The sequence below is a fragment of the Aegilops tauschii genome, chromosome 7, assembly GCF_002575655.3.
Source record: "Aegilops tauschii subsp. strangulata cultivar AL8/78 chromosome 7, Aet v6.0, whole genome shotgun sequence".
NCBI lineage: Eukaryota > Viridiplantae > Streptophyta > Magnoliopsida > Poales > Poaceae > Aegilops > Aegilops tauschii.
Window position 1 is genome coordinate 588722841 of NC_053041.3, and position 72089 is coordinate 588794929.

The 72089-nt window shown below is 44.1% G+C and overlaps 2 protein-coding genes and 1 long non-coding RNA gene across 5 annotated transcripts; 1 reads left to right on the top strand and 2 right to left on the bottom strand.

The window, feature by feature from the left end:
- Positions 1-25091: 25091 nt before the first annotated feature.
- On the bottom strand, positions 25092-29244 carry LOC109753667 (uncharacterized). Of its 3 annotated transcripts, XR_012189785.1 has the most exons (4): positions 28456-29241; positions 27764-27830; positions 27593-27643; positions 25092-27282 (listed from the first exon to the last, which is right to left on the bottom strand). It is a non-coding gene; the product is annotated as an uncharacterized lncRNA (long non-coding RNA). The 3 variants fall into 3 exon arrangements; XR_005762570.2 differs by having other exon boundaries at positions 27764-29244; XR_005762571.3 differs by having other exon boundaries at positions 25092-27021; positions 27764-29243.
- Positions 29245-34216: 4972 nt separating this feature from the next.
- Positions 34217-35843, top strand: LOC141027453 (uncharacterized). Its single transcript, XM_073504484.1, has 2 exons — positions 34217-35764; positions 35820-35843. The coding sequence occupies exons 1-2, from the start codon at positions 34217-34219 to the stop codon at positions 35841-35843; spliced, it is 1572 nt and encodes a 523-aa protein (XP_073360585.1).
- Positions 35844-69746: 33903 nt separating this feature from the next.
- Positions 69747-71192, bottom strand: LOC141027454 (F-box protein CPR1-like). The gene has a single exon (XM_073504485.1). The coding sequence runs from the start codon at positions 71190-71192 to the stop codon at positions 69747-69749; it is 1446 nt and encodes a 481-aa protein (XP_073360586.1).
- Between the last annotated feature and the right edge of the window lie 897 nt (positions 71193-72089).

The following is a 72089-nucleotide window of genomic DNA, read 5'->3' on the forward strand; positions in this document are numbered from 1 at the left end:
CCACCAATGCTAGGCATCCCTATAGTAGTGTACCAACCTCCTCCCCCGGGGCATGCGAGAAGTACTTTGCTTCGAGGGCTAATAAACTTCTGCAATAAGTATATGAGTTCTTTATGACTAATGTGAGTCAATGGATAATTACGCACTCCTACCTTTCCACAATTTGCTAGCATCTTCGATATCTTGCATTGCCCTTTCTCACCTCGAAAGTTGGTGCAAATTTCGCTGGTGCATCCAAACCACGTGATATGATACACTCTATCACACATAAGCCTCCTTATATCTTCCTCAAAACATCCACCATACCTATTTATCATGGGATTTCCATAGCCATTCCGAGATATAGTGCCATGCAAATTCTACCGTTCTGTCACATGACTTGTGTGTTCATCATCTTATTGCTTTGCATGATCTTATAGAGCTGACATGATATTTGTGGAAAAGCCACCATTCTTCATTATTATACATGTTATGCTAGATCATTGCAAATCCTGGTGCACTGCTAGAAGCATTCATATAGAGTCATATTGTTTCAGGTTATCGAGTTGTAAGTAAATAAAAGTGTGATGATCATCATTATTAGAGCATTATCCCAGTGAGGAAAGGATGATGGAGACAATGATTCCCCCACAAGTCAGGATGAGACTCGGACAAAAAAAGAGGCCAAAAGAGCCCAACAAAAAAATGATAGAAAAGAGAGAAAGGGCAATGTTACTATCCTTTTACCACACTTGTGCTTCAGTGTAGCACTATGTTCTTCATATAGAGAATCTCCTAAGTTATCACTTTCATATACTAGTGAGAATTTTACATTATAGAACTTGGCTTGTATATTCTGATGATGGGCTTCCTCAAATGCCTGAGGTCTTCATGAGCAAGCGAATTGGATGGACACCCACTTAGTTTCAGTTTGAGCTTTCATACAATTATAGCTATTAGTGCATCTGTTTTATGGCAGTCCCAACTCCTCGCATTGATATCGATTGTAAGGCCTCTCCATTGCCAAATGATCCGTCGAGTTAATGTGGCCCTTTCTTCCTTTTGACTTCTCCTATATATCTCTGCCATCACACTCTATTCCACCCTAGTGCTAATATCCATGGCGCACGCTCATGTTGAGTGGATTTGAAAATGCTGAAGCGCGTTAAAAAGTAGGATACACTTGCTTCGTTTGACACCGGGGTGCTCATGATTTATATTTACTAGTCGTTAACCCGTGCGTTGCACGGGCTAGATAGGAGTTATTATTGTACATATTATAGCACATAGCATGATATCATATCTCTTTATTGTTTCTATTTTCACTATATCCACAAAGATGACTAAAAATCACTCTTTCATGAATGAATTGTCACCTTAAGCGTACGATTGTTTGTCTCATTTGAAAAGCATGTGTCATACATGTATTTGAAGATGCACATTAACTATCTCATAATTGTCACATAATTTTCCTTGTTACTACTTTATGAAGGGCGTAAGAAAGACTTCACTTTTTTATGATATGGGAGGAGTATTGGATAACTATGGTTTGCAAAAAATATTGTGTTATTGATCATCACACATAAATAATCTAGTTCTACATAAAAGTAGTAATAGTTGTCATGTTTGACACTTGATATAACAATTAATTGATAGGAAAAGAAGTTGCTACAGAATGCTTGTTACTAATGTATGTGAATGAATGTCAATAATTGACGGTACACCAAATAAATTTCAATTCAAAGAAATCACAACTTAGGAAATTTCAATTAACGGAACACCATAACTTGCAAAGAGCTTATGTCGTCGATGATCATTGGATGAAATCTGTAATGACTACTAAGGAAGCAGATTTCATTATATGCACTTGCAAAACATCTTATATATGAATATTTATGCAATTCCTTTGTTATTCTAGAGGTGAATATTTAAGAGGGGTTGTCATTTCTATCCTAAATTTTCAGCAGTCAATATTGGAATATGTTGCTGCATATGGATTCTAACCTACTTTTGTAGTAGGTCGAAGAGAGAAGGGAGCAAAGGAGGCATGCAAATGAATGGATCAATACCAATGTATGACTTGAACAGCTATAGCCTCACCTATGAAATCTTGTGCATCCATTGTTTAACATCAATCTATTGCGTACAATTCAACCGATAGATTTCGCTATTTTGTTTTCAGTTTATGTTGATCCATGTTAATATCTTTTGTACTATACTCTCTTTAAATATATAAATACAGTGGGACACTCATCTACTGTTGTCGCGTAAAAAATGATCCTTTGCTTGAACTATTTCAATCCCACATCAATCAAGATTAATAGTGACATACAGTAAATATATTGGAAGGTATATACCTTAATTAAATAACAACGATTGCCGCATTGTGAGAGGGATTAATGTTGTATATATAGCGATGGTTAGGCACATGGGTCTGGAATCTGGACCCGGGATATGATACGACGGTGTCAAACCCTAATTCATTGATGGAAACTATGTCAGCAACTATGATGATGGACCAAAGGTACCTCAACGATCAACTTGTGTGGTGTCTCAATCCATGTATAGTGAAGAAACTGGAGAGAATTTCAGAAAATAAGGAAACAATGTATATCAATTAAATAGAGAAACAGTGATGATCAAATTGTTTTTGTTTACATGGCATTGCATGATAAAATTATTGACCAAAAGGTTGGGGATCAAATTATATGATATATGTCATAACTTTTCTAAATTCTTTCTTCTTGGCATATAGGTCCAAAAGCAGTAGATTTATGTATTAATTCAGCATTGTCAGTCTTCGCGGAAGTGGAATTTGGTTTGGAAGAATTCTTGGGACAACAGTCTCCATGTATAGGTGTGTGAGACATCAAGGCCGGAGTAGCGGAATAGATATGGCGGTAAAAGTGACTAAACAATAAGAAGAAGAATTGTTATTAGAAAGAAGGGAATTGACAACACCATCTTCATTGATTGATGCACACAACCAATTAAAAACATTAGATTTTTTAATTATTGCTCATTTATTACCCAATTCTTCTTTCGAACTTCTACTTTTGAAAAGATTCTTGCATATTGTAATAATGTTAAATTTACCTATATTATAGGAGGTCCCCTTCTGCCCGCGAGCTTAAATGTGCTCGTGATGAGCAGTTACACTGGAAAACATTGAAAAGAAAGTTCAGAAAAATCCGAATCTTTTTATGGCAACCTTTGACAAATGTTCTGTGTGCTTGCAAAGTTCCGTGATGAAATCACATCTGTGGAAGTCGGGGCAAAACAAAAAAAAAACAAAATTAGTGCTCCAAAATGCTTTCTAAAGTATAATTTTTGGAGGATTTTTTTTGGCATGGCTTCCACGAATGTGATTCCACGATGAAACTTCGCAAGCACTTAGAACATTTGTAGACATTCGCCACACTTTCTTTTTATAATTGTTTAACTTTTTCATTGTTTTACAGGTGTTATTACTGTCCATGCGGGTGCAAATGTGCTCGGGGCAGTAACTTCGCGTCCCTATATTATGCATGTCAAAGTCAATGAAGTTGTGCCACACACATTCTAAGAAGATATGGTTCTAGTAACGAAACTGTTCGCTAGGAAAAATATATCCACATGCATGGCCCATATATGTAGATCATATTTCACTTGAACACTTCATTCATGTCGCATGAGTAATGAATTAGAAGCACGTAGACTAACAGGATACTTATGCAGTCAAAGAAGTCCACCGCTAGTAACATGAATCAGTCAAGGTAGCAAACCCTTATGAGCTTAATTTATAGAATTAATCTAGCTTGTGATAGAAAATTTAAAATAAGAGGGAAAAATATCAGTGCGCCACAGATTGCTACAGAAAGATTTACAGCAGCAGATTCCATCCACTTCTGTGCGACTGGGTGCAAAGAAATCAGGAACACCCGTGCACTTTTTAATTTACACATCATATTTATTTATCATATCATGAAAATAATTATAGGAATATATAATTATGGTGACTTATTATTATATCGGTAAACATGAAAACAGTTGAAGAGTGTGACATTGAAATATCGTTGATCTGACATCTGTTTGAAAGGAGATTCAGCTAGTGAAGAGATAGAACAATGATATACTGATGCTGTCCATAATCATCAATGTAGTAGTGTGCAAATGATTAGTAGCTACAGTGTTAAGTTACTAAAGGATTAGCTGGCAGTTTAATATTATAGTCATCCTCACTACTCCCTCCGTCACGGTTTAGAAGGCGCGCTTGGAAATTCTCTGGGACCTAGGTGGTTATCTATTGGTTGTGAGATGGGCTAAAAAATAGCATTCACACTACACATTCATGTAAAAATAGTATATCGGAGTACTAATTAGCTACTAGAAATAAATGCATTGCACCCTAAACCTTGTCTACTGTGAAAACACACGCAAATTTAACTGTGCCTTCTAAACTGTGACGGAGGGAGTACTATAATTTATAAACGCTAGGTGGTGGCAAAATGCGCAGTATGGACGTACTAACAGGAGAGTACATTCAGAGGAGGTAATTATTCTCGGTTCTTGATGATTAGATGAAGAAAGAAAATTGCTTTGAGAGCCTGCCCAGAGTACATGTTCATAGAGCACAACACATCATTGATCCAGTTGTCCAAATTCGTATCCATGGAACATGAGTTACGATCTAAATCAGTGGAGATAAAATTAGAAGTAGATCAAATCTGGATCGATCTTTCCCTATTTCAGGTTGGCGGTTGCCCAGCGTACATGGGCACATGTGCATGTACCTATCTGCATCATAGAGCGCAAGACATGATTGATCCAATTGTCCAAATTCTCATCCATGCATCATCAATTAAGCTCTAAATGGGAACAGATTGGAGATATAATTAGAAGTAGATCAAACCTGGATCGATATTTTCCTGTTCCAAGTTGGCCTCCTAGGACAGGGTGAGGGGAGGAGTGCGAGAGGCCGAGGATCATAGCAGCATGTCCACTACTACAGCTGATTTCAGCCATGGCGCAAACCCTGACCACACCATGACCTGCAAAACGAAAAGAGGTCACGCGCATATATTGCAAATCAATCAGAGGTACTTCAAGAGGTGGGCATGGCTGCCAGATCGAACATCTAGTTTGTTTTTGTCTGACGGGGAAGATTCATACCAGGAGCTAGGAGGCGTCAGTCTTCACTGCAAGATTAGATCGAGGAACTCGGGGGTTAATGGGATCGAGCATCATGAGCCTGGGAGTAGGATGAAAGGGTACGATCAAATCTGCCCTTGAAGCTATGGAAATATCGAGGAGGAGGAACCAGCGACAGGGGGGCAGGGGCTGCTTTGGTGCAACATGAATTAACCTGCAAAAATCTTGAGGGAGGTTTTTGTGGATTGAGAGGAAAAAGTGAATTAATCTGCAGCAATCTTGAGGGAGGTCTTTGCCGATTGAGAGGAAGGAGAACATAGATCGTACCGATGTTTTTTCTTCAGACCCCTAAAAAACAGAGAACAGAGATCTAAGGAAAGGAGAGAAGTCGTTAGAGGTTGGGTCTCTTATTCCATAACGTGGATGTTTTTTTTTTTTTGAGTCCTCCATAACGTGGATGCTATAAGTTAAGGTCAACTTTGGTGTTTGATACGTGTAGGTTAGATTTTTTTTTTCAGTGCAAGAGTAACGTAAATTGTGAGGTTAAGATAGATCAATTAATTCGGACCCACAAGATTAACGGCTCTAATTTTCTAATTAACACGGGAATTTGTAGGAAGTCTGTAATTAATATAGGTATATATAGATGTATAGATAGATAGATAGATAGATAGATATAGATAGATAGATAGATGCGGTGAAGGCAGAGTCATGCCATGCTTACACAATTCAATGAGTAGGGATAACATTCGTTGAGCATCATATATTTTCAAAAAGTAACGATTATGTTCTTATATTCATGGATATTATTATGTTGATATCAATTACTTCATCGCTTCTCAATATTTATAATGTATAAAGAGATTACATGATAAACATGCTAGGTAGCATTCAACATCGAAAATTCTATTTTTATCATTTACCTACTCCAGGACGAGCAGGAAATAAGCTTTGGGATGCTGATATGTCTCCAATGTCTCTATAATTTTTTTATTGTTTTATGCTATTATATTACCAATCTTAGATACTTCTATGCCATTTTATATCAGTTTTGGGGCCAACCTATTAACTCAGTGCCCAGTACTAGCTACTGTTTTTTTGCGTGTTTTTGGCTTTTCAGAAAATCAATACCAAACGAAGTCCAAACACGATGAAACTTTACGATGATTTTTCTGGACAAGAAGGGACACTAGAACGATCTGGAGGAGGCCAGAAGATCTACGGGAGAGCGATGAGCTCACCCGCCGTGCTCCAGGGGGCGCCCCTTGAGCTCGTGGGTCTCACGCAGCTCCGTTTGACGTAATTCCAACTCTATAAATTCCCAAATGTTCCCAAAACAACGGAGAGCTCACTTGAAACACTTTTTTCTCCGTTGCAAGCTTCTGTTCTTGGATGATCACATCTCGAGGACTTTTCCAATACTCTGCCGGAGGTGGAATCAATCACGGAGGGCTTTTACATCATCCTTGGTACACCTCCAATGATGTGTGAGTAGTTTAGCACAGACCTACGGGTCCATAGCTAGTAGCTAGATGGCTTCTTCTTTCTCTCCGATCTTCAATACAAAGTTCTCCATGATCCACATGGAGTTCTATCCGACGTAATCTTCTTTTGCGGTGTGTTTGTCGGGAACCGATGAATTGTGGGTTTATGATTAGATTATTCATTGAAAGTAATTGAGTCTTTTCTGACCTTTATTATGCATGATTGTTATAGCACTACTAGGGAAAACCTTATACACATAATCTTACTAGTAGCGAGGGACAAAAACAAGCGCTGCTACTAATTACTAGTAGCGCGTGGCATCCAAACGCGTTGCAGCTAAGTTCATAGCAGTAGCGCGTCTCAGGGAAGAAGCGCTACAACTACAATTCCCCTACTGTTCTGGCTAGGCTACCAATAGTAGTACCGGGCTTAGGGAAAGAACGCTACTGATAAGGTTGTTGTAGTAGTGTGTTTCACAGGGAAAGCGCTACTGCTAATGAAAGGAAAATAAAATGAGAAACATATGGAAAAGTAAAGGAAAATGAAAGAAATAGAAAAAGGGAAGGAAAAAAAGAAAAATTGAAGGAAAACAAATGAAAAAGAAAAATAAAGAAGAAAGGCGTAGCAGCAACGTGCTTTCCGGACAGGCGCTATAGCTAACTTAGTAGTAGCGTGTTTTTCCAGCCAGCGCTATAGCAAAGTTAGCTAAAGCTAATGTAGCAGTAGCACATTTCCTGGAACCCGCTACTGCTACTTCTGACTTAACCGCGCAGTTCTTTCTTCCCCACGGCCACTTCCCCCAAATCAAACTCCTACGTTGTCGCCGCCGTTGTCGTCCAGCATCACCGTCGGCCGCCGCGTGCTCTCCCGTCGCCCTCCGCACTCCCTCGACGCCGCCCCCGACCCCGACCTCGACGCCTCCCCCGACCCCGACCTCGACGCCGCCCTCTGTCGCGCGCCCGATCCCGACCCCGACCTCGACGCCGCCTGCCCCTCCCTCGCCGCCGGCACCCGAGGTGAGCACGCCTCCTCCTCCCCCTCCCCTACCTCTGCCTAGCTAAAGTTCATCAAAGTAGTTAGGGTTCATCAAATTAGATGCTAATTAGGCCAGTAGTTCCTAGGTAGGTTCATCTAATTAGTTAGTAAGAACTAGGGCAGTAGTGTTTAATAGAATTAGTAAGAAAATTAATAGAACTAGTTGAACTAGTTTATTTTTAGTAGGAACTAGTTGAATTAATAGAACTAGTGTATTTTTAGTAAGAAAATTAATATAACTAGTTGAACTAATTTATTTTTATTTATAGTAAGTTTATTTTTAGTAAGAACTAGTTGAATTAATAGAGCTAGTTGAACATGTCACATTTGTTGTTATTTTTTTAGTTAAAGCAATTATTCCCGCATCGACGTCGACGATGCCTATCCTGCATCCTCGTCGTCGACTCGGCGGAGGAAACCTGCTTGATCAGATGGGCCATGTCCGGGACTAGGCTCCGTCGGGCTGCTACTGGGAGGTGCTACCTACCGGGGGCGCGGCTTGGTGAGGAGCCAGCCCGTCGTTGACCCGAACCTTCTTTGGTGGCGGTCGCGTGGGCCAGTGACGGTGCAGAGGCTTGAGGACCCCGCGGAGGTGGTACGTCACCATGTCAGCGAGGAGGACGCGCACGTCCATTGCTACATGCACTATAAAAAAAAGACACATCCGTAACATTTTGGGCCGAACGAAAAAAATTCGGCCATACTTATGACACTTCTATGGCGATAATTGTGACAAAACCTGGTATCATCATAGATGTGGTGGGCTCCTACTTCTATGACAACAAATCATGACAGAAAATGGCCTTTTCGTTCTGGGCGGGCGGAGATGCAGCTGCATGACATTCTTTGGGCCGTCCATGACGAAAAAAACCGTGGTAGAAGTGAGGGCGAGGAAAATATCGGGGTGTTCCCGGTTACGGTGGGTGGTCTGGGCCGAGCGATGCACGGAGGTTTGCGCGTTTCTCTCGTACACGCACGCGCGTGGGTGCGGGGCGTTGGGCTCTAACTGAACCGAGCGAGGCGTTCGCCTACTGAACCCGAGCGATTGCACTGCAGGCTACGCATTACTGAACCCAATCGAGCGATTCCTTCGCTACTGCTGCTAACTGAAGCCGATCGATGTTGCCTCTGGATGAACAGTGAGCGTTGCTGGGGGGGTTTGGATGAACAGTTCCCGGTGGGGGTGGATGAACAGGACCCCGTGGTGTTGCCTTTGGATGAACAGGACCCCGATCGATCGAATCGGTTGGGGCTGGATGAACAGGACCCCGTGGAGGGCTGGATGAACAGGACGACCCCGTGGAGGGCGGGATGAATAGTAGATGATGGAGGGCTGGATGAACAGTTGCCCGTGGAGGGGTGGTTGAACAGGAGCCTGTGGAGAGGGTCGGTTAGTAGCCGGTGGAGTAGCGCGCGGTGAAGGCTGGATTAACATGAGCCCGTGGATGAACAGTCACAGGTGGAGGCTGGAGGAGGTCGACGGTGGATGAACAGTAGCCCGTGGAGGCTGAAGGGGGTCGACGGTGGAGATGAACAGTAGCCCGTGGAATCCCGTTTTGCGGTACGCCACAGCCCTCCCGATGAACAGGACCCTGTTTCGACCGTAGCGCTCCAACACAAGTCCGTTTCCTCCGTTTTGCGGTATGCCACACCCCTCCCGATCAACAGGACCCCGTTTCGACCGCAGGAGGTCCGTTTCCTCCGTTTTGCGGTACGCCAGACCCCTCCTGATGAACAGGATCCCGTTTCGACCGTGGCCGGTCGAACACAAGGCCGTTTCCTCTGTTCTGCGGTACGCCAGGCCTCGTTTCCATCGGTTGTTCCGTCCAAGCCCTCCCGATGAACACGACGACGCATTCCTTTCCGACCCAGCCGGTTGGCTCCCCATGAACACGACGACGACGCAGTTTCTCCGTTCCGACCCAGCCATGTACACGAGCCCTGGCCGTACGTATGCGCAAGTAGGCGTTCGAGACCCAGCCCATATGTACGTATGTGGCCGTATTTTCTTTCTTGCACACTGCCGCCGTACGTACGTGTACATGCTACGTGCGCGCCTCTACTACGACACGTGCGCGCCTCTACATCGACCAGTATGTACGTAGACGTTCGCGACCAGAATGACAATGCTACGTACGCTTCGACCAGGTGGGTCCCGACTGTCAGGCACTTCCTTGCGTGCGAAGATGTGGCTAGTGGGTCCCAGCAGTCAAGGGGGCGAATCTTTTTTTTTTGCCCGGACGCACTTCCTTGCGTGCGAAGATGTAGCTGGTAGGTCCCAGCAGCCGAGGGGAAACGTTTTTTTCACGAAATACGGTGGCCCGTCCGGTGGGTCCCTGCTGTGGAGGAATCATTAATTTCCGCGTAATAAGGAGGCACTTCCTTGCTGCGGCCGTGGACCCGGCTGTCAGCCTCTCCACGTATAGTCCACGTCCGACGGAAGCCGTTCCTTGACCACGTTGACCATGCCGCACCGAGAGCACCAGAGCAGTGGACGACGGCGAGGCCTAGGAAGGGGATGACGCGGAGCCGGGGAAGACGCGGCAGTGGATGCCCACGCGTAGAGGAGTATGAGGGTTCACTGGTTCGTTGCCGTGTGAGGCTGCCGTCGCCGCAAAATAACAGGGGGTGTGGGTAAGTAGAGGGATGGCCTGGCCAGCGGTGGGAGTAGTAGGGGCGGTGAGGCCTCCGCGGCATCGCAGCCGGCCACGGGAGGCAGGAGCACGAGGCACGACCGGCGCTGGTTTGGGCGGCGGGAGCCAGAAGACCAGAGGTTGAAGAAGCACTACGGTCATTGGATGGACATCGTACAGTCCCCTATACTTGTGGGTCATCAAGACTCTTTTCTGGCGCCGTTGCCGGGGAGTGAAGCGCCTTTGGTAGGTGGAATTTGGTAAGGAAAATTTTATATAGTGTGCTGAAATTTACTGTCACTTGTTACTATGGAAAGTAATCCTCTGAGGGGCTTGTTCGGGGTATCTTCACCCCGACCAGTAGAGAAAAGAGTTACTCCTCAAACTACTGAACCTACTGAACCTACTGAAAATGAAAATGTCTACTTTGAAATTCCTTCGGGTATGGTAGAAAAACTGCTAGCTAATCCTTTTGCAGGAGATGGAACATTACATCCTGATGAGCACCTAATATATGTGGATTATTTAAGCTTGCAGGTATGCCCGATGATGTTATCAAGAAGAAGGTCTTCCCTTTATCTTTGAAGGGAGATGCATTGACATGGTATAGGCTATGCGATGATATGGGGTCATGGAACTACAAACGATTGAAATTGGAATTTCAACAGAAGTTTTATCCTATGCACCTTGTTCATCGTGATCGCAGTTATATATATAATTTTTGGCCTCGCGAAGGAGAAAGCATCGCTCAAGCTTGGGGGAGGCTTAAATCAATGTTATATTCATGCCCCAATCATGAGCTCTCAAGAGAAATGATTATTCAAAAAATTTATGCTCGGCTTTCTGATAACAATCGCCCCATGCTCGATACTTCTTGTGTTGGCTCTTTTATGATGAAGACTATTGAATTCAAATGGGATTTATTGGAAAGAATTAAACGCAACTCTGAAGATTGGGATCTCGACGAAGGTAAGGAGTCAGGTATGACAGATAAGTTTGATTGTGTTAAATCTTTTATGGATACCGATGTTTTTCGTAAATTTAGCACTAAATACGGACTTGACTCTGAGATAGTAGCTTCTTTCTGTGAATCTTTTGCTACTCATGTTGGTCTCCCTAAGGAGAAGTGGTTTAAATATCATCCTCCCATAGAAGTAAAAGTAGCTGCACCTATTAAAGTTGAAGAAAAGACTATCACTTATAATGATCCTATTGTTCCTACTGCTTATGTTGAGAAACCACCTTTCCCTGTTAGAATAAAGGATCATGCTAAAGCTTCAACTGTAGTCAACAAAAGTAATATTAGGACACACAAACCTCCTAAGCAAGTTAAAGTTGAACCTAATATTGTTATGGTTAAAGATCTCTTGGCTGATAATATTGATGGGAATGTTATTTATTTCTGCGATGAAACTGCTAGAATTGCTTCCTTCTGCTAAATATAAACATAGACCTGTGGTAGGCATGCCTGTTATTTCTGTTAAAATAGGAGATCATTGTTATCATGGCTTATGTTATATGGGTGCTAGTGCTAGTGCAATACCTATTGACTTATACAGAGAAATTATGCATGATATTGCACCTGCTGAGTTAGAAGAGATTGATGTCACGATTAAACTTGCCAATAGAGATACTATATCACCAATGGGAATTGTTAGAGATGTTGAAGTCTTGTGTGGGAAAACTAAATATCATGCTGATTTTCTTGTTCTTGGTTCCCCACAAGATAGCTTTTGTCCCACTATATTTGGTAGACCCTTCTTGAACACTGTTAATGCTAAGATAGACTGAGAAAAGGATGTTGTTACTATTGGTTTGAGTGATATGTCTCATGAGTTTAATTTCTCTAAATTTCGTAGACAACACCGTGAAGAGGAATTGCCTAGTAAAGATGAAATTATTGGTCTTGCTTCTATTGCCGTACCTCCTAGTGATCCTTTAGAACAATATTTGCTAGATCATGAAAATGATATGTTTATGAATGAAAGAAAGGAAATAGATGAAGTGTTCTTTAAACAGGGACCTATTCTGAAACACAACTTGCCTGTTGAAATTCTAGGGGATCCTCCTCCACCCAAGGGTGATCCCGTGTTTGGACTTAAACCATTACCCGATACTCTTAAATATGCTTATCTTGATGAAAAGAAGATATATCCTGTTATTATTAGTGCTAACCTTTCAGAGAAGGAGGAAGAAAAATTATTGAAAACTCTGAAGAAGCACCGTGCTGCTATTGGATATACTCTTGATGATCTTAAGGGCATTAGTCCCAGTCTATGCCAACACAAAATAAATTTGGAGAAAGATGCCAAACCAGTTATTGATCACCAACAACGGCTGAATCCTAAGATGAAAGAAGTGGTAAGAAAGGAAATACTAAAGCTCCTTGAGGCAGGTATAATTTATCCCGTTGCTGATAGTCAGTGGGTAAGTCTTGTCCATTGTGTCCCTAAGAAGGGAGGTATTACTATCCTTCCTAATGATAAAGATGAATTGATCCCTCAAAGAATTATTACAGGTTATAGGATGGTAATTGATTTCCACAAATTAAATAAAGCTACTAAAAAGATCATTACCCCTTACCTTTTATTGATCAAATGCTAGAAATATTATCCAAACATACACATTTTTGCTTTCTAGATGGTTATTCTGGTTTCTCTCAAATACCTGTGTCAGCTGATGATCAAGCTAAGACCACTTTTACTTGCCCTTTTGGTACTTTTGCTTATAGACGTATGCCTTTTGGTTTATGTAATGCACCTGCTACCTTTCAAAGATGCATGATGGCTATATTCTCTGACTTTTCTGAAAAGATTTGTGAGGTTTTCATGGACGATTTCTCCATTTATGGATCCTCTTTTGATGATTGCTTGAGCAACCTTGATCGAGTTTTGCAGAGATGTGAAGAAACTAATCTTGTCTTGAACTGGGAGAAGTGCCACTTTATGGCTAATGAAGGTATTGTCTTGGGTATAAAATTTCTGAAAGAGGTATTGAAGCTGATAAAGCTAAAGTTGATGCTATTGAAAAGATGTCGTGTCCCAAGGACATCAAAGGTATAAGAAGTTTCCTTGGTCATGCCGGCTTTTATAGGAGGTTCATTAAGGACTTCTCAAAAACTTCTCGGCCTCTGACTAATTTATTACAAAAAGATATACCATTCGTCTTTGATGATGATTGTGTAGAAGCATTTGAAATACTTAAGAAAGCATTGATCTCTGCGCCTATTGTTCAGCCGCCTGATTGGAATTTACCTTTTGAAATTATGTGTGATGCTAGTGATTATGCTGTAGGTGCTGTTCTAGGGCAAAGAGTTGAGAAGAAATTAAATGTTATTCAATATGCTAGTAAAACTCTAGACAATGCCCAGAGAAATTATGCTACTACTGAAAAAGAATTCTTAGCGGTTGTATTTGCTTGTGATAAGTTTAGACCTTATATTGTTGATTCTAAAGTAACTATTCACATGGATCATGCTGCTATTAAATACCTTATGGAAAAGAAAGATGTTAAACCTAGACTTATTAGATGGGTTCTTTTGCTACAAGAATTTGATTTGCATATTATTGATAGAAAGGGAGCTGAGAACCCCGTTGCAGACAACTTGTCTAGGTTAGAAAATGTACTTGATGACCCACTACCTATTGATGATAGCTTTCCTGATGAACAATTAAATGTCATAAATGCCTCTCATACTGCTCCATGGTATGCTGATTATGCTAATTACGTTGTTGCTAAATTCATATCACCTAGTTTCACATACCAGCAAAAGAAAAAGTTTTTCTATGATTTGAGACATTACTTTTGGGATGACCCACATCTTTATAAAGAAGGAGTAGATGGTGTCATTAGACATTGTGTACCTGACCATGAACATGAACAGATCCTACGCAAGTGTCACTCCGAAGCTTATGGAGGACACCACGCTGGATATAGAACTGCACATAAGGTATTGCAATCCGGTTTTTATTGGCCTACTCTCTTCAAGGATGCCCATAAGTTTGTCTTATCTTGTGATGAATGTCAAAGAATTGGTAATATTAGTAGACGTCAAGAAATGCCTATGAATTATTCACTTGTTATTGAACCATTTGATGTTTGGGGCTTTGATTATATGGGACCTTTTCCTGCCTCTAATGGATACACACATATTTTAGTTGCTGATGATTACGTTACGAAGTGGGTAGAAGCTATTCCAACTAGTAGTGTTGATCATAACACCTCTATTAAGATGCTTAAAGAAGTTATTTTTCCGAGGTTTGGAGTCCCTAGATATTTAATGACTGATGGTGGTTCACATTTTATTCATGGTGCTTTCCGTAAAATGCTTGCTAAGTATGATGTTAATCATAGAATTGCATCTCCTTATCACCCACAGTCTAGTGGTCAAGTAGAATTGAGTAATAGGGAACTCAAATTAATTTTGCAAAAGACTGTTAATAGATCTAGAAAGAATTGGTCCTAGAAACTTGATGTTGCATTATGGGCCTATAGAACTGCATATAAAAATCCTATGGGTATGTCTCCGTGTAAAATGGTTTATGGAAAAGCATGTCACTTACCTCTCGAACTAGAACATAAGGCTTATTTAAAGAGCTCAATTATGATTTCAAACTTGCCAGTGAGAAGAGGTTATTTGACATTAGCTCACTTGATGAATGGAGAACCCAAGCCTATGAGAATGCCAAATTGTTTAAAGAAAAAGTTAAAAGATGGCATGACAAAAGGATACAAAAGCGTGAGTTTAATGTAGGTGATTATGTATTGCTATACAACTCTCGTTTAAGATTTTTTGCAGGAAAACTTCTCTCTAAATGGGAAGGTCCTTACGTTATCGAGGAGGTCTATCGTTCCGGTGCCATAAAAATCAACAACTTCGAAGGCACAAATCCGAAGGTGGTGAATGGTCAAAGAATCAAACATTATATCTCAGGTAATCCTATAAATGTTGAAACCAATGTTATTGAAACCGTAACCCCAGAGGAATACATAAGGGACACTTTCCGGAACGTTTCAGACCCCGAAAAGGAATAGGTATGTGGTACAGTAAGTAAACCGACTCCAAAACAGTTCTAATGGCAATTTTTCTCTGTTTTGGAATATTTAGAAAAATAGAAAAATAAGAAGCATTCCGGGAGGGACACGAGGCCTCCACGAGGGTGGAGGGCGCGCCCTACCCCCTGGGCGCGCCCCCCTGCCTTGTGGGCACCTCGTACGCTCTCCGGACTCCGTTTTCTTGCATGATACGTATTTTGGTCAGTAAAACTTCATTATATAATCTCCCGAAGGTTTTGACCACCGTACCACGCAATTATCCTCTGTTTGTGTTTTGAGCTGTTGCTGCTGCAGATTATAGCAAGATTTCTTCTCAAGAGTCAGTCGGGGAGAGCCGGGTGTCTCACCCGGCATCGAGATCAAGGACAAACTGCAATGCTGACCACTATGGGCCAGCAACGGAGGAAGAGATGGAGGCTGATTTGAAGAGGATAGATGACATGGAGGAGGACCAAGAAGTCACTTCTCGCTTCCGAGCTGGATTCACAATGGGGGAACTACAGAGCTCGGCTATTCCAAACTCGGTTATCCCTTCCAATGTTAGATTTCTTTCTTATGAAAATATGAAAGAAGTGTGTCACTTGTTCTCCCGCAGTTATGCAACACCCTTGGGTGCAAGGAGCTTTGGCTGTTACAAGAAAGCTTCGAAAGGAAATAATGGACCTCAAGCAGCAAGTCAATAAGCTCGAGGAGGAGAATCGTATCCTGAGGGGCATCATCGCCAAGAATATCACAACACCATCCCCGAAAAAGGAGATATAATCACATTGGTATGGGCACTTCCCTTGGCAACTGCCAAGCTTGGGGGAGGTGCCCCGGTATCGTATCACATCACACTACTATTTTTATCGTTTTTCTTAGTTCGATCCTTTTAGTAATATATTGATCTAGTAGAATAAAGTTTTGGTATGATCTAGTTTTGAGTTTTGCTTTATGATCCCTCTATGTAATCGAGTCCGTGAGCTATATAATAAAGATTAGTGTTGAGTCAAGGGCTTGGTTATCTTGCTATGATCTTGAGTGAATAAAAGAAAAGAGAAAAGAATAAAAAGAAACAAAGAGATCATATTGATCTTATGGAGAGTAATGACTTCACATATAAAGAGTATGATGATTAAAAGTTGTTGAGAGTTGACAAACATAGTTTTGGTCATCGTTGCAATTAATAGGAAGTGGTAAAGAAAGAGAGGTTTCACATATAAATATACTATCTTGGACATCTTTTATGATTGGGAACACTCATTAAAATATGACATGCGAAAGAGTTAATGTTGGACAAGGAAGACAACATAATGGGTTATGTTTTCTTATATCTGAAATAAAGTATATTGTCATGGATCATCCAACATGTTGAGCTTGCCTTTCCCCCTCATGCTAGCCAAATTCTTTGCACCAAGTAGAGATACTACTTGTGCTTCCAAATACCCTTAAACCCAGTTTTGCCATGAGAGTCCACCATATCTACCTATGGATTGAGTAAGATCCTTCAAGTAAGTTGTCATCGGTGCAAGCAATAAAAATTGCTCTCTAAATATGTATGATTGATTGGTGTGGAGGAAATAAGTTTTATACGATCTTGTGATGTGGAAGAAATAAAAGCGACGGACTGCATAATAAAGGTCTACGTTCTTTCGCATTAAGATTTTGTGCATCCAACCCTGAAAGCGCATGGCAACCTCTGCTTCCCTCTGTGAAGGGCCTATCTTTTATTATTACCTTCTACCTTATGCAAGAGTCATGGTGATTTTCACCTTTCCTTTTTACATTTTATCCTTTGGCAAGCACAGTGTGTTGGAAAGATCTTGATATATATTGGATGTAAGTTAGCATGCGTTATTATTGTTGACATTACCCTTGAGGTAAAAGGTTGGGAGGCGAAACTATAAGCCCCTATCTTTCTTTGTGTCTGATTAAGACTCCGTAACCACAAGTATTGTGCGAGTGTTAGCAATTGTGAAAGACAAAATGATAGTTGAGTATGTGGACTTGCTAAGAAGCTCTGACATAGACTCTTTCTGATGTTATGATAAATTGCAATTGCTTCAGTGACTGATATTATAGTTTGTTAGTTCTCAATAAAGTTTCTGATTCATACTTTGCATTGTGAATAGATTATTACTTGAGCATAAGAGATCATATGACATTATCCATATATGTTGCTGTTATGAGAATAATCATGATGCCCTCATGTCCGTATTTTATTTTATCGACACCTCTGCCTCTAAACATGTGGACATATTTATCGTTATCGGCTTCCGCTTGAGGACAAGCGAGGTCTAAGCTTGGGGGAGTTGATACGTCCATTTTGCATCATGCTTTTGTATCGATATTTATTGCATTATGGGCTGTTATTACACATTATGTCACAATACTTATGCCTATTTTCTCTTATTTTACAAGGTTTACATAAGGAGGGAGAATGCCGGCAGCTGGAATTCTGGGCTGGAAAAGAAGCAAATATTAGAGACCTATTCTGCACAGCTCCAAAAGTCCTGAAACTCCACGAAAGTTATTTTTGGATATAATAAAAAATACTGAGCGGAAGAAATACCAGAGGGGGCCCACACCCTGGCCACGAGGGTGGGGTCGCGCCCTACCCCCTGGGCGCGCCCCTGCCTCGTGGGCCCCCTGTTGGCCCTCCGGTGCCCATCTTCTGCTATATGAAGTCTTTTGTCCGAGGAAAAATCAGAAGCAAGCTTTCGGGACGAGACTCCGCCGCCACGAGGCGGAACCTTGGCGGAACCAATCTAGGGCTCCGGCGGAGCTGTTCTGCCGGGGACACTTCCCTCCGGGAGGGGGAAACCATCGCCATCGTCATCACCAACGCTCCTCTCGTCAGGAGAGGGCCAATCTCCATCAACATCTTCACCAGCACCATCTCCTCTCAAACCCTAGTTCATCTCTTGTATCCAATTCTTCTCTCTAAGTCTGGGATTGGTACCTGTAGGTTGCTAGTAGTGTTGATTCCTCGTAGTTGATGCTAGTTGGTTTATTTGGTGGAAGATCATATGTTCAGATCCTATATGCATATTAATACTCCTCTGATTATGAACATGAATATGCTTTGTGAGTAGTTACGTATGTTCCTGAGGACATGGGAGAAGTCTTGCTATTAGCAGTCATGTGAAATGTGTATTCGTTCGATATTTTGATGAGATGTATGTTGTCTCTCCTCTAGTGGTGTTATGTGAACGTCGACTACATGACACTTCACCATTGTTTGGGCCTAGAGGAAGGCATTGGGAAGTAATAAGTAGATGATGGGTTGCTAGAGTGACAGAAGCTTAAACCCTAGTTTATGCGTTGCTTCGTAAGGGGCTGATTTGGATCCATATGTTTCATGCTATGGTTACGTTTACATTAATACTTCTTTTGTAGTTGCGGATGCTTGCAATAGGGGTTAATCATAAGTGGGATGCTTGTTCTAGTAAGAACAGCACCCAAGCACCGGTCCACCCACATATCAAATTATCAAAGTACCGAACGTGAATCATATGAACGTGATGAAAACTAGCTTGACGATAATTCACAGGTGTCCTCGGGAGCGCTTTTCCCTTTATAAGAATTTGACCAGGCTTGTCCTTTGCTACAAAAAGGATTGGGCCACCTTGCTGCACTTTATTTACTTTTGTTACTTGTTGCTCGTTACAAATTATCTTATCACAAAACTATCTGTTACCTATAATTTCAGTGCTTGCAGAGAATACCTTGCTGAAAACCGCTTATCATTTCCTTCTGCTCCTCGTTGGGTTCGACACTCTTACTTATCGAAAGGACTACGATAGATCCCCTATACTTGTGGGTCATCAATGTGGCATCACTTTAGCAGTAGCATTGCTTGACTTGACTGCTGGCGTTATACTAACAGCAAAAAAGTGACAATAAGAGCATGGGAGGCCCATTCGGACAGTGGGCGCACCAGTACGATGTACCTCCACAAACGCATAGAGTGGTGAGGGAGGTATGGTTGCCTAGAGCAACAAATATCCAGGCAGCATATGTGGATTACGTCCCATTTTTGTTCTCTTTAGCCACCTTTTTCCTATGTGAGGACAACAAACCGATCGACCTGGTCATTCTCTATTGCGTTGTCATGCCTTTCTACCCTTCTTCAACCAAGAGACACGAGACTCGTTCCTTAGCTATTGATTTTCCCCTTTTCAACCTAGATGCGGGTTCGATGCCTACTCTCTTAGACAGTTCAGTCTCCCTTCCTTTCCTTATTCAACCCAGACATGGATTAGTCTGCATGAAGTAGGGTTTCCTTTAATATTTCAAATTAAGGTTTTCGTCTGCGTGACCAGCAGAGCAAAGGATAGCAAATTGGGAAGATGGTGGAGTGGAAAAAGATCCACATGCAGCGACGTGGCAGATGGGGCAATAGAACAAGGGTATGGTTCGAAAAGAGGTAGCATACCTGAGGGTCGGCGGGAAGTGGCTTTGCTCGTGGTCGTCGTCCTCCGCACGCACTACGGCAGCAAGTTTGGGGACGGAGGCCATCCTGCGTGGGCGCTAGGTCTGAGAGGACGGCCTTGTCGTCTGTGCGTGACCTTGCTCGCCGACGACGAGTGCGTCAACACTGCACGTCCTTTTCTTCCCCGGCAGATCTGTGACCACCGGTGAGGAGGGAGAGAGAGGCCGTCTTTTTTAGATCTGGAGAGATGGTGATAGTGTGAGAAGCAAGTGGGCAGCCCTTAGCAAGAAAGCTCTGAAGCTCCAGCCTATATATCTTTTTTATACTACTAGTACTAGAGGTGGAGTAGTGGTAGAGTAGTTTATATTTTCTCTACAAATAGTACCAGTTAGTCGTGCTTCAAAACTGAACGGCACGCCATTAAAAAAATAAAGTCGAGAAATAATGCGGCACTTCGGGCCAACGCGGCCAGATCGCATTTTGCATGAGAAATTACACACCATGTTTCGTTGACATGTGGTCCCGTTCCAACATGTCAGTGAGACGACGGTGAGTCCTTTTGTGCAATTTCCGAAAGGACGTGTAGGCCGGGGCGCCTCTTCGTGTACCATGGCAAACTGGCAACCGTCCATCGACTCTTCGCCTTTCCCTCTCGATTTGGAACTGCTGTCTCACGCTCTTCCTCCCTCCTCCATTTGCCTTCACCCTTCCTTCTGCCATTGTTCGATCGTCTTCTCCATGGAGGGAACAAGCTGGAAACGACCCCGTTATTCTAGCCCCGATCTGAAAGATGACGTGGTGGGGGAACTCATTGATCGGTGCGACGTCATCACCTCGGCTAGCATGGCAGGTTCGTTCAAGACCATTCTCGACTCAACTAATAACATCATTACAAGGAACCCAAGTGTCCAAGAGCGGTTTGATCTCCCTTATCTTCTTTGCTATAAGCATGTTCGCATGGGCGCGGACGATGGAGGCCTCACCTTGTGCAAGTTGATGTCGCTTGGTAATGATACGTGTGATGTCAAGATGCCATCGCTTAAGGGTAAGGCCTGGGCTGGCGCAAATGGAGATTGGGTTGTTTATATTGGGTTCAATTGCGAGTGGGAACTTGTGAATGTGTACACTCGTCAGCGGATTCCACTTCCAAAAATCTCAGAGTGCCCTCAGGTTGAGCACACAAATGATCTACGTATGTTCAAATACGATCATGATGGTTGTCGTCTACGGAAGATAGCAATTTGTCGAGTTCCCAACCACTCTTGGAATTACAAGAACTATGAAGTTGTTGCTATCTTCGACAAGCTTGTTGCCATCATTACTGATTCCACGGTTCGTCCATGGATATTGCTCAAAAATCAGTTTCTGTACACGGATGATGAGTACTATGATGCAATTAAATACGAGGATCTTATGTTTGCTTCCACCACTCGTGGCACTGTTTTTGCATGGGATCCTCGTTGTTTCGGTACGTTTGTCTTCCACCGTAATTATAATTGTTTCATCCACATGCATGCGGGTTAGCAAGTTTCCCTTTACTTATTAACCTTCTTCTTGTGTTTCCAAGGTCCTGTGAACATTCCACCACCTATACTTGAAAAATTTTATAACCAAGGGGGAGATGACGATGGTGATGATCACGATCATGAGGACGAGCGGGACTTATATACTCAGTGGCGGCTGGCAACTAATTCCGATGGATCACCTCTTCTTGTCTGTATACAGTGCACTGAGATTGTTACTACTGAGGGAGCACGTGTTGTCTCCCATGGTCGCCCTCTCCGGACCTATTCCAACACCCGTTGCAGGGTATTCGGGATGGATACTAGTGTGCCAGCGCCAACACCTTCTCCCTGGTACAGTATTGATAGTCTTGGAGCAAACTCGCTCTTCCTTGGACCAAACTATCCAATGATGGTTAAAGGCGATCCAGCTGCTGTTGACACAACATTACTACCATTTATGAGAAGCAATTGTATTTATACCTCGGACATTGCGGTGGTTCCCCACCCTGCTCCTGATATATGCCGCTTCAGCCTGGATGATCAGTCCTGCATTGCTCTCGATATTGACAATAGCTGGCCCTTCCCAGAGCACCTATGGTTCAAAGCAAGCGTTTCCGACGCCAAGGATTGGTTGAGTTGAAGTTCATTTCATTGCTTGTTATTTGTTGTGTGATGAAAACTTCAGTATTTACTAGAATGTTTTGTTAGAAATAATCTATAATCCAACATATATCATCGTTGTCGTTGTGTGTTGATGACTTGTTGTATGTAATGAATGGTACATTTGCAAATGTGTGTCATAGACTCAATTTATGAATGGTTTTCGAGTCACTTCTTGGAGTGTGAGTACCGTAGTAGTATAGCCAGCATCCGGTTAGTATATGAAGTTGCCACATCACATAGAGCCAACCTAATATTGGAGTATCAGATCTCAGATGCCATGTGTACCAGATGAATGACTCCAAGTTCGACCACCGTGATGCTAGGTGTGAGCCGAGGAGCACTATTGGAGAGACCCCCCCCCCCCCTCATAATTTTCCTACATTGGTCGTTTGATTCATAGGGTAGAATGTTATAGGATTTTTTCCTATGAATCATGTTTTAATTGGCAATCTAGCATCCACTCCAACTTTTGTTTCACTTCCTTTGATCCTACGAAGAGAGTACTTGCTCTAAATGATGTGCCGCTGCAAGAGCCGCCTATATTAATTAACCATGCTCTAAAAAGGTGGACCAGCTTTGGCTATAGTAGTACTGTAGTAGGTTAGTAGGTGACGTTGCGCTTGGCTCTTCTTCTCTTTCAGAAGTCGAACAATAATGATGGTACTACTTCTTGCAATCTGACACCAAATGAACTGCTGCACGTCCACCGCTTGTAAGCAAAAGTTTCTCCTCGTGCTGCGAGCCACCGCGCACGCGTTGGCGAGGGAGAAGGTGTAGTAAGCAAGCTTCTCGTCGTTCTGCGAGTTGACGGGACACATCAAAGTTACGTATTTATTAGTACTCTCTTCAAAAAGGGCCGACCATGTCCATGGCTACCATCCCGTGCTCTGTCATTGAGTATGTGCACTATTCACGTGCCATCGAGGAGAAAAAATATTGCGTAGTACTAGGTGCCATCGAAGTGCACGACTCACTTAGGCACTGCATATCTCCATTTTCTTGCATGACAGGCCACCTTGATGCTAGATGTCCCGCGTGTCATGGAGGCATATAGTATGATTTTGTAAAATGGAGGCATATAGATGTCCCGCGTGTCGGCAACAGGATGAACAAAGCTCATGTCTTAAACGAAAGAGTGGAAGAACATAGATTTCCGACGACCGAGAAGGAGCTACAAACCTCGGGGTGGAGCGTCTGCACTCATAATATTTTATATTATTCAGCGATATAAAATCAACCAAATCCCTCCACGTTCCTATACCATTCTATAGTATGAGAATAACTTTGAACGTAAGCCATTGATTCACTCTATCCGATGGTCATAGTTGGAAAATCCAAACAAAACCAAGCATTGGATCAACTCTTTTTTCGAGATCAACTCTTTTAGCACTTAGATTGTTGCTGCCTGCCCACCTAGCCCACCTATATATCCGCTCACGTGTGATGACCACAGGAGCTATCCACTCAGATTGTATGTTAAAAAAATAAAGGTCGATAACTAATGCGGCACCTCGGGCCAACGCGGCCAGATCGCATTTTGCACGAGAAATTACACACCATGTTTCGTTGACATGTGGTCCCGTTCCAACATGTCAGTGAGACGACGGCGAGTCCTTTTGTACAATTTCCGGAAGGACGTGTAGGCCGGGGCGCCTCTTCGTGTATCGTGGAAAACTGGCAACCGTCCACCGACTCTTTGCCTTTCCCTCTCGATTTGCAAGTGCTGTCGCACGCTCTTCCTCCCTCCTCCATTTGCCTTCACCCTTCCTTCTGCCATTGTTCGATCGTCTTCTCCATGGAGGGAACAAGCCGGAAACGACCCCGTTATTCTTGCCCCGATCTGAAAGATGACGTGGTGGGGGAACTCATTGATCGGTGCGACAACATCACCTCGGCTAGCATGGCAGGTTCGTTCAAGACCATTCTCGACTCAACTAATAACATCATTACAAGGAACCCAAGGGTCCAGGAGCGGTTTGATCTCCCCTATCTTCTTCGTCGTGACCCTGCTGACTGGCGCGGGGACGAGGGAAGCCTCGCCTTGTGCAAGTTGATTCCGCTTGATAATGATACGTATGATGTTAAGATGCCATCACTTGAGGGCAAGGCTTGGGCAGGCCCAAATGGAGATTGGGTTGTTTATATTGGGTACAACTGCGAGTGGGAACTTGTGAATGTGTACATTCGTCACCGGGTTCCACTTCCAAAAATCTCAGACTGCCCAGAGGTTGAGCACCCCGGTATTCTACGCACGTTCAAATACGATCATGGTGACTGTCTTATACGGAAGATAGCAATTTGTCGAGTTGCCAACCGCTCTTGGAATTACAGGAACTATGGAGTTGTTGCTATCTTCGACAAGCTTGTTGCCGTCCTTCGTGGTTTGACTGGATGGATATTGCTCTGCTAAATTAACCATTGTGGGATAAATTAAGGTACTTGAATATACAGGTTGTAAGAAAATGGAAAACTTAGATTGAAAGGTCGAACAGGAGGAACACGATCAGGAGATCCATACATGCATGTTTGAGTAGATTGTATCGGCTAAATCAACTTATCATGGGGTAAAATAATGTAGCGGAATATATATATGATGGTTGTTGTCAGCACCGTGAGATGAAATCATCTACATACACATGATGGTTGTTGTAATTGGGAATTCAGATTGAAAGGTTGAGGTAGAGCACGTAATATAGCTGATGGATTGATGTAGTTGGAAAGAGAGATTCAAAGGTTGGAGAGGAACACGATTAGGAGACTTGAGAGAACACTTGATTTGAAGTAGAAAAACCGCATCCAGCGGCCATTGGCAGGAGTGGCCAAGTAGAGGAGTCCACGGAGATATTATTCGGCAGATATTTTTCATTGAGATGGCAGAGTATTTTTATTGATGGAGGATTTTACGGGCAATCAGCGGGATTGTGGAATTTGTTTTCCTTTTATGTCGGAGTTTTTGAAGGGATGGATGCTTTCTTTCATTTTTTTTAGAGAAACGGTTGGAGACTATATTAGTTCCACTATATTGGACGTGTTAGATGCCTATTTTTATGGGATGTAACCATCTATGTTCCGCAAGTTTTTTTTTAGGGGACTGCCTATTTAGCATTTTACTACTATTTTTTAATTCGGTAACATTCAAATTTCCTGACAAATAAACAAATGCAACATGTATGTCCAACTCCCCTCCCCCGGTAATTGTATGTTCTGTATTTCTAACAAAACGGGTCGGGCTAAACTCTGACCCAGTTTCAACTGAACCTAGAACACTTCTACTAAAGAGAACATCAGCCAAACAATGAGGGAGATCACAGGAAAATCACTCAAGAGACGATCCCCAGATCAGGGGAGCAGGAACACTTCTACTCCCACCCCAATTCTTCAACCCCTTCACCAGCTTCATCTCTTACATGGAAACACTGAGAAACAAAATCATCAGAGAAACTAAAGAATGTGTGATCGTTGGCAGTTGTGAAACTTTGTAATTACAGAAACTTTGAAGTCTATAATTACAGTGGCAAAAAACATGGTAAATACAAACCTGAGGTAGCTGAAAATCACACTGCAAACTCTGAAAAAGCATACAGCAAATACAAACAAAATATGCACATGATAGCATAGAAACAATAAAAATTGACAAATATTTAGTGTAAAGTTTGAAACGAAAACAAGGCTGCAAGTACCCAAAACTGGTGAACATACACTGTAAATTACCAAGAATTACAGTCCACATACACAGGAAATGGCACTGCAATTACCCAGGTAACTTGCAAAACTGGTGAACTACCACTGTAAAAACCTAGGAATTACAATGTAACCGCCCAAGAAAATCCCCTAGAAATTACACTGTACATACACTGTAAGTACCCAAAGACTTACAGTGTAAGTGACCAAGATTACAGTGTAAATCCCCTAGAAAATAAAGATTACATACACAGTAATTACACTGCAAGTGCCCACTGATTTACACTAGTAAAATTGATGAATTACAGTGTAAGTGACCAAGATTTACAGTGTAAATCCCCTAGAAAATACAGACTACATACACACTAATTCGCTGCAGGTACCCACTGATTTACACTAGTAAAACTGATGAGCTTACGCTGAATTATAGTGTACCAAGATTTACAGTGTAAATACCATAGAAAATACAGATTACATACACAGTAAATACACTGCAAGTACCCAAAACACTAGTAAAACTAAGGGCTTACACTGAATTATAGTGTAAAACCCCTAGAAATTATAGTGTAAGTGACCAAAAACAAACACTGTAATACCCAAGAATTATAGTGAAAGTGCCTACATTGTAAATACCCTTGAAAAATACGGAACACTCACATAGGGAATTGCACAAAAATAATGCAGGATTTGCAATGATGAACTTGTGCTGTAAAAACCCAGCAAAATACAGTGAAACTCCAGAGCTAGTCCACTATAATTTACGGTGATAGTTCCCATTATATTACACAGGGAATACCCAGCTATTTACAGCAAAAATAAACAAAGCACAACAGTGAAAGTACCCAGCAAATTTCATATATATCTAAACAGTTTGTTGCTCAATATTGTTAATATTGACATTTTCTTTTCAAATATGCCAGATGAGGAGTATGATGAAGACAGCAACTGAAGAGGACCTACTGAGATTGTCACAGGAAGAACTCATCCTAAATGTGAGTTACACTAGCAGAAACTATAGGAAGATGTTACATATATAAAAATATAAATGCTAACAAAAGTTACAGGACACATTTTCATTCACCGCTCTTCTACATTCCGACATTATATACAAGGTAAAAGCAAATTCAATTACCGCAGAGCTACCAATCTGAGTAAAGAACAACTATAAAAAATAAATTGCCCTGTTGCTTGCTGGTACACTCATGAGATGGGCCTACAAGGATGACTGAAAATAACGAGGAAAACTCCAAGACCAATGCAAATAACATCAACAGCGCAAGAATAGATAGAAATGTAAGTAGACATTGGAACTCTTATAAGACCTGAGAAAATAAAGCAGTAGCGTACATTTTAACTTACTCTGCAGACATTGGAAGAAATGCATGACGTAGCAACAGTAAGCGAAGACGGCAGAGCGGAATCTAATCCCTAGGAGACAAACCTGTTTTATAGCATGAATTTGGATTAGGAAGGCACACAAAAATTCAAAAACAAATACATATCATAGATGAAAGCTTTAAGAAAAACAAAACTGAAACAAGTGATTAAAATTGCAGGTGACTGGATATATTGATCCCACTACATCAGCAGGTAAAACAAACTCAAGCATGGACCACAATAATGGAGAAAGGAAAGAATCAGATGACTCGCATGAACAAGACGGAGACAATGGATTCCTCAATGAAGAGACATTGATATGTTCCTACAAAATAGAAGAAAAAGATAATAACTTGTAGTGGAAAATGACGAAGAAAATGGACTCACATGAACAAGATGAAAAAGTCATTGAAAAAGACTAATAACTTATACTGGAAAAAGCAGAAGAAAATAACTTGCAAAGTGCAAGCAAAAAGAAATGATAATAACATCAAAAGTACAGAACTACATCAGTCAAAAAATACTGTGGGAAATGTTTACATGCAAGGAAAATAAATCACGGAGCATTTTACTCAGATATAACTTTAGGAACAATCAAGGAGGACTAACCACCCCACAAAAAAAGGAGGACTAACCACATTCCTTCGCCCAGCAGATCATAATTTCCTCTTCAAGCATTTTACTTTCTGAAAAAACAAATAGACATTGGTCAACCTAAAAAAAGTAACCAGAAACAAAATTAACTACTATAAAGAAAGAAAAATACACTTGATTCATATAGAACTTCGAAAGGGCTTTGTCAATACCTCCTTCATCACCAGAAAGTTCTTGCAAAACAGTGTTAGATACATCCATTTGAGCAACAAGTAATTCCTGACAGAGGTAGTATTACAGTTGGTAAATCATAGAGTAATTGGGGAATTATGGAATTATGGAAAACATTAAAATGTAAATCAGAGAAAAATCCATTGTAATTCATGAAAAAAAGATGCATGAAAATTACACAACATGTACAGACAAAATGCTAAATAGAATACACAAGAATACTAAACCGAGATGATCTAACACAGAAAATAAGGAAGGAACTAGAAGAATTACAGTGCTAAAGCATTGAAATAACGCTGAAAAATCAGAGAAATCTAACTGACAAATACAATGATTTACATGGAAATGACACAGTAACTGTGCGGTATATTACAGTGTAATATAGCACAACTCAGAGGTAAATTTAGAGTGCAAATTCCTGGGTAAACTATCTCACAATTATAGAGTAAAAATAACCTAAAAAAGTTAGAGACAAAGCATACAAACTACACAGTAAATTAGAGTTAAAATCCACAGTAATATTCTAGGGTATATTACAGTTAGTAAATTTACAGTGTAATCGGGGAATTATGGGACACATTACATTTTAATTCTGAGTTATCATCCACTGTAATTCATGAAAAATAAGAAGCATGCAGACCAAATGTTGAAGAGAATACTATCAACAAGGTACCTAAATTGGATACACATGCAGAGGGCGAGCCAGACCAATCCCCTGTAAATCTGCTACACAATAACATAGTAAAGCAAGCTAGAACACTTACAACTACAACAAAAATCACAAACCCTAACCCTACCAGATGGTAGAACTACACATGCAGAGGGCAAGCCAGGTGAATCAATACAAACAAAGACAATACTACCAGCAGAAATCACAAAGCCTAACCCTATGCAGATGACCAACATCTAAACAAATTTACATGAACGAACAACCTACCAGCGCCTCCACCGAGGGAATCAAAACAAGAACACCTAAAACCTAACAGGGGAAGCATATGAGCCAGAACTAACACACGAATTCATACATCTGACACGAGCAGAGGGGCATCCATGGGAAACTACACAAACTACAAGCAGAACCAACGGCTAAATCTACAAAAGAGCAACAAAAACGCATCAAAATACAACTACCAACAATCCCCAGATCTCGATCTAGAATCTACACCAACAGAGATAGGGCAAATCACACGAGAGAAGGGGGAGAGACAAGAACAACCAACCGGGCGAGCCCTAAATCGCACGAGAAAAGGGGGAGAGACAGGGCAAATCAAGCTCGAGCAGAGATGGATCTCGGACACGACAAGAACCCGACGGAATCGCCTCCTCTCCTTCGCCGCTCGAACGCCTCTACCTATCGCTCCCTCTCTGCCCCTCTCCGTTTTTGAAACAGTGCGCCCAAAATGAAATGGAGAAAAATTCAAAGGGGAGGAGGGAAGGAAAATGATTACTAAGGGACAATGGTCAATGGAAACAGGCTACCCAATAAATAAACCGCGCCCGACAACCACAGATCTCAGCACGAGATCAAACGGACAGAAAATTGAATGACGGCAAATTGAAAAACACTCGAGTGTAAAATAGCAAATCCATTTTTTATGCAGGCTTTTACGAGCAACCAGTAGGATCGTGGATTTTTGTTTTCCTTTTACATTGGAGTTTTTCAGCGGATGGAAGCTTTCCTTCTTTTTTAAGAGAAACGGTTGGAGGCTTTATTTGTTCCACAATATTGGACGTGTCATATACCTTTTTTAATGAGATGGGACCATCTGTGTTACGTATGTTTTCTTTTAATCATGTATGTAAATTTTAAAATCCAACGGTGTAATTAATTTTGATGATGTGGATTAATGAGAAGACTTTAATGATGCCTCCAATGAGTCTCGCTTCGGTACATCCCCCCTAACAAAACATATAAAGGGAGACCTCCTAGCTGACGCTCGCTGGCGTCAAACCGACGAGCTTTCGCGCAAGACGCGGTATCTGAATGGGCCGGCCCAGTCAGGGCGACAGAACAAGCCGCCGTTAAAAATAGCAAAAACAGATGTTCAATCCAGGAATTGAACTCACGAACACAAGATCCAGAGCTAATGTTCTCTACCACTCGAACTGCTCCAGGTTGATGATTGACTAGCCGTGCAAATATTTAAGAACTAAACGCAGTGGCAGATCATTTTTTTGAAAAAAAATTCATTAAACATTTTTGTGATATACGCTGAATAACTTTTAAATACAGATTGAACATTTTTGTGATCTTCGATAAACAATTTTGAAACACACATTGAACATTCTTGTGATATAGGCTGAACAACTTTTAGATACACAATGAACATTTTTTGAAATATGTTGAACATTTTCTTAATATATGCTGAACATTTTGGTAATGTATGTTGACATTTTTTTAATACACGTTTAACATTTTTATAATGCATGGTGAACTTTTTCCAGAAAAACAATGAACATTTTTCTTAATATACGATGAACATTTTTATACTACATGGTGAACTTTCTATATACCACACAATAAAGAGAAGAAAAAAAAGGTAAAAGTAGAAGACAAATATAATAGAAAATAAACAAAAAAACTGAAGGAAAAAGAAATCAAAACAAAATGCAAAAAAGTACAACTGAAAAACCGAACAAAAGAATGAAAAAACCAGAAGCAAAAAACCAAAGAAGAAAAACGAAAAAACTCGCAGGAAACAGCGAAGGTGGCAACAGAGAACGAAGAAACCACGAATCCCGTCCATGGGCCAGCCCAACCACAGGATCGCCTCAGCGAAGGCACGACCTTTTGACGCTAACGAACGTCAAATAGGATCTGCCGTATAAATGGTAGTATGAACATTTCACAATTTGTATTCACTAGAACGTGTACGTGTACAATTCGGGCGTACACCCCTCCCTCGTGGGCTCAGCCCGTTTAGTTTCCTTTTTAAGTTCTAAACTTCAAAACATGCATTGCCTGGGAATCGAACTACAGTCCTGATGCACTGAGCACAAGCGCACAACCATCTGGCATATCTAATCTGGTGTGTCTCTTAACCTTTTTACTTCCTCTTGTTCGAGATAAATAACGTTAAGAAAAAAAAAAGCACCTTCACTCTTTGTTTTTACTTTCGGCTTTTATGCACAGTTTTCGCTCGGCCTTTTATATTTCCTTTTTTGTTCATAAAATACAAATATTATTATCTTTAGAAATTGTACAGAAATTTTAGGAAAAGTTAATCTCTTTCAAACTTGCTCAAAATATCTAAACGCGAACATTTTCCAGAAAGACGGAACAAAATTTAGAACGCAAACATTTTTTCAAAACCAGTAAAAAAATAATTCAACAAAAAATCAGAAAAAATACGAACACAATTTGAATTCTGAAAATTTTGAATATATGATAAATAGGACAAAAATAAAAAATAAAAGTCAAAGAATAACAAAAAGGAAAAAAAGAACCAGAAAAATAAAACAGGAGAGAAGATAAAAAGAAAAAGGAAAATAAAAAATGCGGTTCGCGACCTTCGAGAAGGTTCGCAAAACCGGAAAAATGGCTAGGAAGCCGATGTTCCCGAAACCAGGAACACCTGTTTGCAACCTTTTCTTAGTGAGTTGTTTAGAATTTTTCAAAAAAAAAAATTGAAATCCATGAATATTTTTTTTATTGATGAACTGTTTCCAAATCCGTGAGCTCTTGGGCCGACCCAACACACACCCGACGGGAGCGATGTCGTCACCTAATTGTGCCAAGGCCTAAGCTTTTTAATTTATTTTCTATTTTTCATTTTTTTCGTTAATTCATTTTTATCTTTTTGAATACCAAAATACAAGTTTTAAGTAACTTTTTTAAATAATGATTTTATATAATTTGTTCTTTAAATATTTAGTAAATACTTTTAAAAAAGCATTAACAGTTTTCAATTTTATCTCTGTGTATTTATTACATATGTTAAAAGTTCAAAATAACAATTTTAGTAAATGTTCTAACTATGATTTTAAATATATTTTTCCTTTGAATCAGGAATGGATGCCTACCATGGGCATGCCCACCGTCTTGCAAAAGTTGAGACCATTTTAAGAATGTTAAAAATAACACCATCTTCAAGTCGAAGTAGGCTAGAAGACTCTGTTTAAGAGAACGTTATTTCTGGACATCCGTCAAATGATCCCAATTTTTTTATTTACTTTTATGACCATCTCAAGGCACCATGCAAAGTTGTTTTGGTTTTCTACAATTTTTGCATCTTCTGGAGTTTTCTTGGTTAAAAGGGCGATATATGGCCGAACGTGTCACATGACCATGATCAATTTGGCATAGATGAAATGACCCAAACTTTTTCTAGTAGGTGGGGACACCCATGGTAGACATCCATGTCAGGTATGATCGAATTTCTGACACCTTATGCAAGTTGTGTCACATCCGGCGATTTATCGACCAGTTTTCAGAGAGAAAACTCCAGAAAATGCAAGGATTATCGAAAATTCAAACAACTTGGCATGGTGCCTTGATTTGATCATAGAAGCCGCTGGAAAAAATTTGAGGCTATTTTATGGATGACGAGAAACAATGTACCCTCAGACGAAGCCTTCTGGCCAACACGAACACCCTCCATCAAACATGGTTTAGTTTTGGATATTCTTGAAATGACCCCAACTTTTTCAAGCAGATGGGCACGATCATGCTAGTTATCCATACTAGGTTTGAATGATTTCTGACACTGTATGCAAGTTGCAACACGCCCACCCATTTTATCGGCCTTTTTTACCGAGAAAACTCTAAAAATTGCAAAATTTGTTGAAAACGAAAACAACTTGGCATGTTGCCTTGAATTGGTCATACAATGCTATGAAAAAATTTGGGTCATTTCAAGAATGTCGGGAAATAGCGTTCTCTCACACGGAGCCTTCCCGCCTACCTGAACACCCTCCGTTGATCATGGTCTATGTTTGGACATCCTTCAAATCTGCAAGCAGGTGGGCATGTCCATGGTGGCCATCCGTGTCAGGTTTGAATGATTTTTGACAATGTATGCAAGTTGCGACATGTTCGGCCATTTTTCGGTCTTTTTTGACCGAGAAAACTCCAGAAAATACAAAACAAATTCAAAAACCAAAACAGCTTGGCATTGAGCCTTGAATTAGTCGTACAAGGCCATGGGAAAAATATTTTCATTTCAAGGATGTCAAAAAATAACGTGCATCAATAGAGCCTTCTAGGCTTCTGGCCTACCTGAACACCCTTCGTTGAGCATGATCTATTTGTGGACATCCTTTAAATGACACCAAATTTTGTAAACAAGTGGGCATGCCCATGGTAGGCATCCATGTCAGGCTTGAACGTTTTTTTACATCATATGCAAGTTGCGACACGTCCGACCATTTATTGATCTTTTTGGACCGAGAAATCTTAAAAAAATGCAAATTTTGTCAAAAACCAAAATAACTTGACACAGTGCCTTGAAACTGTCATACAAGGCCACGGAAAAAATGAGGCCATTACAAGGATGTTGGAAAACAACATGCTCTCAGACAGTGCCTTTTGGCCGAACACCCTCTGTTGAACATGTTGTCATTTTGGACATTCATGAAATGATCTCAACTTCTGCCAGATGGGCATGCCCATGGTAGGCATCCATGTCAGGTTTGAAGGAAAAAAATAAAATTTAAATTTAAATAGGTACTTAAAACTATTATTTTAATTTCCCCTTTTTCACATAGCCGGTCCCAAGCCCGGGTAAAGGGGGAGGGTTGTGATAGGCTTGGCGAGCCAACGTAAAAACTCAGCCACTCTTATGGAGATGAAACCCAAAAGATTTTCGTTGGGGCATAACCCTCTCAGCGACGCGCCACATCGGAACCCGGGTGTGGTGGGAAATGGGCAAGGGCCGGGCCGTCACCCCCCAAGTGGTGCGCCGTATCTTGATCCGGATACAGTGGCAAGTGAGCGAGGATCGGATCATCGCATCCTTAGTGGCGTGCTACATCGGCGCCCGGATGTAGTGGAAAATGAGCAAGGGTCTTCGCATTTGACTCGACAAGTGCGAAGGGTAAGGAAGCTAGCCGAGCCTAGGAGGATTCGCTTAGGTAGCTGGAACGTAGGGTCTCTGATAGGGAAGCTTCGGGAGCTAGTTGATGCAGCGGTGAGGAGAGGTGTTGATATCCTTTGCGTCCAAGAAACCAAATGGAGAGGACAGAAGGCGAAGGAAGTGGAGGATACCGGCTTCAAGCTGTGGTACACGGGGACGGCTGCAAACAGAAATGGCGTAGGCATCTTGATCGACAAGAGCCTCAAGTATGGAGTGGTAGACGTCAAGAGACGTGGGGACCGGATTATCCTGGTCAAGCTGGTAGTTGAGGACTTGGTTCTTAATGTTATCAGCGCGTATGCCCCGCAAGTAGGCCACAATGAGAACACCAAGAGGGAGTTCTGGGAAGGCTTGGAAGACATGGTTAGGAGTGTAGCGATTGGTGAGAAGCTCTTCATAGGAGGAGACCTCAATGACCACGTGGGTACATCTAACACAGGTTTTGAAGGGGCGCATGGGGGCTTTGGCTATGGCATCAGGAATCAAGAAGGAGAAGATGTCTTAAGCTTTGCTCTAGCCTACAACATGATTGTAGCTAACACCCTCTTTAGAAAGAGAGAATCACATCTGGTGACTTTTAGTAGTGGCCAACACTCTAGCCAGATTGATTTTATCCTCTCGAGAAGAGAAGATAGGCGTGCGTGCCTAGACTGTAAGGTGATACCTGGAGAGAGTGTTGTACCCCAGCATAAGCTGGTGGTTGCTGACTTCCGCTTTCGGATTCGTGTCCAGCGGGATAAGCGTGCCAAAGTCGCTAGAACAAAGTGGTGGAAGCTCAAGGGGGAGGTAGCTCAGGTGTTCAAGGAGAGGGTCATTAAGGAGGGCCCTTGGGAGGAAGGAGGGGATGCGGACAATGTGTGGATGAAGATGGCGACTTGCATTCGTAAGGTGGCCTCGGAGGAGTTTGGAGTGTCCAGGGGAAGGAGAAGCGAAGATAAAGATACCTGGTGGTGGAATGATGATGTCCAGAAGGTGATTAAAGAGAAGAAAGATTGCTTCAGACGCCTATACCTGGATAGGAGTGCAGACAACATAGAGAAGTACAAGATGGCGAAGAAGGCCGCAAAGCGAGCTGTTGGTGAAGCAAGGGGTCGGGCATATGAGGACCTCTACCAACGGTTAGGCACGAAGGAAGGTGAAAGGGACATCTATAAGATGGCTAAGATCCGGGAGAGGAAAACGAGGGATATTGGCCAAGTCAAATGCATCAAGGACGGAGCAGGCCAACTCTTGGTGAAGGACGAGGAGATTAAGCATAGATGGCGGGAGTACTTCGACAAGCTGTTCAATGGGGAGAATGAGAGTTCTACCATTGAACTGGACGACTCCTTTGATGAGACCAGCATGCGTTTTGTGCGGAGAATCCAGGAGTCTGAGGTGAAGGAGGCTTTAAAAAGGATGAAAGGAGGCAAGGTGATGGGCCCTGATTGTATCCCCGTTGAGGTGTGGAAAGGTCTTGGGGACATAGCGATAGTATGGCTAACCAAGCTTTTCAACCTCATTTTTCGGGCAAACAAGATGCCAGAAGAATGGAGACGGAGTATATTAGTACCAATCTTCAAGAACAAGGGGGATGTTCAGAGTTGTACTAATTACTGCGGAATTAAGCTGATGAGCCATACAATGAAGCTATGGGAGAGAGTCATTGAGCACCGCTTAAGAAGAATGACAAGCGTGACCAAAAATCAGTTTGGTTTCATGCCTGGGAGGTCGACCATGGAAGCCATTTTCTTGGTACGACAACTTATGGAGAGATATAGGGAGCAAAAGAAGGACTTGCATATGGTGTTCATTGACTTGGAGAAGGCCTATGATAAGATACCACGGAATGTCATGTGGTGGGCCTTGGAGAAACACAAAGTCCCGGCAAAGTACATTACCCTCATCAAGGACATGTACAATAATGTTGTGACAAGTGTTCAAACAAGTGATGTCGACACCGATGACTTCCCGATTAAGATAGGGCTGCATCAGGGGTCAACTTTGAGCCCTTATCTTTTTGCATTGGTGATGGATGAGGTCACAAGGGATATACAAGGAGACATCCCATGGTGTATGCTCTTCGCAGATGATGTGGTGCTAGTTGACGATAGTCGGACGGGGGTAAATAGGAAGTTAGAGTTATGGAGACGAACCTTGGAATCGAAAGGGTTTAGGCTTAGTAGAAGTAAAACCGAGTACATGATGTGCGGTTTCAGTACTACTAGGTGTGAGGAGGAGGAGGTTAGTCTTGATGGTCAGGTGGTACCTCAGAAGGACATCTTTCAGTATTTGGGGTCAATGTTGCAGGAGGATGGGGGTATTGATGAAGATGTGAACCATCGAATCAAAGCCGGATGGATGAAGTGGCGCCAAGCTTCTGGCATTCTCTGTGACAAGAGAGTGCCACAAAAGCTAAAAGGCAAGTTCTACAGGACGGCGGTTTGACCCGCAATGTTGTATGGCGCGGAGTGTTGGCCGACTAAAAGGCGACATGTTCAACAGTTAGGTGTGACGGAGATGCGTATGTTGAGATGGATGTGTGGCCACACGAGGAAGGATCGAGTCCGGAATGATGATATACAAGATAGAGTTGGGGTAGCACCAATTGAGGAGAAGCTTGTCCAACATCGTCTGAGATGGTTTGGGCATATTCAGCGCAGGCCTCCAGAAGCTCCAGTGCATAGCGGACGGCTAAAGCGTGCGGAGAATGTCAAGAGAGGGTGGGGTCGACCGAATTTGACATGGGAGGAGTCCGTTAAGAGAGACCTGAAGGATTGGAGTATCACCAAAGAGCTAGCTATGGACAGGGGTGCGTGGAAGCTTGCTATCCATATGCCAGAGCCATGAGTTGGTTGCGAGATCTTATGGGTTTCACCTCTAGCCTACCCCAACTTGTTTGGGACTAAAGGCTTTGTTGTTGTTGTTGTTCCCTTTTTCACGCACGACAATGAACCAGCCCAGTCAAAGTATTTAATTTGTGAACTTTTTTTTAAATTCGTGAACTTCTTTTCTAATCGATGAACCTTTTTCAATTTTGTCAAAAAACCGTGGACTTGTTTTCTAATGGATGAACTTTTTTCAATTTTGTCAAAAAGTCATAAGGGTTATTTCCCTTTCACTAACCATAGACTACTGTCTAGTTGGTCGCCCCAAGTTTTTGAGGCCCATAGATCGAGTCTTCGGAAGTGCGAATAAAACGCATTACTTTTTCTTGGGAGGTCAGATTGATGGGCCGATGGACTGGTTTTGCGCTTCCGCCTAGTGGTTCTTATACACTCTGCTATTTTTATCACAAAAGGTAAGCGTAGTGGAGCGGCAAAGCTGTCTAGTCTTGAGGATGAGGTGACTAGTTCGATACCTCGTGCGAGCTAACCGGATAGCGTACTTTCAGAAAAAGACCATTGTGCCCATCATTATGAAGGGATATAGGGTAATCATAGCCATTGATGTGTTTAGGGGGTGTACCGAAGCGGAAGTGAAGATATAATATAATCGGCTCATCCTTGGCTATAATTTTGGCCAAGGCAGTCGAAGCCTCTGGAGCGTTATAAGCCTCTTTGATGATGGTCATCTTTGCATCATCATTTCCACGTGACGGCAGTCTCCCGCATAGGACTAGAGGCGCGTACAGGGCTTGGCGGGTTAACATTGTGCGTCGGGTCATTTGTGTTGACCTAATCATCTGCATGAACTGGCTCTTCCACCATCACCAGCTCATCAGCATTTACCGACTCATTTTCATGAGTTGGCTCAATCCCTGCTCTGGGTTATCTTTACCAGCAGAGTTGATTTGGGCCTCTGGATTAACCATTGGTGGTTCTTGAGTAACAGGGCTGCTGCGGCAGAAGATGACCCGCCAACTTTCTTCTTTGAAATAGCTTTGGCTTTGAAGTCATAAGAGTAACATCAGTTCAAAGAAGCAGTTATGAAGGTAAGGAAAACTATGATGCAACAAATACTCACCCAAGCTTGATCGTGATAGCCGGAAGCTGGGACGCAGTCGACTCTCCAGAAGAGAGCGACGTCTCCTGATAATTTGAGTCAGAAGGATTAAGTGGTTGTCTAATAAGACCGGCTCATGGGAGAAATGGGGTTGGGCTATAAGGCACCTCAGTTCGTCGCCTACGAGCGGCCGGCTCATGATATAAGCCGGTGGACAATTCCCCATAACTGTTCTGGGTCTTGCGTTTTGACGTACCGGCTTGTTGTGTTTCGCTCAAAATAAAATTTGGGTCCAAGTGAGCATCTAGATGCGAAAATGGTACCTTTCTGACGGCTCGTCTTGTTCTCTTCGGGACATATGTTTCCGAGTTTGATGAAATTGAAATTACCTCAACATTGCCGGCTCTGCTGGTCTCAGTGTTATCCTGAGAAGAGAGAGCGTCAACAAGTTCAATAAAAAGACGACCAAGTGAATTGAGCTCTATCTCCGACTCATCTCCAGCAGCCGCCTCATCAGCATCGACCGGCTCGTTTTCCTGCTCAATTGGAGGAGCGGACTTTCAAGTTTTCTTCTTCCAAAACCTGGAGTCCGCCTACATGTATGATGAGTCGGTAATTAAGCCTGAGATAGAAAATAAATCACAAGCAGAATGGGTAAGAAAGCACAAATGCACTTACTTGAGGCACATGATAGGTGAGATAGAAGGGAGCTAGCCCAATCTTATTGCATTTTTCTTGAGGTTCTCCCAGCAGCTTCTTTGTGGCTTTGTTAATTTCATCTTCGGATAGATTGATTTGACTGAAGCATTGTGCATCTGCTGGATCATCAGTGTAGTTGCACATCAAGTTGCCCCTTAAGCTAAGGGGCTGAACTCGCCAGCTTATCCAGCACAGGGTCAAATCGATCCCGGTAAGGCCATTAGCCGTCAAGGCCCTCAACTTGATATAAAAAGGTGCAATTTGTTTCCGCTCCTCCTTGGATGGCCAGCCCAAAAAAGTAACAGCGACATTAAGCCGATCCAGTATGTACGTAATCCGACATGGGATTTTCACCTTGAGGGGCGGTATTTCTACAATAAAACCAAGTTTTATTCCAACCCTTGGGATGACTCGCCAGCTTGGCCTTAGGGAAGGCACTCTTCTTCGTCCTTTGAACAGAAATTCCACCAAGTTCTATACTGGGACCATCTTTGAACTCTGTTTGGTGGTTGATGTAAAAGAATTCCTGGAAGAGAAGGACGGTCGGCTCTGTCTAGAGATATATATACTTCACAAAAAACTTGGAATTGGCAGAGATTGGTGACCGAGTTTGGGCCAAGATCCTGGGGCCAGAGGTTGAAGAAATTGAGCATGTCACGGAAGAATTTTAACCCGGGTGGGCAGAAACCCCTATGTAGATGATCTGCAAAGAAGACAACTTCTCCTTGTTGAGGTTGCGGGGGACTTTCTTCTTCGGGAGCGCGCCACCCGATCTTTTCTTTAGCTGACAGCAGACCTTGACCCACGAGGTCATCCAACATGAGAGTTGAAACATGGGATCCAACCCAGTTGACGGCTTTGTCGGTCTTGGGAGCCATGATGATTATGTTAATGTTGGACTGCAAAATGAAGGTAATGACAATAAGCCGCCACATTATGTTCATGGCGATGAGCCGACATCAGCTATTCGTGTCCTAAGCCGGTAAAACAACGAGTCGATTATGGTTATTCAAGATGTGACTTAAAGCTATCAAAAGCATACTAAAGTATGAACAAGCCAGCAAATTGATGAGCCGGTCGTGGTTACCCAGCAGCATTTTGTAATTTGACGAAGTGTTGGGCAGTTTATGGGGATAAGCTAGCAAACAGAAAAACTATAAAGATGGCTACACCTACGGATCTGGAAATTGCTATGAAAAGGAAAAATAAAATACCTGAAAAAGCATAGATGTAGGAACCAATCTGTCAATGGGCGTCTAATAGGGGTAATACAAAACTCCTAGTGGATGTAAATGGCATCATCAGATTAATACAATACCTACTTGAGTTATTTGAGCAAGTTTGGATCTACAGGGAAGAAATGGCGATGAACACCGACAAACTATGGATGAACTGCAAAAGGGAAGTAGGGTACTTATGAGATCTGACGAGAAGTATTTGGGATGCCGGGGCACTGCGGATGCAGTTGAAGCACCACAGATGAACTCTGACGACGCCTGGAGCAGTGGAGAAGATGCAGCCGAGTTGGCTAGAGAACTTGAAGAGGCATGACAGAGCTACGGTCGCGAGAAGCATTGGGCGCGAGGAAGATGACGGTAAAAGTGAAACCAGAAGCCCCGTGCGCGTATTTATAAGATGGTAAAAAGGTGGAACGGCAAGCGTGAGAATCCAGGCGGCATAGTAAATTTTGGGTAAAAAGGCACCTCGATTTTCAGGCCTGGCAGATATACTTAAAGATTCGCTATGACGTCACATCTAAGCTCCATAAAATCAGGAAGGTGATGTCACAACAAGAGGAGACAAGAAATGTCAAGCAAAATAGTGTCACAAGCCGGGCAGTCTCCCATGATCCTGTCGAAAGATAAGCTGAAGAGGCAAAAGAGAGGTTCTGGTTCATCAAAGGATGGCCCGGACTTAATTCCAGTGTGAAGTTTAACATGGATAAATCCAAGTTAACATGTGGGCTAATTTGGGGATATAACCACACACAATGACCCGGACAGGTTATGGCCAGGTAATCCAATGGCGACTCTTGGAGCAGATTCATTATGTGGGCCGCAATGACTATGAAGCTGAAGGCCCATGAGGCGACTCATAGAGCAGGCCGGCTTATGGCCCGGCATCTGGGAGGCAGGCTCAAGGAGGAAACTAAAAGGAAACTCCCTTACTTGGGAGGCAAGATATAGGTAGTAAACAGACTAGGGCACGAGTTTGTACTACCACTCGGACTATGTTGTAAACTAAGGGCCTCGACTTGTATATAAAGGGGAGCCCCTGGGGTAGAAAAAGGACTAGGTTACAAGCTCTCGAGTACTACTAGGTTAGTCAAGTCGCACCCTTATAATCGATATCTCAAGCAATAATCAATCAAGGAGGAAGTAGGCTATTACCTCCGCCGCCGCCGAGAGGGACCGAGCCTCGATAAACCCGTGTCTCTTAATTCCGATCAACCCCGTTCAAGCTACCACCCGGTTGTGATGGTGTCACGACTAAGTCCTTTTTCAAAGACACCTGCCGTGACAAAATCACAACAGGTAGTGTGGCACCTGATTCTTGGTGGAGGGGTCACTCATCTCTAGTATGTAGATGATACCATGATTATGGCAGAGGGGTTGGACCTTCACGTTCTCAACCTTATATTCCTTCTTCTTTGTTTTGAGGCCATGTCGGGTCTTAAGTTCAACTTCAACAAGAATGGGTTCATTATACTAGGCTACTCTGCGACCGAGCAACATCGGATTGGAGACAATTTGAATTGCATGTTGGCTGCCTTCCCCATATCCTATTTGGGGATGCTGATGTCTGACTCGAGGGTCCTACTGGGTGAATTCGACCCGCTTATGGTGCGAGTCGCGTCCCAGGTAAAGCTGTGGGGTGGGCGGCTTACTGACAGAGTTGTACACCGAGGTGTTTACATAAGCAGGAGAATATTACTGCTTAGATCATATAGATCACCAGAAAGGTTAAACCAAACAATGGAAAGGAAAATATGATTATCAGATTAAGCAGAAGAATGGAAAGGAAACTTTGTTTAAACACATATTTCAAGGGTATATCCTTCCCAAGGACAAGCAGAGCATGATATCCATGACATGATATAATGTGGAAAACTCTTTAGGTACGGGAGAGAATTTTCATGACATTACCCATACAGCGGTGTTTGGATAATTGAGCTGGAAACATTTAGCATTATGCTTCAAATGTTTTTATTGAAGATCGGAGTAACACAGACATGCTTCGAGATAGCATTGATATGGTCTTCAAGCAAGGTCGGACTTTGGATACACAAAGGATCCATCAGGAACAACTTATAGAATAAGTCTCACAATTTCCTCCAGGAAGAATGGTTATCCTTTCAAAAGGAATTGTAATGATAGGTCCTCCAGCCAGGGGGGTGCTAGGCATGACACCATGTTACCGGGTCACATAAAGACCAATGTTATAACTCTCGAAAATATGTCCCAACCATCATATCTGACCGAGATTCAGATCTGATTGGTGTCAGGATAACTCAGACTCGGGATGCCTGAGAAGAAAGGTGCAACACAAAGTGACAAGATGACATTATAAAATTATCAGGAAATGAACTATGGGAGCGGGTTCCTGAAACAATAGTTCATCATTAAACCAAGGAGAGGTGAGGAGGTGACTGATTGACTCAGCGACAATCCATTGAGATTTCCAAAAGATGGATTTCCACAACTATGTGAACAAGGAGATAACATTAGCTAGATCGAATGACTTAATGATGTATGCTCGAGGAAAACATACACAATTAAACATTGGTTGAAAGGTGCACCCGAATATAGGCTTAGGTAGCATGATCAATGTTAGAATGGTGATTCGATAACCAATACACAAGGAATGAAACTATCGTTCATTAACTTACAAGCAATAGGGTTGCTGGAAGTTTTGAATTTTACACATCATAGTTCATTTGTTGGTACTTCGTTTAGAAACAACACGGGGACCAAGAAAGAATGGTGATGGGGAGAGGTATCACTGTACCAAGATGTCATACGAGGTGGTGAAATTCTTACGACATTCTTGACATAAAAGATGGTAATACTCCAAGGTAGAACATATCATAAGCTAGATAGCAAGGAAATCAAGGTACAACACAAAACACGAACAAGTTTGTGTTGAATGGAAGGCAATAAAATGGTCGATGATAAAACAAATCATCGAGGGCAAGGATGGTATTTCTCATCCAGAATTCGATAGATATCTTGGAAGAGCTCAGAATGTTGATGATGTTCACGACACATTTGTAGCGAGAATTTATGAAGAGGTAATCGATCGGCGATGACATCAAGTCAAAGGAATGATGAAGTGAAAAGTTATTGGAACCAGGGGTACGACACAAACTCGAAATCAAGCTTGCTGTTCAAGGCGAAATGATATGACGAGGAAAATCGACGTAAGCTTAGCTCATCGTCGAAAGTGGTGCTCCGGGAATAAAGACCAGGTAGCACAGTTAAAATCGGCACGATAATGACATAGCCGAGCAGGCTAGGGATGACGTGATCGAGTACGAACTCGTAAACAAAGGAGATTACTAAGAGTTGTTTAATCGTGATGCGGACTCGATTCAGTTATCGACGTCCTTGAGTGTTTAATAACTCGGAGCCCGTGAAAAATTGGAATCAATGAGAATGTAATACTTGATGGAGAACTCATAAGAAGTTATGCAGTTCCGTGATAACCTCGAGATACCAGGGGGTAATACTCGACGACAAAACAAAGTAGAGGTTGGACTGGGGTATTGCTCTTATAGAAGACAAGTGCTTAAACTTGTACGAGAAATGGTATTTAAAGGAGAACATGGTCGGAACCACGTCCACGGATACCAGATGAACTTATTACAAGGGGATAATTATTTTAAGAGACGCTTCCATGATAAGGTATACATCGTGTCCATGGGCATGAACACAGGGTTCAAGGTCGACTCCCACTTGTTCAACGCATAACCTTTCATTTACCTCTCGTATTTCGAAAATGACATTAGTTGTTGAAAGTTTTTACCTGATGCAATACCAGATAAGTATGACCCATGAAATCTTTCGGGTTCACACGGATTAGGGAAGGCGTAGGTTCAACCCATTAGGGCATCTTAGGAACATATACCACAAACTTCGGAGTGAATAATACAAGCTCGAAAGTAGAGCATGGTTCACAAAGCAGAGGATACAATTTACCAAAGGCATTATGTATCCGAGGAAAAGCTCATAAGCTTATTTAATATGAAGGACATTGTCGGATAAAATCCGACAAAAGGGGCTGGTGGTCCACAAGGGATCTGATGTGAGCATCAGTACTCAATCAGAGGAAGAAAGAATGCAAGGAGATCAGATTATAGAAACAACTGACTAACTCAAAGCTCAATGCAAAGGAATTATAATTTCAAATTCAAGGGATCAGAAGCAAACGCTCTGATTGAGGATGGATAAGTCGAGTAAACTTACGGGTACAATCGATGGCAAATTTGATTGGTCGAGATCCAGCTCACGTTTAAAATGACGTCTGATCCGGAAGGATGAATACTAGGATCTGATTGAGGATTGTGAGCATTCGCAACAAATTGAATCAACGGACTCAAAATGATAATGACAAGAGATGCCAATAAGATTGCGAGACTTAAGATTAATCATAATGCAAGTAAGCAAGAATTTCAAGAGCAAAAAGGCTCCTGAGGATTTTCGGAAGATCGAATGGTATTTCGAAGTCTTTTGCAAAACACATGAACAACTGGGAATGAGTAGATACTCGATAAGAGCGAAGAATTATCCGTAGGGGTATTCAAGTGGAAAGGAACTGCAAGGCAGTATGCATAAAGTATTCTCGAAACAATAGAGAGAATTTCGGGGTATCTTGTAATAACAAGATGAACTGGGAAACATTGTATGAATGGCGAGTATACACGGTTATCCATAGGAGTTTATCGATGAAAGGGAATTGCAAAAGCGATGAACACAAGTTCTCGGCTTATCAGCGGAGAGTATCTTCAGGGTCTTCACGTGCAGCAGACGATCATCAGTAATAAGGGGCTCTCCGGTTGAAAGTGATAACGAGATCCTAATGTTAGATATAGCAAAATTCACTTAACCCGAATAGAAGAGAGATCAGAGTCCCAGAGTATAGACAAGGAGTAAAAGATCCTAATACCACCCAGTGGCGACGTGGGCCCGTAAGACACACAGCCATGTTAGTAAAAGTTTTTGCAATGTCTAGACTCGACTTCGGCCAAGGAGTTGGAAAGGGGGATTCCTACAGGCAGTCGGCTCTGATACCAACTTGTGACGCCCCCGATTTGACCGTACACTAATCATGCACGCAAATGTGTACGATCAAGATCAGGGACTCACGGGAAGATATCACAACACAACTCTAAAACATAAATAAGTCATACAAGCATCATAATACAAGTCAGGGGCCTCGAGGGCTCGAATACAATTGCTCGATCATAGACGAGTCAGCGGAAGCAACAATATCTGAGTACAGACATAAGTTAAACAAGTTTGCCTTAAGAAGGCTAGCACAAAAGTAGCAACGATCGAAGAGGCCAGGCCTCCTGCCTGGGACCTCCTAACTACTCCTCGAAGCCGAACTCCATGTAGAATCATCCTCGGGGTCTCTAGCTCCTGGACTCCAGCATCTGGTTGCGACAATCAGGTATAGAAAGGGGAAAAGAGGGAGAAAAGCAACCGTGAGTACTCATCCAAAGTACTCGCAAGCAAGGAGCTACACTACATATGCATGGGTATATGTGTAAAGGGCCATATCAGTGGACTGAACTGCAGAATGCCAGAATAAGGGGGGATAGCTAGTCCTGTCGAAGACTACGCTTCTGGCCACCTCCATCTTGCAGCATGCAGAAGAGAGTAGATTGAAGTCCTCCAAGTAGCATCGCATAGCATAATCCTACCCGGCGATCCCCTCCTCGTCGCCCTGTTAGAGAGCGATCACCGGGTTGTATCTGGCACTTGGAAGGGTGTGTTTTATTAAGTATCCAGTTCTAGTTGTCATAAGGTCAAGGTACAACTCCGGGTCGTCCTTTTACCGAGGGACACGGCTATTCGAATAGATAAACTTCCTTGCAGGGGTGCACCACATAACCCAACACGCTCGATCCCATTTGGCCGGACACACTTTTCTGGGTCATGCCCGGCCGCGGAAGATCAACACGTCGCAGCCCCACCTAGGCTCAATAGAGAGGTCAACACGCCGGTCTAAATCCTATGCGCGCAGGGGTCTGGGCCCATCGCCCATTGCACACCTGCACGTTGCGTGCACGGCCGGAAGCAGACCTAGCCTAGTAGGCGTTCCAGTCCAATCCGGCGCGCGCCGCTCCGTCGCTGACGTCAAGAAGAGCTTCGGCTGATACCACGACGTCAGGATACCCATAACTACTCCCGCGTAGATGGTTAGTGCGTATAGACCAAATGGCTAGACTCAGATCAAATACCCAGAACTCGTTAAGCGTGTTAAGTATCCGCGAACGCCGACCAGGGCCAGGCCCACCTCTCGCCTAGGTGGTCTCAACCTGCCCTGTCGCTCCGCCACAAAGTATCAGTCGGGGGCCGTCAGGAACCCAGGCCCACCTCTACCGGGATGGAGCCACCTGTCCTTTCAGCCCCCTCATCAGAATCACTTGCGGGTACTCAACGAGCCGACCCGACTTTAGTCACCACATGTGTCATGTATATAAAGTATATAGTATATACCCGTGATCACCTCCCGAAGTGATCACGGCCTAGTAGTATAGCATGGCAGACGGACAAGAGTGTAGGGCCACTGATGGAACACTAGCATCCTATACTAAGCAGTAGGATAGCAGGTAAGGGTAACAACTGTAGCAACAATGACAGGCTATGCAGCAGAATAGGATTAACCGAAAGCAGTAACATGCTACTCTTCTAATGCAAGTAGTATAGAGAAGAATAGGCGATATCTGGTGATCAAGGAGGGGGCTTGCCTGATTGCTCTGGCAAGTAGGAGGGATCGTCAACTCCGTAGTCGAACTGGGCAGCAGCAGCGTCAGTCTCGTAGTCTACCGGAGAGAAGAGGGGGAAGAAACAGTAAATACAATGCAAACATAAGCATGACGATGCGTGACATGACAATGAGCGGTGCTAGGTGTGCCCTAACGCGGCAGTAGGTGGTACCGGCGAAGGGGGGAACATCCGGGAAAGTATTCCCGATGTTTCGCGTTTTCAGACAGTCGGACCGGAGGGGGAAAGTTCCATGTTCGCTATGCTAGGAACGTGTGGCTGACAAACGGACTACGTATTCGGATTCGTCTCGTCGTTCTAGGCAACTTTCATGTACAAAGTTTTTCCATCCGAGCTACGGTTTATTTTATATTAAATTTTAAAGATTTAAATCATTTTTAGAATTTAATAAATTAATTTAATTCGAAATTTAATTAATGCATCAGCATGACGTCAGCATGACGTCAGCAGTCAATGTTGACCGTTGACCTGGTCAACCTGACAGGTGGGTCCCACCTGTCAGTGGTTGTTAGCTAATTAACAGTAGTTAATTAGGTTAATTAATTATTAGGTTAATAAATCTTAATTAGTTAATATTAACAGGATTAATTAAGTTGATTAATTATCTTAATTAATTAATTTTATTATTTATTTATTTATTTATTTTAAATCATTTTTTATTTTTATTCTTTTTTTCTGGGGGTGGGCCCCATATGTCATAGGCAAGGGGGCCATAGCGGGTGGGGGCTACGGGCACAGCCCGAACGGGCGAGGGGGATACGGGCGACGGGCGCCAGCCCGCCCGACAGGGCGCTGCGGCCAGCGGGTGAAGGGGGCCGGCGCAGGGCCCGGCGCCGGCGAGAGTGGCCGGAGCGGGGCGTCGGGCGACCAGGACTCGCGTCGGCGCGGCCGAGCGCGAGAAGAGGTCGTGGGCGCGACGACTGGAGGCGTCACGGTTGGGCGAGGCAAGCGGCCAGGCAGAGTGGGGCGCGCGCGGGCAGCATCGGCACTAGTAGCGGCGGTGCAGCAAGCAGGCTGCAGCGTGGGGAGCGGGGTGGGGGCCGGCGTGAGGCAGTAAGCCAGCGCGCGGGCGTGGCCAGTGTGGGGCGCACGAGGAAGCAGGAGGCACGGGCGCGTGGCGCGCGAACGCGCGCGCTTCGGCGCGGCCAGGAGCAGGGGTGCGGCGATGCGGTTGTGCACGGGCCGGCGGGAGAGCGTGCTCGGCCACAGGGGCTAACGGAGGAGAAGGGGGAGCTCACGGGGTGTTGTAGGGAACGGGGCAGTGGGCTCGGGGAAGTTCGGGGTGGCCGGTGATGGAGAGGCGGGGAGGCGAGGCGGCGCGGAGCGGCTCCGGTGAGCGGCGTCCGACGACGAGGTCGGGGCGGGGATGAGGACGCGGTCCGGCGGCGTCGTGGCTCCGGCGAGGAGGGATCCGAGCGGCGATGGCGTCGGAGCCGAGCCCGAGTTCCAGATCGGGGCAGAGGGGACGAGGCAGCGCGGACGGGCGTCGGGGTCGGCTCGGGGGCGAGGTGAGGCAGCGGCGGCGAGGTCCGACAACGGCGACAAGGTGGCGGGGCGCGAGGGAGGAGCTGCGAGGCATCCGGCGAGGGGAGAGTCTCCGGACGGCGGATGGCGGGTCAGGCGCGGGGGCGCCCAGATCGAGCGGGGGAGGGGGGGGACGTGCGAGAGAGAGGGGATCCAGAGAGAGGAGTGGGGCGCGTGGGGGGGAGTGGTGGTTGCTGTGGGTTAGGGTTTCGTGGATGGGGATAAGGGCAGTGGGGTGGCCGGTGGGCCTGGTGGCCTGCTGGGCCGTGGCCCAGTGGGCCAGGGTTTTTTTTTTTGACTTCGTCTTATTTCCTTTCTTTTTATTTATTCTTTCCTATTTTATTTTAGTTATAATAAAATATAAAAGTGGCACCTAACTTAGTGTTACAAATTGTGCTTTTGCCACTATTAATTTAGCTCTTCAAAATAAAATGGTTTGTAATAGTTTATTCTTTTTAAAAGCATTTAAGTAATTGTTTAGCCCCTGTTTTAATTAATTTCTTGCATCTAAACATTTTATCAAAATGTGGTTTCTCCACCACAATCACCCATGATTTATTTTCTAAATTTTGAACAATTTAGTTTTCAGTTTTTAGTTTAGTTTTCTTTATTTGAAAACTTTTATCGTTTGCCTATATTTTAAATTTTAACTTGAATCATTTTTGAACTAACTCGAGTTTATCAACAGTAACCGAGGTGACGTGGCACCATTAGCAGAGGTTTACTGTAGCTTGATTATCCGGGCGTCACACTCCATAACCGCCATATCTGGGATAGAGAAGGGCGATCCCTTGGAGTGGGATTCACATACAGTTGCCCGTAACATCTACCATTCGAGCCTAGCAGGTGGAACTCGGATCTGTCAACAGTGTCAAAGCGGCAAATAGCAGGCGGAGGAGAAGCCACCGATGTCATGTGTAGATCCCTTCTAGGTCTTGCGGATCGTGCTATTACAGCAATTTGGTTGGTTGATCCCAAAAAAAAGGAATTTGGTTGGTTTTCCTGAAGCCCTAGCTTGTTGTGCCGTCCTATTCTCTCAATGCAATTTAGCAAATGCTACTACAGTACAGTAAAGGGCACAAAGAAAAAGCACGCAGTGAAGGAAAATACCTCCATATCAAAGCTGCTACTTATCTTGTTGGTTATCAGGATGTGGATATGTAGAATTTTCTCTAGCCACGGCAACAGACATGCATTCATCGAGGGGGTTCACTACAGAAAAAAATAAATGCTGACGTTAGTTGTTGAGGGTACGTTTGACATCCCTGAGAGACTAGATAATGAAAAGATGAATCGTCAAACCTGGATGAACAAAGACGCTACCAAGTGGATGAATCTGATGGCCTGTCCTCCCTTGAAGATCATGCGTCCTCCCTTGAAGGCGCCACCAGGGCCATGAATGCCTCATACACCGCCGCCGATGTGTTGTAGTGATGAGGTATCGTGCAGGATCTGACACAGGATCACCTTCAGGCAAGATGAATAGGTCTTCAGGGGCACGACGGCAGCGGCGGCGCCATGGCCGGGACTGGTGACGACGGGAGCGGCAAGCGAGCGGGAGGGTGGCAGCGGCTGCGTGCGAGTGGGAGGCCGGAGGATCACCACTCATTGTGCTCGACATATCACTACAAGAAACCTGTTAATCCATGACGGATTTCTAATGACATTTTTGGAAACTCTCATCGATGACCTGGTAAAACCCCACAAGCCCGGTGAAAGCCCGCTAAAGCCCGTCTAACCGTTCCCGTATAAAAACTTAACCCTAAATTCCCTCCTTGGCCCCTGCATCGTGTCCCACAGCACGTCGCCACCCCTCGTCCCTCCCACAGCTCGTAAACCTTAATAAAATAAAATAAAATAAACTATAGTAACTACAATAAATAAACCTTAATAAATTAAGTAAAAATAGCAGCAGTAAAATAAATAAAAATAGCAGCAGTAAAATAAATAAAAATAAAATAATTAAAGTAAAATACATAAGTAATTAGAAATAAAATAAATAAGTTTTTTGTTGTAAGTAGAAACAAAACAAAACAAATAAAGCAAAAGAGAAAAAAACAGAGGAAAAAAATTATGCCACCTACTGGGCCACCACGGCCTGAATACGACTAGAAACCCATCCATGGGCCAGGATTCAGGCCCGTAGAAGGCCCAGTAGGCCCCACAGGCAAAGAGAACAGTTAGGCCCGAAAGCCTGCAGTTGAGAGGAGTTCGAGAGGGTGGGCGCAGCAGCGCTTATAAACCACTCTCGAGCTCTCTCAACTAGCGAGGTGGGACTAAACTTTTGACGCGGGGCAGCACAAGGCCTTTGGTCCCGGTTGGTGCCACCAACCGGGACTAAAGGGGGCATTGGTCCCGGTTCGTGGCACCAACCGGGACCAAAGGCCTTTAGTCCCGGTGCCACCAACCAGGACCAATGAGTTCCCTATATATACCCCATCGCCACAGCAGAGCACTCCAGAGTGCTCTGTTTTTTCTGGCCGGCGTGGGGAGGGCATTTGGGTGCTCTAGCTCACCTCCTATGCACATGAGGTGTTCGATGAAATGTTTGAGCCACACTAGTTAATCTTTGTCCTCTCGAAACTCGACCTCCGAGCTCCATTTTCCCCGAGATTTGTCTAGGTTTAGCGGTCCGTCACGTCCCGTCCCCGTCTTCACCGCTGTCGATCGCCCGCGCCGATCTCGTCGCCAGCACCACCGTGGTGAGCCTCTTGTTCTTATCTTCTTTCTGAAAGGAAAAAAATTCTTACTTTAGATAGTTACTTGTCTAATTTTGTTACTTTTATTATTCCTTCTTATTACATAGTGCGATGGTTTTGGTATCCGCCCCCGTCGGCCCTCGTCCTGTCTATGATTCGGATGTGGTATATATTATCTTTTTATAACTATTTGGTTCATTTATTGTTTATGACAAATATACCGACCAATGTGACATAGATTTTATTTATCTAGGAGGTGGTTGAACCGGAAATTCTAACCGACCCTATTGTCGAGAGGTTAAATTTAGTTGAAGAAGAAAACAATTACTTGAAGGAAAAAATAAAAAAATTGAGGAGGAGAAGATGATATTGGAGTTGCATGTTGCGGATGTCGTCGATGATCACAAGATCAAGATTGATGCAATGCGCTTGAAGATTAGAAAGATTAGAAAATATGCCATTCATACCGAGGCTTGGTATCATTATGTCGTTGGATCAATTGTTACCTTGGTTGCGATTATGATCGCATTTGTTTTCGCATTGAAATCTTTTACATAGTTTCAATGTATGGTTTAATTAATTAGATGCTCTGGAGAGCTATATATATGTTGTTAGATGAGAACTATGCATGTACTTTGGTTCTAATGTGATGATGAACTTCTATTAATTTGGTCACTTAATTATCTATTCATGATGTTCTGTAATGGTTTTTGACACACTTAATTATATATAATGCACGCAGATGAACCGGCAATGGATGTACGGTGACAGACAAACCTCCGAGTACATTAAGGGCGTGCATGATTTTCTCGAAGTGGCTGAGGCAAACAAGCAGAATGGTTTTATGTGTTGTCCATGCCCTATATGTGGGAATACGAAGTCTTACTCTGACCGGAAAATCCTTCACACCCACCTGCTGTACAAGGGTTTCATGCCACACTATAATGTTTGGACGAGGCATGGAGAAATAGGGGTTATGATGGAAGACGGCGAAGAAGAAGAGGAAGATGACAACTATGTGCCCCCTGAATACGGTGATGCTGCAACGGGGGAAGCTGCTGAAGATCAAGAGGAACAAGACGATGTGTCCAATGATGCTGCAAGGGGGGAAGCTGCTGAAGATCAAGAGGAACCAGTGCCCGATGATGATGATCTCCGTCGGGTCATAGTCGATGCAAGGACGCAATGCGAAAGTCAAAAGGAGAAGCTGAAGTTCGATCGCATGTTAGAGGATCACAAAAAAGGGTTGTACCCCAATTGCGAAGATGGCAACACAAAGCTCGGTACCATACTGGAATTGCTGCAGTCGAAGGCAGAGAATGCTGTGCCTGACAAAGGATTTGAGAAGCTATTGAAAATATTGAAGAAGAAGCTTCCAAAGGATAACGAATTGCCCGACAGTACATACGCAGCAAAGAAGGTCGTATGCCCTCTAGGATTGGAGGTGCAGAAGATACATGCATGCCCTAATGACTGCATCCTCTACCGCGGTGCGTACAAGGATCTGAACGCATGCCCGGTATGCGGTGCATTGCGGTATAAGATCAGACGAGATGACCCTGGTGATGTTGACGACGAGCCCCCCAAGAGGAGGGTTCCTGCGAAGGTGATGTGGTATGCTCCTATAATACCACGGTTGAAACGTCTGTTCAGAAACGAAGAGCATGCCAAGTTGATGCGATGGCACAGTGAGGACCATAAGAAAGACGGGAAGTTGAGAGCACCCGCTGACGGGTCGCAGTGGAGAAAAATCGAGAGAAAGTACTGGGCTGAGTTTGCAGCTGACCCAAGGAACGCATGGTTTTGTTTAAGCGCGGATGGCATTAATCCTTTCGGGGAGAAGAGCAGCAATCACAACACCTGGCCCGTGACTCTATGTATGTATAACCTTCCTCCTTGGATGTGCATGAAGTAGAAGTTCATTATGACGCCAGTTCTCATCCAAGGCCCTAAGCAACCCGGCAACGACATTGATGTGTACCTAAGGCCATTAGTTGAAGAACTTTTACAGCTGTGGAATGGAAACGGTGTACGTACGTGGGCTGAGCACAAACAGGAGGAATTTAACCTGCACGCGTTGCTGTTTGTAACCATCAACGATTGGCCCGCTCTCAGTAACCTTTCAGGACAGACAAACAAGGGATACCACGCATGCACGCACTGTTTAGATGACACTGAAAGTATATACCTGGACAAAAGGAGGAAGAATGTGTACCTGGGCCATCGTCGATTTCTTCCGACCAACCATCAATGTCGAAAGAAAGGCAAGCATTTCAAAGGCGAGGCAGATCACCGGAAGAAGCCCGCCATGCGTACCGGTGATCACGTACTTGCTATGGTCAATGATTTACACGTAATCTTTGGAAAGGGTCCCGGCGGACTAGCTGTTCCGAATGACGCTGAGGGACACGCACCCATGTGGAAGAAGAAATCTATATTTTGGGACCTACCCTACTAGAAAGAGCTAGAGGTCCGCTCTTCAATCGACGTGATGCACGTGACGAAGAACCTTTGCGTGAACCTGCTAGGCTTCTTGGGCGTGTATGGGAAGACAAAAGATAGACCTGAGGCACGGGAGGACCTGCAACGTTTGCACGAAAAAGACGGCATGCCTCCGAAGCAGTATGAAGGTCCTGCCAGCTACGCTCTTACGAAAGAAGAGAAAGAAATCTTCTTTGAATGCCTGCTGAGTATGAAGGTCCCGACTGGCTTCTCGTCGAATATAAAGGGAATAATAAATATGCCAGACAAAAAGTTCCAGAACCTAAAGTCTCATGACTGCCATGTGATTATGACGCAACTGCTTCCAGTTGCATTGAGGGGGCTTCTACCGGAAAACGTCCGATTAGCCATTGTGAAGCTATGTGCATTCCTCAATGCAATCTCTCAGAAGGTGATCGATCCAGAAATCATACCAAGGCTAAGGAGTGATGTGGCGCAATGTCTTGTCAGTTTCGAGCCGGTGTTCCCACCATCCTTCTTCAATATCATGACGCACGTCCTAGTTCATCTAGTCGACGAGATTGTCATTCTGGGGCCCGTATTTCTACACAATATGTTCCCCTTTGAGAGGTTCATGGGAGTCCTAAAGAAATATGTCCGTAACCGCGCTAGGCCAGAAGGAAGCATCTCCATGGGCCATCAAACAGAGGATGTCATTGGGTTTTGTGTTGACTTCATTCCTGGCCTTAAGAAGATAGGTCTCCCTAAATCGCGGTATGAGGGGAGACTGACTGGAAAAGGCACGCTTGGAGGGGGGACTCAATAATATGCAGGGACGGATATTCTTGGTCTCAAGCACACTACACAGTTCTACAGAACTCTACCTTGGTGACCCCGTATGTCGATGAACACAAGAACAGTCTGCGCTCCAAACACCCGGAGCAGTGTGACGACTGGATTACATGTGAACACATCAGGACTTTCAGCAGTTGGTTGGAAACACGTCTCAGAGGTGACACCACTGTTTGTGATGAGTTGTGCTCGTTGTCCAGGGGACCATCTTCGACTGTATTGACTTACAAAGGATACGAGATAAATGGGAATACATTTTACACGATCGCCCAAGATCAAAAGAGCACCAACCAAAACAGCGGTGTCCGCTTTGATGCAGCAACCGAGAGGGGAAAGGACACATATTATGGTTACATAATGGACATATGGGAACTTGACTACGGACATGATTTTAAGGTCCCTTTGTTTAAGTGCAAATGGGTCAATCTGTCAGGAGGCGGGGTACAGGTAGACCCACAATACGGAATGACAACAGTGGATCTGAACAATCTTGGGTACACTGACGAACCGTTCGTCCTAGCCAATGATGTGGCACAGGTTATCTATGTGAAGGACATGTCTACCAAACCGAGGAAAGGAAAAGATAAGGAAGCGAATACATCATACGATGAGCCAAAGCGCCACATAGTTCTTTCAGGAAAAAGGGACATTGTGGGAGTGGAGGGCAAGACAGACATGTCTGAAGATTATGAAATGTTTCATGAAATTCCTCCCTTCAAAGTCAAGGCTGACCCAAGCATCCTGATAAACGATGAAGATTATCCATGGTTACGGCGCAATAAGCAAATGACACAAGCAAAGAAAAAGTGAAGACTTTCTCCCGCAACTATTATGATGATACCATGCCAACTTTGTAATAGACGAGTATGATACCATTGTCCGTTTTGTACAAGAAGTGCATCTAGTTTTTGCCGTAACCCTCTCAACTTTCTTGCACATGCTATGTGGATGAAATGATGATACCATGCCAACTTTCAACCTTTTCAGAGTTCATTTGAAATGCTTTTCAATTTTAGGGTCTTATAGCTCAAAATAATTAGTAAATGCATGAAAAATAACAGGCCAAAAATTAAAAATTATGCCACCTACTGGGCCACCACGGCTTGAATACGATTAGAAACCCATCCATGGGCCAGGATTCAGGCCCGCAGAAGGCCTAGTAGGCCCACAGGCATGTACAGAGAGGTTAGGCCCGTAAGCCTGCTTTAGAGAGGAGCTCGATAGCTCAGGCGCACCGCACCTTATAAACAGGTGCGGCTCTCTCTTAGCTAGCGTGGTGGGACTAAACTCACCACCACGCCACTGTGCAAGGCCATTGGTACCGGTTGGTGGCACGAACCGGGACCAATTCCACCCTTTGCTCCCTGTTGGTGCCACGAACCGGTACTAATGAGGCTGTGGCCCCACGAGCACCATTAGTACCTGTTCGTGGCACGAACCGGTAATAGAGTTTCTTACTAAGCAGTTTTTTAGTCCCACCTCGCTAGCTGAGAGGCACTAGGAGCGGTTTATAAGCCCTGAGTGCAGAGACGATGAAGAAGAGGCGCAATGCTCACGTTGCTTAGCTTCAAGCCTTGAGAAATAAGGTAGACTGCATCGAGCTATGTGCAGTGCAGTCTACACTATTCCGAAAGGCTTGAAGCAAATCAACGAGCATTGCGCCTCCTTTTTATTTTTAATAACTTATTACAACTCCGGACTTCTTGTGTTCCGACAAAATAAAATAAACTTTAATAAATTCATGAAACTAAAATTAACAAAGTATTTTCTGTTCAAAACATTATAAGAAACCTCTATTATTATTGAAACTAAAATCATATAAAATTGATGCAACTAAAATTATCGAAGTATTTTCTGTTCAAAATCATTAAAAGCAAAAAGAATTTTCATAAAGAACTCTTTTTAATAGAAACTTTAATAGCAAAAAGAATTATCATAAAGTAAAATAAATAAGTAATTAGAAACAAAATAAAATAAAGCAAATAAGTTTTTTGTTGTAAGTAGAAACAAAACAAAATAAATATAGCAAAAAAGAAAACAAAAAAACTAAATACAGCAAAAATAATTTTCATAAAGAACTAATGGCACTAATAGAAAGTTTACATTTTTTCTAAAACTAATGGCACTAACAGACAATTTATCATTTTGCTGACCTAAAAGCAAAAAGAATTAAAAAATAAAGCAAAAAACAAAAGAAAATAAATAATGCAAAAAACAAAACAAAAAAACTGAAAAAAAAACTATTTTTATAGTAAAGTTAATCACAAACTTGTGATTCACAAAAAGTTCATTGAATTCAAATTTTAACTATTTAATTTTGAAAACTAATGGCACTAACAGAAAGTTTATAAATTTTCTGACCTAAAAGCACAAAGAATTAAAAAATAAAGCAAAAAACAAAAGAAAATAAATAATGCAAAAAACAGAACCAAAAAACTGGAAAAAATTTAAAAAAACTGCCACCTATTGGGCCACCACGGCCTGAATACGACTAGAAACCCAACCTGGGCCAGGATTCAGGCCCGCAGAAAGCCCAATAGGCCCACAGACAGCACAGTGTGACATTAGGCCCGTAAGCCTGCATTTGAGAGGAGCTCGACAGGGCAGCCGCAGTGGGGCTTATAAACCACTCCGAGCCCCTCTCAACTAGCGAGGTGGGACTAAACTTTTGGCCGCGGGCAGCGTAAGGCCTTTGGTCCCGGTTGGTGGCACCAACCGGGACTAAAGGGGGCATTGGTACCGGTTCGTGGCACCAACCGGGACCAATGCCCCCCCTTTAGTCCCGGTTGGTGCCACCAACCGGGACCAAAGGCCGCCGCTTCCCGCCCTTTGCGCTGCTGAAGAGGGACCTTTGGTCCCGGTTGGTGGCACCAACCGGGACTAAAGGGTGGCATTGGTCCCGGTTGGTGCCACGAACCGGGACCAATGCCCTTGCTATATAACCAGGACTTCTGAAAATTTCACATCTCCGTCGCCTCCCTCGCCAGTTGCCCCCGCCGCCAGGCTGCCCAAATCGCCCGTGCGCTCCTCGTCGCCGTCTACGCCACCGCCAACGCCGTCGCCTCCCCGAGCCCGCGCCGTCCTCGTCGCCGGCATCCCTCAGCCCGCCGTCCTCATCGTCCCCGTCGTCGCGTGCCTCCCCGAGCCCACCCCTCCACATCCCTGTCGCCGCCTGCCGTCCCGAGACCGCCGTCCCCGTCACCGCGTGCCGTCCTCGTCGCTGGACTCCTGCCATCGCCGCCCCCCTCGAAGTGAGCCCCCCCTTTCCCATGGTCCCGATCGAGCGCCGCTCTTGCGCCCGAGTGCCCCTTGCTCTCTGCCGCCCCTGCTCCATGGTCGCCGCCGGCCCCGACGCATTGAAGAGCAGAAGGAGAGGAGAAGGAGTGGAGCAGCAGCAAGACGCCGTCCAATTTTCTGAAATTTCTGAATTTTTTTACAGATATGAACAATGCATATAGAGGGTGTTTGCTCAAATGCTAGATGGCTTTGGGCATTTTTAGAATTTATGATATTTTTTGTGGTGAGGTACTGATGCAAGACAAAGGTGATGGCAAAATTTCAGAATTTTTGGATTGGTTTAGAATAGGTTTTGAATCTGGTTCAAATTTCGTTTGAATGGAATTTGAAAATTTTGAACTATGGATCAGAAGGTTTTTGGTGAAATGGAGTGTGGGTACTGTCATGAAGTTGGAGTAATTTTTGTGGTTGTAAAAGAGTTAGGAAAATTTAGAATGTGCTAAATATGTCAAAAAATGTTTTTTTGTTCATATATAGAAAGTTTTTATATAATACTATGGATATATGAGCAATGATGATCCATGGATGTATGCATTGATATATATGAGAAACGATGTTCATAGAATATTTACCAAGTATATATGTATTTTTGTTCATAGCATTTTTTTCCATTTATATATGTATGTGGCTATAGATGGATATATATATGAGAAATGATGATCCATGGAAAAGTTTTATATATGCAAAAGTTACATTTTTAGAAAAGTTTTATATATCTAGCTAGGAAAGGAAGAAGAAGAAAAAGAAGGAGAGGAAAAAGGAAAATAAGAAGAGGAAGAAAGGAGAAGAAGAGGAGAGGAAGAAGAGGAGAAATAAATAAGAAGAGGAAAAAAGAAGAAAAAGAAGAGGAGAAGAAGAAAGGAATAGAAGAGAAGAAGAAAAAATAGAAAAAATTCTATTTTTTCTTCTTCTCTCCTCTATTCCTTTCTTCTTCTCCTCTTTTTTTTCTTCTTTTTTTTCTTCAATCTTCTCCTCTATTCCTTTTCTTCTTCTCCTCTTTTTATTTCTTCTTCGTTTTCTTATGTTTTATCGGGTCTGTCGTCGTCGATATACCCCTCTCTCGATAACTTCAACACGAGGGGGGTCGATATACCCCCTCCCCGCCGATAATAATATTTTCCCATGTACGTATGTCATCGTTGTCGATATAACCCCCTCCCGATAACTTCAACACGTGGGGGGGGGGTCGATATACCCCCTCCCCGATAACATTATTTTCCCATGTATGTATGTCGTCGTTGTCGATATATATAACTCCCTCCCAGATAACTTCGACATGATGGACGGTCGATATTTATACCCCCTCTCGACCGTGATAACTTATACCACGGGAGCACCCCCCGGCCCTCTCGCTCGACCAAAACTCTCGAGGACACCCAAACCCTAGAAAAAAACGATGTCGGTCTCCTACCCCCTCCCGCCGCGCCCCTACCCTTGAAGCGTTGCCTAGGCCACCCCAAACCCGGAATAAGCTAGGTCTACGTTTGCACTAATATATCCACGTGCTGTCATGTTTGTGTAATAATTGCCATGTTGTAATATTTGCAAAAACAATGGAGCACGGACGAGATGAGCAAGCAGAAGAGGTGTTGGGGGACATAATCTTAGCCGGAGGTGATATCTTGTCATATCTTAACGACAATGATGGTCTGGAAGAACAGGGTGAAGAAGCAGGCTACGGTGATCGAAGAGTGGAGGAGGAAAGACATGATTATGATGGCTCCGGTGACCCAATGCTGGTGCAAGAAGGAGCCCGTGGTGACGGCTCCGGTGACCGAACAGAGTCCCGCCAGGTAAATATATTAGTTAAGCCTGTGCTGACTAGCTAATTGATGCATTCATTGTTTTGGTATGTACACATATTAATTAACACTCGTCTTTCTTCTTTTTTCTAGCCCTCCGGATCGAGCACAACTTCGGTAAAGAGACGAGGCCCGAAGAGAAAGTTGCGCTCGGATGAAAGGTTTGAGATCACAGCAATCGTGCACGACGGCCAACCGATTGAACCCCTTCGGACAAAGGATGCATTTGCTGCTCAGTGCGGGGTTCTAGTTAGGGACAAGATCCCGATCAGCATCCACCAATGGTATAAGCCTAAGAAGGAAGACCCTGAGTTGTCTTATGTCAATGATATGCAGAAAGATGATCTTTGGACTGAGCTGAAGGCAAATTTCACCCTACCGCCAGAGGAGGATCCGGAGAAGCCAGTTATAGAGCAATTAATCAAGTCTCATGCTCTTAAGAAGATGGCAGACCTATTCAGGAGGTGGAAGAATGAGCTGAAAACGTTTGTCGACAAAGAAGAGACACCAGAATTCATCGGCCGGTATGAGAAGATCAGAGATCACTGGCCCGCATTTGTGGCCCACAAGACATCGGAAAAGAGTAAGAAGATGTCAGCGACAAACAAGAAGAATGCTGCGAAGAAGAAGCTTCACCATCGCACGGGATCAGGTGGCTACCTCAAAGCCCGACCTAAGTGGGCCAAGGCTGAGAATGATCTGCTTGAAAAAGGGATCGAACCACAGACAATGAACTGGACAGACCGTTGCCGGACTTGGTTCTTCGGGGCTGGCGGAACCTTGGACCCTGTATCAGGGAGGTGCGTTTGGACGAACGAGCTTTTGAGAATACCAGTCAAGAAGATTCAGCAATATATCGATAGAGCGCAGGAAGGGACGTTCGTTCCAGACAGAGAGAACGACGAGCTCACAATGGCCCTCGGGAATCCTGAGCACCCTGGACGGACACGAGGCACGCCAGGCTCCGTTCCGTGGAAGGCTGGTTTTCCGGACGCGGGCGGTTACAAAAGCCAGGAGAGGAGGAAAAAAGTGGAGCAGATCCAAATTCAGAAGCTGCACGAAAGGGTTCAAGCGCTAGAGGAACGAGACGGCAATCGACATGCCGAAACTGCCCCCGAAGCTACACCGCCATCTCAGCGGAGAAGCGGCGTGGCTTCCACCGAGCTGCTTCAGCTGGAGCATGCGGCTCCTGCTAGCTACCCCGTGGATGCTATCACGGAGTCTCAACATTGCCACCTTATGGCGGAATGGCAGAACTTCAAAGTCAAGGCGGCTGTTGGCTCTGTTTTACCTCCTGAACCCGGCGCAACCTACCACTGCCGGCCGATTCCAGAAGGATATGCTAGGGTGATGGTCGATGAAATAACGGAGGGATTTGAGGAGCTCCAGCTTGACCACCCTACCGGTGAAGGGGAGACTCGGCTGGGTTCTGCTCTGAAGACTCCATGCCTATAGCGGAAGGAGCTCATCAAGCTTCTGAACTGGACGGCTCCGGCGAGTAAGGGCACTCCGCCTCCTCCTCCGCCTCCTCCTCCGGCGAGTGATCAGGGTACTCAGCCTCCTTCTCCGGCGCGTGGCGGCACTCCGCCTCCTTCTCCGCCAGCGCCGGCGCGCCAGAGCAGCCAGCCTCCTCCTTCTCCGCCTCGTCAGCAAGGGCGGAAGAGACCCGCCGCCGCTGCGGCTGCTCCGGCGCGTCGTAGTCCTTCTCCTTCGCCTCGTAAGCAAGGAAAGAAGACAGCCGCAGCCACTCCGTCTGCTCTGCCGGCGTCTAGCAGTATAGCTGCCATAGGCGGGAGGCAATACAGATTCGGTCCTTCTCTGAAGACTCCAGAGAAGTTACCATACGAGAGGACCGAGGAGGAAACCAGGAAGATCGTGCAAGCCGAAGTGACAAACTTCTTTGAAGGGGTGAAAGCAAAGAAACATCCACCTCCGGAGAAGAAGGTAGATCCGGTGAAAGCAAAGCGCACTCTGGCTGCCCTGACAAAACCACCAAAGTCTCCGCCGAGAGGCAACTATGAGCGCATTCTTGCAAAGACATATGCCGAAGCGGAGCGGTCGGGAAGTACTGTCAGTGATAAAAGGTTAAAAGAACGACGAGCTGGGAAAAAAATTGCCCAGCTCGGCGAACAAGCGAACCAATCGTGCCCCCCGCTCAAGGTGTCAAAAGACATCGTCGCTAATGATCCGAGTATGGTGCCCGGTTATAGCAATCTTGGAGATTACCTGCCCGACGATGTACATTATGAAATCATGGAGGTGGACGAACACAAATACCATTACGGGAAGCCTCTCGTCAAAGATGAAAGATCTCTAAGCACGATGATGCGAAGACTACATGATTGGTACATGAAAACCTGCAGAGAGTCTGATGGGATGGATACTTTGACGCTGAGAGTTAAACCGGAGCATGACCTCGTTGGAATTGATCTGCTGAATGTTCCATTTGAGAATTTCTTCCAGTTTTACAATCAAAAGGCCCTCGATAAAACAACGATCACTTGCTACTGTCTGTAAGTAGTACTACTTCTGTCATTAAGTCTCTCTATATAGGTCAGCTCTTTCATTGCATGTATTTATACTTATCCTCACTATATTATGCAGATTGAAGATCGCCGAATTGAAGAAAAGACAAATCGGTGATATTGGGTTCATTAACACAAATCTCATAGATGCATATACGGTTGAAAAACATCCCAAAGAAGCCGAGGCCAACTTGCTACAATCGTTGGTATTAAATCAAAACAAAGATATAATACTCTTTCCTTACAACTTCAAGTGAGTGTTACTGTCTTGTGCATATTCGGTTTCCCTTATTAGTCCAGGTTATGGTAATGTAATTGATGACTTATGCATGCATGCGCAACTTCCACTATATTCTCCCAGAGATTAAGCTTGAGGAGGGAGTAGTAACCGTCTTAGACTCGAGACGAAAATAACCCCAGGACTATGCGAACATGACTCAAATGCTCGAGAAGTAAGTTAGATCAATCATTATCCACCATATCAGCAACTTTGTTCATTTCCTGATATCAAGTAATTGTTTTCTTTGTCTGGCAGGGTTTGGAGAAAATTCACCTCAAAAGCTCCGGGACTGCCGAAGAAGCTGCAATTTAATCACCCGAAAGTAAGTACTATAGTAGCATGTTCCGCGCATCTCCTAGTGATTCAAGCGCTAGTTTCATCAATACCATTTAGCATGCTTGCTTATCAGTTTGATTGACCTCTATTTCTTGTAAAGTGGTTGTGGCAGGAACCCGGGAATAATTACTGTGGATACTACGTTTGCGAGTCCATCCGCTACACGACCTGTGAGCGGGGCTACACTGAAGAACAATATGAAGTGCGTAAGCAATAATATTCACAATTTTATTTTATTACCATCATTTGTGTTGAGTTTCATTTATTCATATATATATATGTATTGACCCCCTTCTTCAAATTAGATGTTTCGGAAGCGGGATGAACTCCTAGCACCAGATCGTATGCGAGGAATTCAAGAGGAATTGGCGGCATTCTTCCTTGACCACGTGATCGCTGAAAACGGAGAATACTATGTGGACCCTGTGTTCCTACAATTTAATTAGGAGATTGTATTGTAAGAGATAATTATTGTATATATGTAGCCGGTAGTGTCGGATAGATATACCAGAACTTGTTGTTCGACCAATATCTCGGAGAAGGAGAGGTGGTCGATATCACTTCTCTCTGTATGCATATGTTCATGACGATCTTCTGTTTCCTTCATTTGATTACTAGCTAGCGTGTCTACTCCTCTCCATACGTATATAGTACGTAGCGTCGACCAAGCACGGAGATAAGAGAGGACACTTCTCTCTATTAATTAGCTACCTACACAATATATGAAACACCTAAATTAACCCCCCAAAACCCCTAAACCACCCCCTTTCAAAAAAAAACAAAAACCTCAGCTCCTGCCAGCTGCTGACGCGTGGATGCCTATTGGTCCCGGTTGGTGACACCAACCGGGACAAAAGGCCCTGCCTATTGGTCCCGGTTGGTGGCACCAACCGGGACCAAAGGCCCTCCTGCCTGGGCTCCCCGCACCGGCCACGTGGACGGCCTTTAGTCCCGGTTCGTGTAAGAACCGGGACTAAAGGGCTAGGGCATTAGTAACGACCCTTTAGTCCCGGTTCCAGAACCGGGACTAAAGGCCCTTATGAACCGGGGTAAAAGCCCCTTTTCCTACTAGTGTGCCAACATGTTGATATGTGAAATACTACCTCTCTCTCAGTTTACAGGGCGTGCACGTACTCCTAGGTCGTCAATTTGAGCAACCTAATATAAGTCATATATTACAAAAAATATACCAACATAAACTTCGGAGTTTCTACTTTCAAAAGGTATAATTTCTGTGTTATATAGTTTATGTTAGGGTGATAAAATTGACAACCTAGGTATACGCGCAGGACTTGTAAACTGAAACGGAGGTAGTATCAATGATGCGAAAAGGCAGCAAAAAATAAATGTTAAGAACAACTAAAACTAATGAAAAAAATTTAAGACTGTTCTCCATTTACAATGAAAAATAAAATAAAATCTACAAAGTAGTTGACAAAATGATGTATTATAAAAAGGAATTTTTTAATCAAACTTAGCGTGACTGCATCTTTAACAAAAAAAACATGGGCTACATATTTTTGCTACTCCCTCTGTCGTAGTTTAGAAGGCGCGGTTCAATTTTCATGCATTTCCAAAATAGAAGAGGTTTAAGGCGCGCTGGTAATTAATGCTGAGTTAATTAGGCCCCTTTGAAATCAATTACCGGCTGCATCCATGCATGCCGTCCTTTCCATTTGATGTTGTGGGGTTTGGCTCAGGTGCAGGGGTCACAGCACGGATTAATATGCAGGGCCAATAATCAAGTGACAGATGTCCCGGAGGGACCAACTAATAAAGCCTTCTTATTTCTCTCTATACCTGATTCTCAATCTTCTCCGTTCTTCTTCTAGACTAGGGACCATGAATCCGATCGAGGCCAAGGTGGCGGCGGCGCAAGGCTGAGGTGATGGTGTGGGCGGCCAAGGCGGGGCCGCGGAGGACGACATCACAAAGCTGAGGGGCACGCAGCGATTAGACTTCAGTCAAAAAAACGCAGCGATTGGACCATGGTTCCTTAGGTAGTGGAGATGGCAGCACCCATAGCGTTGAATTCACAGTCCTCATGCACGGAGGTGAGTTGGAGCGGCGGAGCACATCCTCCGTCTTGGCCGCCTTCACGCAGCACGGGGAGCTTCATTTGTGTGGCGGCCGGCGGCGACGACGTCGTCGTCAATTTGATTAATGGTGGAGTAGAAGATTGAGAACCAGGAAACTGGTAGAATAAAAAGAAAGAAGTAAAAGGCTTTATTAGTTGGTCCCACCGGGACATGTGTCACTTGATTATTGACCCTGCATATTAATCCGTGTTGTGACCTCTACACCTGAGCCAAACCCAATGTTGTGTACGCGTGTGTTGAAAAGTTGCATGCATGGAATCGGTCTCCACCAATGCATGCGCGATGGCTGCTCGTTTAGTGGCCATGGGTTCGTATTGATTTCCCAAGCAATTAGGCGCCGTGCTATTAACTACGCTGTTATTTCTAGGGTCGCATGCAAAAAAAAACTAGAGCCAATTGTGGAACACCTTGTTCCCAGAGATTTCTGATGTACGTCTTCTAAACCGTGATGGAGGGAGTATAAGGGTCTGTTTGGTTCCAAATAAGTCACCAACTTATAAGTCGAAAAGTGAAAAAAATAACTTATTTTGCCAAACAGACCCAACTTATAAGTCATAAGTTGCTCCACCCCAACTTAAAACTTATAAGTCACTCCCTTTTGCGTGGGTCCCACTACCTTTACATAAAAAAACAAGATGGAAAGGTGTGGTCAGATGACTTATAAGTCAGGTGACAACCAAACAGGCGTGACTTATAAGTCACTCTTTTTAAGTCACCTCACTTATAAGTCAGGTAACTTATTGGAACCAAACAGGCTGCTCCCAATGGACCGGTTCTTAGATGGGATGCTAAGCATATTAAATAGCTTAGCAACCAAACTCCCCAATGCATAGGTGCTTAGCTTCTTGTAGCTAAGCTCCCTTCATTTAATAATTTACCTACTAAACTCTCTCATGCATTGGTGAGTTTGCTTCACTTAAATGTTTTGCCTAGGTTTGCGCGCTTGGCATTGTTTCTTCCTGGGGTCACCAAACCCATCTCTCTCCTCTTAATTGCCTTGTCACATCATATTTTTCGTCTACATGGCATGCTTAGCACCCGTACAAGGTGGAGCATTGGGAGGGGCCTAAGCATCCAACAAATATATCGTCCATTACCACACATAAATTAATGAAAAAATAATGTATGACTGACATGCATGACTTTACTATCTCAGAAAAAAAATACATGCATAACTTGATGAGTTGGCATTGTTTAGATGGACATTAAAATGAAAAATATAACATGCATGACTTGATAAGGTGTCATTGTTTGCATGCATAGATTAATGCTAAATTGTAACCTATGAGTACATGAATGACTAGTTGATGTCACTCAATTTTGACCACCTATCAATAATTGAGGTGATGTGGAAAAAATTGTAACTTATGAGTACATGCATGGCTTGTTGATGTCACACAATTTTGATCGAACAACTATCAGTAATTGAGGTCATGCGAAAGCACACATGTGCAAAAGATATCTAATAGAGGGGACTTGTTATTTAGATACAGAAGATTCCGTGACACATTGATCATATAGAGCGATACCTAGGAAAGGATTGTGAGTCATCTGTTTCATGAGAGAGGTCTAGAAGGATGACCCAAACCCTAGCTGCCGACCCATCTGCTTCTACTCTTGCCGCCGCTAGGGTGCGTCGTTGGGCAAAGCCAATGCGTGATGTGCCCGTCAGTGCTGTAGCAAAAACTGATCATATTACAAATTATAATATTTTGATGATATGTACAATGGCACTTAAAATACCGTCACCAGAACCAGAGCTTGAAGAAGTCAAGCCTAATTTTCGTACGCAAAGCTGGATAAATGTCGGTGCTATTTCGGTCCAGGTCACATGAGGTTTACGTGCAGAAGCGTTCTAAATCCAAGGTGCTATAGTACCGTTAAGGTATATTTTGGTTCCTAATGATCAGCGTGGCCGGATAGTTAATTAGTAAATTCTTGGTTGTTAGGTAAAGGAACTTTTCCTTAGGCGTGAGATTTAGAGGAGTCCTAGTAGTACTAGGAGTCTTGTTCGGTTTATGGTTAGGAGAGAGAGTCTGTATCAGTTTTGCTTTGCTCGTGGGCCGGTTTGATCGGGTGTGTGATGCCTATATAAAAGGCTGGCTACGGCCGATGTAAAGGTCAGATTTTTGGTATTAGTCGTGAGTTCGATAAAACTATAGAAAACGTCCCATGTCGAGGGACATCAAATATCTTTGTTGCTAATCCGAAGGGATTTTGTTGCTGCTGCGTGTGGAGTCGATCCAATCTACTCGACACATGAGAGTTGAAACATGGGATCTAACCCAGTTGACGGCTTTGTCGGTCTTGGGAGCCATGATGATTATGTTAATGTTGGACTGCAAAATGAAGGTAATGACAATAAGCCGGCACATTATGTTCATGGCGATGAGCCGACATCAGCTATTCGTGTCCTAAGCCGGTAAAACAACGAGTCGATTATGGTTATTCAAGATGTGACTTAAAGCTATCAAAAGCATACTAAAGTATGAACAAGCCAGCAAATTGATGAGCCGGTCGTGGTTACCCAACAGCATTTTGAAATTTGACGAAGTGTTGGGCAGTTTATGGGGATAAGCTAGCAAACAGAAAAACTACAAAGATGGCTACACCTACGGATCTGGAAATTGCTATGAAAAGGAAAAATAAAATACCTAAAAAAGCACAGATGTAGGAACCAATCTGTCAATGGGCATTTGATAGGGGTAATACAAAACTCCTAGTGGATGTAAATGGCATCATCATATTAATACAATACCTGCTTGAGTTATTTGAGCAAGTTTGGATCTACAGGGAAGAAATGGCGATGAACACCGACAAACTGTGGATGAACTGCAAAAGGGAAGTAGGGTACTTATGAGATCTGACGAGAAGTCTTTGGGATGCCGGGGCACTGCGGATGCAGTTGAAGCACCGCAGATGAACTCTGACGATGCCTGGAGCAGTGGAGAAGATGCAGCCGAGTTGGCTAGAGAACTTGAAGAGGCACGACAGAGCTACGGTCACGAGAAGCATTGGGCGCGAGGAAGATGGCGGTAAAAGTGAAACCAGAAGCCCCGTGCGCGTATTTATAAGATGGTAAAAAGGTGGAATGGCAAGCGTGAGAATCCAGGCGGCATAGTAAATTTTGGGTAAAAAGGCACCTCGATTTTTGGGCCTGGCAGATATACTTAAAGATTCGCTATGACGTCACATCTAAGCTCCATAAAATCAGGAAGGTGATGTCACAACAAGAGGAGACAAGAAATGTCAAGCAAAATAGTGTCACAAGCCGGCAGTCTCCCATGATCCTGTCGAAAGATAAGCTGAAGAGGCAAAAGAGAGGTTCTGGTTCATCAAAGGATGGCCCGGACTTAATTCCAGTGTGAAGTTTAACATGGATAAATCCAAGTTAACATGTGGGCTAATGTTGGGGATATAACCACACACAATGACCCGGACAGGTTATGGCCAGGTTATCCAATGGCGACTCTTGGAGCAGATTCATTATGTGGGTCGCAATGACTATGAAGCTCAAGGCCCATGAGGCGACTCACAGAGCAGGCCGGCTTATGGCCCGGCATCTGGGAGGCAGGCTCAAGGAGGAAACTAAAAGGAAACTCCCTTACTTGGGAGGCAAGATATAGGTAGGAAACAGACTAGGGCACGGGTTTGTACTACCACTCGGACTATGTTGTAAACTAAGGGCCTCAACTTGTATATAAAGGGGAGCCCCTGGGGTAGAAAAAGGACTAGGTTACAAGCTCTCGAGTATACTAGGTTAGTCAAGTCGCCCCCTTATAATCGATATCTCAAGCAATAATCAATCAAGGAGGAAGTAGGCTATTACCTCCGCCGAGAGGGACCGAGCCTCGATAAACCCGTGTCTCTCAATTCCGATCAACCCCGTTCAAGCTACCACCCGGTTGTGATGGTGTCACGACTAAGTCCTTTTTCAAAGACACCTGCCGTGACAAAATCACGACAGGTAGTGTGGCACCTGATTCTTGGTGGAGGGGTCACTCATCTCTAGTATGTAGATGATACCATGATTATGGCAGAGGGGTTGGACCTTCACGTTCTCAACCTTATATTCCTTCTTCTTTGTTTTGAGGCCATGTCGGGTCTTAAGTTCAACTTCAACAAGAATGGGTTCATTATACTAGGCTACTCTACGACCGAGCAACATCGGATTGCAGACAATTTGAATTGCATGTTGGCTGCCTTCCCCATATCCTATTTGGGGATGTTGATGTCTGACTCGAGGGTCCTACTGGGTGAATTCGACCCGCTTATGGTGCGAGTCGCGTCCCAGGTAAAGCTGTGGGGTGGGCGGCTTACCTCCAAGAGGAGTAAATCTGGTCCTTATTGGCTCTAATGTCTCGAACCTGTCCATATATATGATGGGGATTTATATCCTGCCAGAGGGCGTTCATAGCTCGTTAGATAATTATCTTGCTAGATTCTTCTGGCGGGAGGTGGACGGCCGCCAGAAATACCATATGGTCAAGTGGGCGGACATCTGTATGCCAAAAGACCGTGGTAGATTAGGCATCATAGCCTCCCATTGCACGAATGTGGCCCTCATGCTGCGTGGGTCTGACAGATCATGCGAGCGGAGGGGGCTTGTGGTTGCAACTTATTCAGGCCAAGTATCTGAGGGGCGAGCCCCTCCTTGCGTGCTTGCGCTGGGGTGGTTCCCAATTCTGGAAATCCATCTAGCGGATCAAGCACGATATTCGCCTTGGGGTCTCCTTCGCTATAGAAAATGGAGAAGGAACCCCATTATGGCTTGATTCCTGGTTGGAGGCCAGCCATTGTGGGTGGGCTTTCCTAGCTTGTTTGCTATTTGTGATGATCCGATGCGGTTGGCCTCCGCTGCCGTCCAGAATGGGCATTGAAAAACGACACATATATAGATAGGAGATCATTCATAATATGCTTATAGACAGGTGATGGTTAATAACTAGTATTAGTTGTGCTCTATTCCTTGACAAATCATCCAGTAATAACCTGCTACTGAATTACGGAATAATCTCGAAAGAATATGCAGCACCTAAAGAGAGACAACCAAGAAAACATGGAACTTACATTGTGGCTCACTTGTGTCATTCTATTCAGGAATTCCATATTACTACAACTGATTTGTGCCTTACACATGCTGCTGGTGCTATTATGTCATATCTTAAGGTCATTCTGTTCCAGAGGAATAATTAATGACAGTAGACATTCGCGCATGTCCAATATATAATATATTTTTTTGTGGGAGTCCACAACTAATGGCCACTAGATCATGTTTTTCTCATCCCCTGAGCAATAGCAAAACGATCATGTCATCCTATTTGTTTGGAAAAGTAATGTGGTCTTTTGAATAGATGCCCCTCTACTTTGTGCATCCTGCGAGAGATGATCCACCATACTCACCGTGCATGCGTGTACTCAGAGCACCAAAGTTCACTTGCGATCATGTTCTGCCAGCTCCGGCAGACGCACATAAGCCTTCTGAGCGTGCGTTCCGATAACAGTCGTAGCACCAGCGACATGGCCTGCGTAGATAGCGATGAGGCCAAGACTACTATGTCCCCGCGTGGCTGCCTCCCGAGACGCGCAGTGCTTTCCTCGTACACCGCAACCTCCAAGAGCCAGTTATTTCGATGGACCAAGCTCTCCAAGTCGATGAGCTTCTCAATGTCGCCGCTCGACGGGGTGTATGCCCAAATGTCCTTTGGCCAGTCAGTTTGCGTTAGGAGGATGCTCCGGCCATTGTCCATAAGGGCCAGTGGGATCATGTTGTTTTGGTAACTGTCGTACCTACCTCTCATGACCCTGTTGACCGCCGGTGACGCCGTGCCTGCCTCGATTCGGCAATGTAGATCCCACACGGTGCCTGGCCCGTGTCCACGCAGTAGCCAGACATCGTACTGATGCTCATGGCCGGAGAAAAGGCACAGTCTCCCGGCGAGCTCCGTCAGAAACCGCCACTTGCGCAGAACCTCAACCTGGATGCCCGGCGGTGCCGGCACGGTCGCAAAGGTCTCTTCGCAGACGGAGAAACAGATGATGATCGTCCCTATCTCTTCGAATCGGTCGTCGAGGGTCCGGTGGCCTGACCAGTAGACGTGCCCTTGGGCAAAGACGCTCGGTTTGAACTGTTTCACCCAACCCTCCGGGCTTGCGGCGATCGGGCGCCAAGATTCCGTGGAGCCGTCGCGGTCGTTTACCACGTAAACCTCGCAGCCGACGGACGCGGGGCGGCCCTCGCCGTCGCGGCCGCGGTAGTAGACGCGCACAACCTTGTGCCTCCTGGCGCGCGCGTCGTAGCCGAGCCCTAGGCTCGCGTACCTCTGCATCACGTCAAGGGGAAGCCGGCAGCCCGTGGTCCGGCCCTCCGGTATCGCCCTCTTCTGGCCGGTGGATGGGTTGCAGAGGAAGTGGATCCCCGTGGGGACATGCTCGAGGATGACGAGGCCGCGGCACTGCGTCGAGGCGAGGCTCGGGTGCGTGGGGCGGTCCAAGGGGTCCTCGTCGTCCCAGAACACCGTGATTAAGCGTGGCAAGCAGGCGCCCGTGACGGCGATCGGAACGTCGTCCTCCTCCTCGTCGCCGTCGGAGGAGTCCTGCAGGCGGAAGATCTTGGGGCGCCCGCCGTGGATGGCGTGGTACCAGTCGGTGAAGTCCTCTGAGGAGAGCGCTGCGGCCCAGGCGCGGGAGAGGCAGCGGCACGCGAGCACCGACTTGGCCGGCAGCCGCGCGAAGATCTCGTCCTCCATGATCTCGTCGGGGAGGACCGGGCATCGGGGCGTCGGAGCCATTGGCGGCCGTTCTGATTTTGCGAAACTGCTTGGAAAGGAGGACGCGATGCGCATGCGCGCGATTGTTGAGATAAACGCGCGCAGATAGATTGGTTTTGGTAGGGCGCGCGATGAGGTGCATGCAGCAGACACGTTGGGGCGTGCACGTCAGGGGTCTCATCGATTCCACGGGAATCAGATCTGCACATGTGCCTGGTTTGTTGGGAGTTTCAGTTACCTGTAACCTTGTCACGTTGGTGCCAACACGTTTTCTGTAACACAACATATAGATGTAGAAGCTCGTGCATATGGACATACACGCATCTCTATAAACGCACACACTCATACACTGTCCCTATAAACACCTCCGAGAGACATCACTAAAAGGCCTAAAATCAGTCTGAAAAATGCGAGCACCAGTGGGAAGTCTAGGACTTGAACCTTGATGGGCCGGGGATGACCATCCTAATCATCGAACCACATGTTGGTTCACTTGTGCCAACATGTTGATATGTGAAATACTACCTCTCTCTCAGTTTACAGGGCGTGCGCGTACTCCTAGGTCGTCAATTTGAGCAACCTAATACAAGTCATATATTACAAAAAATATACCAACATAAACTTCGGAGTTTCTACTTTCAAAAGGTATAATTTTTGTGTTATATAGTTTATATTAGGGTGATAAAATTGACAACCTAGGTATACGCGCAGGACTTGTAAACTGAAACGGAGGTAGTATCAATGATGCGAAAAGGCAGCAAAAAATAAATGTTAAGAACAACTAAAACTAATGAAAAACAAATTTAAGACTGTTCTCCATTTACAATGAAAAAAAGAATAAAATCTACAAAGTAGCTGACAAAATGATGTATTATAAAAAGGAATTTTTTAATCAAACTTAGCGCGACTGCATCTTTAACAAAAAAAAACCACGGGCTACATATTTTTGCTACAAGCATCCAACAAATATAT

What these genes read in the sequence shown, in the direction of transcription:
- LOC141027453 (XM_073504484.1), top strand. Translation starts at nt 34,217, where the DNA reads ATGGTTAGGAGTGTAGCGATTGGTGAGAAGCTCTTCATAGGAGGAGAC. An exon ending in AGGACATGTACAATAATGTT is followed by an intron (nt 35,765 to 35,819) that starts GTGACAAGTGTT and finishes CGATTAAGATAG; the next exon opens with GGCTGCATCAGGGGTCAACT.
- LOC141027454 (XM_073504485.1), bottom strand. Translation starts at nt 71,192, where the DNA reads ATGCGCATCGCGTCCTCCTTTCCAAGCAGTTTCGCAAAATCAGAACGG.